Source organism: Aythya marila (assembly GCF_965140915.1).
Source record: "Aythya marila genome assembly, chromosome: 7".
Taxonomy (NCBI): domain Eukaryota; kingdom Metazoa; phylum Chordata; class Aves; order Anseriformes; family Anatidae; genus Aythya; species Aythya marila.
In genome coordinates this window covers 32,192,716-32,246,110 of record NC_139048.1, presented here as the reverse complement: position 1 = coordinate 32,246,110, position 53,395 = coordinate 32,192,716, and the positions used below count along the sequence as shown (strand labels likewise).

General features: G+C 59.5%; 9 protein-coding genes across 13 annotated transcripts; 6 read left to right on the top strand and 3 right to left on the bottom strand.

The window, feature by feature from the left end:
- Positions 1 to 304: 304 nt before the first annotated feature.
- On the bottom strand, positions 305 to 3,051 carry EIF4EBP2 (eukaryotic translation initiation factor 4E binding protein 2). The gene is made up of 3 exons (XM_082765289.1): positions 2,900 to 3,051; positions 1,501 to 1,680; positions 305 to 1,404 (listed from the first exon to the last, which is right to left on the bottom strand). The coding sequence occupies exons 1-3, from the start codon at positions 3,036 to 3,038 to the stop codon at positions 1,373 to 1,375; spliced, it is 351 nt and encodes a 116-aa protein (XP_082621415.1). The 5' UTR covers positions 3,039 to 3,051; the 3' UTR covers positions 305 to 1,372.
- A 162-nt stretch (positions 3,052 to 3,213) lies between these two features.
- On the top strand, positions 3,214 to 6,401 carry LRRC20 (leucine rich repeat containing 20). Its single transcript, XM_082765083.1, has 4 exons — positions 3,214 to 4,306; positions 4,570 to 4,719; positions 4,874 to 5,041; positions 6,179 to 6,401. The coding sequence occupies exons 1-4, from the start codon at positions 4,225 to 4,227 to the stop codon at positions 6,328 to 6,330; spliced, it is 552 nt and encodes a 183-aa protein (XP_082621209.1). The 5' UTR covers positions 3,214 to 4,224; the 3' UTR covers positions 6,331 to 6,401.
- Positions 6,402 to 7,133: 732 nt separating this feature from the next.
- Positions 7,134 to 10,483, top strand: NPFFR1 (neuropeptide FF receptor 1; the record flags this gene model as incomplete). The annotated part of the gene is made up of 4 exons (XM_082764792.1): positions 7,134 to 7,167; positions 8,117 to 8,407; positions 9,268 to 9,367; positions 9,709 to 10,483. The coding sequence occupies 4 exons, from the start codon at positions 7,134 to 7,136 to the stop codon at positions 10,481 to 10,483; spliced, it is 1,200 nt and encodes a 399-aa protein (XP_082620918.1).
- A 1,039-nt stretch (positions 10,484 to 11,522) lies between these two features.
- On the top strand, positions 11,523 to 21,033 carry PPA1 (inorganic pyrophosphatase 1). The gene is made up of 11 exons (XM_082765130.1): positions 11,523 to 11,644; positions 11,828 to 11,892; positions 14,142 to 14,195; positions 14,736 to 14,855; positions 16,184 to 16,270; positions 16,558 to 16,684; positions 17,199 to 17,326; positions 18,525 to 18,610; positions 18,809 to 18,878; positions 19,921 to 19,960; positions 20,722 to 21,033. Exons 1-11 carry the CDS (start codon positions 11,581 to 11,583, stop codon positions 20,751 to 20,753), a joined length of 873 nt encoding a protein of 290 aa, XP_082621256.1. The 5' UTR covers positions 11,523 to 11,580; the 3' UTR covers positions 20,754 to 21,033.
- Positions 21,034 to 21,290: 257 nt separating this feature from the next.
- Positions 21,291 to 24,922, top strand: SAR1A (secretion associated Ras related GTPase 1A). The gene is made up of 7 exons (XM_082765079.1): positions 21,291 to 21,364; positions 21,559 to 21,632; positions 22,132 to 22,251; positions 22,654 to 22,719; positions 23,314 to 23,417; positions 23,791 to 23,922; positions 24,037 to 24,922. Exons 2-7 carry the CDS (start codon positions 21,575 to 21,577, stop codon positions 24,151 to 24,153), a joined length of 597 nt encoding a protein of 198 aa, XP_082621205.1. The 5' UTR covers positions 21,291 to 21,364; positions 21,559 to 21,574; the 3' UTR covers positions 24,154 to 24,922.
- Positions 24,923 to 25,271: 349 nt separating this feature from the next.
- TYSND1 (trypsin like peroxisomal matrix peptidase 1) lies at positions 25,272 to 27,387 on the top strand. The gene is made up of 4 exons (XM_082765075.1): positions 25,272 to 26,454; positions 26,550 to 26,680; positions 26,776 to 26,955; positions 27,044 to 27,387. The coding sequence occupies exons 1-4, from the start codon at positions 25,358 to 25,360 to the stop codon at positions 27,247 to 27,249; spliced, it is 1,614 nt and encodes a 537-aa protein (XP_082621201.1). The 5' UTR covers positions 25,272 to 25,357; the 3' UTR covers positions 27,250 to 27,387.
- Positions 27,388 to 27,762: 375 nt separating this feature from the next.
- Positions 27,763 to 31,029, bottom strand: SPOCK2 (SPARC (osteonectin), cwcv and kazal like domains proteoglycan 2). Of its 3 annotated transcripts, none has more exons than XM_082765077.1 (10): positions 30,616 to 30,711; positions 29,689 to 29,734; positions 29,468 to 29,582; positions 29,279 to 29,366; positions 29,088 to 29,184; positions 28,869 to 28,982; positions 28,569 to 28,775; positions 28,416 to 28,478; positions 28,147 to 28,287; positions 27,763 to 28,054 (listed from the first exon to the last, which is right to left on the bottom strand). In XM_082765077.1, the coding sequence occupies exons 1-10, from the start codon at positions 30,646 to 30,648 to the stop codon at positions 27,909 to 27,911; spliced, it is 1,050 nt and encodes a 349-aa protein (XP_082621203.1). In that variant the 5' UTR covers positions 30,649 to 30,711; the 3' UTR covers positions 27,763 to 27,908. The 3 variants fall into 3 exon arrangements, with proteins under 3 accessions (XP_082621203.1, XP_082621202.1, XP_082621204.1); XM_082765078.1 differs by lacking the exon at positions 30,616 to 30,711 and adding an exon at positions 30,735 to 31,029 and having other exon boundaries at positions 27,777 to 28,054; XM_082765076.1 differs by lacking the exon at positions 30,616 to 30,711 and having other exon boundaries at positions 29,689 to 30,574.
- Positions 31,030 to 31,459: 430 nt separating this feature from the next.
- Positions 31,460 to 48,190, bottom strand: ASCC1 (activating signal cointegrator 1 complex subunit 1). Of its 3 annotated transcripts, none has more exons than XM_082765018.1 (10): positions 48,123 to 48,190; positions 47,076 to 47,191; positions 46,537 to 46,639; positions 45,817 to 45,914; positions 44,680 to 44,858; positions 40,961 to 41,097; positions 39,367 to 39,486; positions 37,172 to 37,296; positions 36,569 to 36,648; positions 31,460 to 32,228 (listed from the first exon to the last, which is right to left on the bottom strand). In XM_082765018.1, exons 2-10 carry the CDS (start codon positions 47,185 to 47,187, stop codon positions 32,112 to 32,114), a joined length of 1,071 nt encoding a protein of 356 aa, XP_082621144.1. In that variant the 5' UTR covers positions 47,188 to 47,191; positions 48,123 to 48,190; the 3' UTR covers positions 31,460 to 32,111. The 3 variants fall into 3 exon arrangements, with proteins under 3 accessions (XP_082621144.1, XP_082621146.1, XP_082621145.1); XM_082765019.1 differs by having other exon boundaries at positions 31,462 to 32,228; positions 46,537 to 46,636; positions 48,123 to 48,189; XM_082765020.1 differs by lacking the exon at positions 48,123 to 48,190 and having other exon boundaries at positions 31,461 to 32,228; positions 46,537 to 46,636.
- ANAPC16 (anaphase promoting complex subunit 16) lies at positions 47,914 to 51,568 on the top strand. The gene is made up of 4 exons (XM_082765021.1): positions 47,914 to 48,013; positions 49,165 to 49,322; positions 50,323 to 50,397; positions 50,790 to 51,568. Exons 1-4 carry the CDS (start codon positions 47,958 to 47,960, stop codon positions 50,903 to 50,905), a joined length of 405 nt encoding a protein of 134 aa, XP_082621147.1. The 5' UTR covers positions 47,914 to 47,957; the 3' UTR covers positions 50,906 to 51,568.
- Positions 51,569 to 53,395: the final 1,827 nt, after the last annotated feature.

Genomic DNA, 53,395 nt, shown 5'->3' with positions numbered 1-53,395 from the left:
AGGAGGGCAGGGAATGTAAACGGAGCCCGGAGGCAGCCCGAAAATGGTAAAGGCCGGGACGCGGCGTGGCGCGAGCATCCCACCGCCACCCCAACAGGCTCGGCCCCAGTGCAAGGATTTAGGTGCAGGCATTTCGTGCCCAGCACGTGGAATTTTGTTCCTCCCCCGCAGACAGCCCTGTCTTTTCGAGGAGCAATTCACCACCCCGCGAATAAACGGGGCAAAATGCCCTCGGTGAGCACGGGATGCTGCGGGGCACCCCCAGCCCTCCGCCCCGCGCCGAAAATCCCCGCAGGCAGCAGCGTCGTAGAACCAAGATCTTTATTGACCTCGCTGTAACAGCAACCACCGGTGAGAGCTCTTCTCCTCCCCAACACCTCTTTCAAGAGACAGGAAAACCAAAAAGAAAAAACCACCGACAAACCCTGAAGAGCAGAGAAGCCGCCCCGAGAGGCCGGGCGCTCCTCGCTCTTCAGCCAGAACCCCGTTTAAGAAACAAGCCAAAAAAACAACAAAAAAAAAAGAACAACGAGAAAGGTAACTCGGTAGAAAGTTGTAGAAACTCGGTAGAAAGCCGTAGAAACGTCGTAGAAAGTCGTAGAAAGGCAGGATGTCCCTTGGATTATCGCTTTTTCGGCTCGGGGAGCAGCGGTCCCGCGACGCACCGCGCGGCTGACGGCCATCGCCCTCCCCGCTCCGCGCCGCCCCGGCCACCCCGAGGACACGAGGGACCCCCTCGGATCGTCATTTTAAGGAAAAAAAATATATCTCTCTCTATATAACATATATATATCTGTGCGCGTGTCACAAGCACCCACCCGCACGCCTATCCGCATCTCCACTCACGCAGCACCCCGATGCCAGTACCTGGCAAAGAAAATCCCCCCCCAGATCCCAAATCTCCCCGGCCTGAGGGCGAGATTTCTCCCCCTTTTTTTTTTTCTCCCCTTTTTTGCTCAGTACCAGAAAATATAAATATTTATCATAAAACCAAGGGCTGCCCGCAGCGCACGGCCGCGTTGCGTTGCCCGGTGGAAGCGGGGAGCCCGGGAGCTGTCGGGGTCAAACCTGGACCCCAAAAGACTTTTCCCCACCCAGAGGGGCAGCATCGGCGGTGCTGGTACCTCCTCGGGTACCACGGCTGCTGAAATTTTCCGGGGGAGCCCGGCTGCTAAAACAAAAACAAAACAAAAAAAAAAACACCCTCCATTTCCAGGCGTTGTTCCTTAAAACGAGTTTTGGGAAGGGGGCAGGTGTATGGGAGCTGAAGGCGACGTGGTGAAAAAAAAAAAAATAAACACACACAAAAAAAAAAATAAAACGGGAGGAAAAAAATCTGGGAAATGGCGAAGGAGAGCAGGAGGGCGCCCGGTCAGATGTCCATCTCGAACTGCGCGTCGTCCCCTGCAAGAGAGACGGAGAGAGGCGTGAGCGTGTCCCCAAAGCGGGGACACCCCGGGGGACCAGGAGGGGCCACCCCGCTCGCCCCGCTGCCCGTACCCGCCGACGGCTTCCCGTCGTGATTGCTCAGGCTGCTGCCGGCCTCCGCCTTGGGCTCGTCGGTGGCGGCGCCGGGGCTGGTGACGCCGGGGATGTCGGGGAGGTGGCACGGCGGCGTCTGCGCCATGGGCGAGTTGCGGCGGTCCAGCAGGAACTTGCGGTCGTAGATGATGCGGGTACCTGGGGCGGGGGGACACGGCCTTCGTCAAACGGGCCTCCTCCTCCTCCTCCTCCTCCTCCTCTTCCTCCTCCTCGAGGACGGCCTCCGCTCGGAGGCATTTGGGCGGCCGCCCGGACCCACCCCGAGCCTCTTCTGTTTGCAGAAGGAGTCGCCGCTGGCCGGCCACCACCGCACGAGGACACGCAGCCTCCCTCAGGGCCTCTACCCCGAGCCACGGAGCCTCGAGAAGACTCCAGGCGGCTCGGGGAGGCTCGGGGAGGGAGGACGCGGCTCCGCGCCGCTGCCCCGCGCTCTTATCAGTGCTGATAACCCGCCGCCGGATCAACACCGCGGCGCGGAGCCGAGGACGCTCCAAAAGCCTCCGCGGAGGCCCAGGGGTGCCGGAGGGAGGCCGGTCCTCCCGGCGGGCACCGAGCGGCTTCCGTGGAGCGGTGACGTCCCCCCCCAGCCCCACTGCCACTCGGCGAGGGGAGAAAGGGGTTTTGGGGGTTTTCTCCCCAAAACACCACCCGGTTCTGTGGGATTTTGGGGCGCCAACCCCGTGGATCCCCTCTGCCAGGTGGCTTCAGGCTCAGGGCGCAGCGATCGTCCCGAAATCCTAAATAAGCCCTAACGGGGCTGGTGCCGCTGCGTGGGGACGGGGGGTGCCCACGCCACGCGTGGGGGGGTCCCCACACTCTGTGGGGGCTTCCCACGCTCCGTGGGGGTCCCCACACCGCATGTGGGGGGGTCCCACGCTCTGCAGGGGGGTCCCACACTCCATGAGGGGGTCCCACGCTGCGAGTACAGCGTCCCCAAACCGCGTGGGGGGGTCCCACGCTCCGTGGGGAGGCTTCCCACACTTCGTGGGGAGGGTCTCACGCTCCGTGGAGTGGGTTTCACGCCCCGTGGGGGGGGTCCCACGCACTGTAAGGGGGTCCCACGCTGTGGGGACGGCTGTGGGGGGGGTCCCACGTTCTCTGGGGGGGTTCCCACGCCCCACGGGGGGGTTCCCACGCCTCGTGGGGGGGTCCCCGGCTGCACCAGGGGCTCCCCCACGACTCGTGGGAGCCTCCCCTAACCCTGCGGCCACCTCGGAGCGGCAGAACGGTCCCGGGGCGCGGGTCACGCGTGGGTGAACGCCGATTTTAAGCTTTTTTTCCCCTCGAAATCGAGGACCCGAGGGTGGAGGGGGGGGGGGGAGGTTGCAAACTCCTCCGCCCCGCGGGCCACGCTTACCTCCCGGCGTGGTGGAGAAGAGGGTGCCGCCGGGGGTGGTGCAGTAGTCGGGGGGCAGCTGCGTGGCGTCGCTGAGGGCCACGGTGCGCGTGGGGATGGCGCGGCTCTGGCTGGGCGGGCGGCCGCCGGCGGACGCCATGGCCCCGCGCTATTGTCCCCGGGGCGGCGCCACCGCGGGGCGGGCCCGCCGCCTGCCCCCGCCCGACACACGTGGCGCAGCGGGCAGCGCTCCGGCACCGCGCCCCCGAGGACCCGGGTTCGGATCCCGGCTCGGGAAGGCGGCGCCACGTGGCCGCCCCGGGTTGTGTGGGGGGGGTAGATTAATTTTTTAATTGTTCTGTTCTTATTTTTGCATTTTTTATGCTTGTATTTTTTATTTGTGTTTTTTATGTTTGTATTTTTTTATTTGTGTTTTTTTTATGATTGTATACTTTTGGACTTTTAACCTTTTTATTCTTTTCTTTTTTTTTTTTTTTCTCTTTTTATGTTTATATTTTTAAGTTTTGGACTTTCTGTCACTTCTTATTTATCATTTCTGTTTTTTCATTGTTTTTTGTTTATATTTTTTAGTTTTGGACTTTTAACCTATTTATTCTTTTCTTCTTTTTGTGTTTTTGAATTTCTTAATGTCTTTTTTAAACTTTTGTACTTTTTACCATTTTATTTTACCATCTTTTATTTTTCTATTTTTAAAAATTAAAAATTTAAAAAAAAATAAAAAATTTTCTTTATATTTTTTGTGCTTTTTTTCTTATTCTTGTATTTTTAAGTTTTCTGTGTTTGTACCTTTTATTTTTGCACCTTATGCCTTTTTATCATCTTTTATTTTTGCATTCTTAAATTTTTTACGTTTGCACTTTTATTTTTGGACTTTTTACTTTTTTACAATTTTTGTGATTCATATTTTTGCATTCTTTATTTGTGTACTTTTGACCTGATTGTTTTTTTTTATTATTTTTTTTCTGTATTTTTATTGTTGCCTTTTACTTTTTTTTTGTATTTTAAAGGTTTTACATTTTTCAGTATTTTTATTTTATTTTATTTTTTCTTTGCATTTTTTCCTTGCCTTTTTCTTTATTTTTTTAACTTTCGTATATTTATTTGTATATTTGTGTGTGTTTGTTCATTGGATTTACCTATTATTTACCCTCCCACCCTCCTCACAGCTTCCACCCCCCCCATCCCACCCCGCTGCCAAACCCCGAGCAAAAATAAAACCAGGACACCCCTCCCACTGGCACCATCGCCCCCCCAGCTCCCGGGGCAGGCGTCCCGGGCCTTATATTTTATTTTTAGCCGCCCGCCATCCCCGGCTAGGCGGCCCTATGCAGCGGCGGATGGGCGAGGCGGTGGCCAGGGTGGCCAGGAGGGTGAACGAGGCGGTGGAAGCCCGCGAGGACGCCCTGGGTAAGGCCGGGACCCCAAAATCCCCAAAAATACACAGCCCGGAGGCAGCTGGGGAAGGGGACAGGGTCGCAGCCCTCTCCCCAAATCCTCGTCCCGCAGCAGAGAGGCCTGCTTGGGAAGAGGGGGTGAGGGAAATGTGTGTCCCGTCCCGCTGTCCCCGTGTGGGGCTGCGCAGTGAGGGTTTTTTTGGAGGACGAGCGCGGCGTTTGGCAGCCGCCGGCCTGCACCTGCCCCCGGCCGTCACTCGGCTCTCCCCGGGGTAGACCTGGCCGACTGCAAGCTGGTGGCCTTCCCCGCCGGCATCTACAAAGCCATGAGGAGCGTCGCCGAGGGCATCCACCGCATCTCGCTGGCCAACAACGAGCTGAGGGCCCTCGCCGGCCGCTTCGCCACCACCTTCAGCCAGCTGCGAGGTAAGGGGCTGCCCCCACACCTCAGGGAACGCCACCCCACAGCACACTTCTCCCGCTGTTTGTGGTGCCCCACGGGAGCTTCGTGGCAAAAAGTGGGCAATCTGCGTTTTTCTCCCCCAAATTCTCCGCCTTTTTTCTCCTCTCCTCCCCTCAGAGCTCAACCTGGAGGGCAACCTCCTGCACCGGCTGCCCGAGGAGCTGGGGTCCCTGCTGCACCTGCGGGCCATCAACCTCGCCCGCAACAAGTTTCGGCGCTTCCCCGAGCCCCTGGCGGCCGCCCCTGCTCTGGAGAGCATCGACCTGGAAGGGAACGAGATCGCAGGTGAGAGGGGGAGAGGATGGAGAAGGAGAGCCCACCAGCCTGAACCTAACAGCCCCCCAGGCTTGGAGCCCTTGGGGCATAGGACTAGGATGGTGGGACACCCATTTCACCCCAGTGGACCTTGAGGGAGACACCAAGAGGAGTTTTTCTCTCCCCGCTTGGTGTCATCTACAAGCCAGCTGCGATAGCTGGTAGAAGACCTTTGGTATAGCCTCAGAAACGGGGCTAAAGCACCCGAAAATCATCCTGGTGCTGCTATCCAGCAGCAGGAGCCTCACTTGTGGGACTGGTGGGAGCAGGATGGGTTTTCTGCAGACGGTGAATGGAGGTCGGGGAGGGTGAGCTTAGCTGCAGGAGGGTTGCAGGAGATTTGGGTTTTGGCGCTGCTGCTGTCACCATCCCAACCACGTGTGGTTCCTGGTCCTGCATGTCTTCTGCTGGGGCTGCCACCAGGCTGTGACCCAGGCTGACGGTATCTGGAGGCTCCTGAGTCACCTGCTGGGCACGCAGAGCCGCAGCTGGAGGCCGCGGGTGATGTTCTCCAGGGAAACAGGAGGACAAGTAGCTCAATTAATGCCTGCCCGGAGCCCCTGGGCTCCGAATCCAGGCTGTGAGTGCCACCAGCTGCCCTTTTCATCTCAAGGAGCTCTCAAGCTGCAGTGTAACCACGCATAGATTAGTGCCAGGGCTTTTAACTCTTTCCCTGCTCATCCGAGGGGCTTCTGGAGCTGTGTTTTTCTCCCTCGAGGGTGATGCCACCACGCAGCTGCGTGCACCTAGTCGGAGCTGTCATCCCTTCCCTCGCCAATTCCCCAGCAGCCTTTGATCTGAGCTAGCTGGTTTTATTTCGCCGTTATTATCATATTCTGATCTGAGGAAAATTACTGTTGGCTTTAATTAGAAAAGAAGCTTCTTGCTTTTTTTTTTTTTTTTTCCCTTGCTGCGTTTTAATGCCCGTATTCTCCTTCTCCAGCCGTTCCACTCGGAAAAGCAGGAAGAGGAGGGGGGAGAGGCTGTAAACACGGGCGCTGCAGCTCCCCAGCACCCCTTGCACTGTTTTTTTGGGGGGTAAAAACGCCAGCCTTTTCTCCAGGAACCCCCCCTGACGTTCTGTCCCCAATTTGCTCCCTCCCGCAGAGGTCCCGGTGGAGGTTCTGGCCTCCATGGCCTCCCTGCGGAGCCTCAACCTGCGCGCCAACCCCGTGTGCCCCGACATGCGCCTGCTCGTCCGGCCCCTCGTCCCCTTCGAGCTGCTGCTGTCACCCGAGGGCGACGTCCCCGAAGCCTGACACGTCCTGCCTGGTGCAGCAGGACCTCCCCGCAGCCTCCACCTGCTGACACCGCCCCATTAAACGTGTGTTGCACGCACTTTGCTCTCTGAATCGATGAGTTACCTTCTCCATAAAACCACCCCGCAGGTACCTGCGGGTCCTGGTGCTGCATTTGGCACCCTGGATGCGGTGGCATGTCCCCGTGGGGCTGGGGACATGGGGAAGGGCCTCCACGGAGCCCCATGATGGACACGCACGTGTGCACTGTGGTGTCCCGAGGTCCTCCCATGCCCTGGTGTCTGTGGAGCCAGGAGGACGCCGGGGGGGCTGCAAAGATGCAGGGGGGACACACAGGGCATTAGGAGAACCTTCAGCCCCTAGATGTCAGGAGGTGGCCCCGTCCCCATCCTGCTGGGACACAGCTTTCCCTGCCTCCCTGCAGGAGCACACGCACTGGGGGGCTCAAGATATAGCCGGGCTGGGGGTTCCCTGGGGGGCACCCACACCTGGGCTGCCCCCATCGCGGGGGGGACAATATTTGCCCCCGCGGCCTCGCCGTGCCCTAACGCCCTGTGGCGGGAGGCTTTTGGGGGGGGACACCCCAGCCCCCAAGGTGACAAGATCTGCAAAGCTGCTCCGGCTCCATCCCCGCCGAGCCGCCCGTGGGTACCCCGGTATCCATGGCGATGGGAGGATGCCCCCCCCTCCGCCCCCCCAGCTGCTGCCGCAGCCGCAGCCGGTGGTGACGGTGGCACAGGAGCGATGCTCGGTGCCGGGGACCCCTGGCCGGAGGAGAGCTGGAGCTGGAGCCCCCCGGCCCCATGCAGGCGCTGCGGAACCCGGAGCCCGGCGGGGGTGAGTAGCGAGGCGGAGGTTTCGTTCCCCTCCCTGATTGCGGGTTTTTTCTTCCCCACCGACCCGGGGAAGCCCCCGCCACCCAGATATCCCCAGCGGAGAGGAGGACGCGTCCCCATATCCAGCTCGGGGCAGGGGGGCTGTTTTTTTCTCACCCCTTCCTCCCACTCCCTCCTCCCGGAGCATCCTCCGGTTTCTCAGCCGGCACTGCTGCAAGAAATCGCAGCTCAGGGAGATAAAGTCGGGCAAAGTTTCGGGCTTAATCAAGGTGTTGGGCGATGCTGCTGCGGGCTCGGTGACTGCCCGGTCCAAAATTTCCCTTTTCCTGCCTTAAAATCGCAGCCTGTGTCTGCACAGGGTGAGCCCCCCCCTGCCCAGCATCCCCCCCATCCCTGCCGGGGGCCGGTGCGCGGACCTGCTCCCCCTGGTAGGTCTGCAGCGGCAAAACGATGTCCCCCCGTCCACCAGGAGCTGCCCTGGCTCCAGGTAATTATCATAATTACATATTAATTAATGCTGGGTATGGGAGGAGAGTGCACGGGCTCCTCTTTCCTGGACACCGGGGATGCTGACGGACCAACCGGGCTGGAGACCACATCGCTGCATCTGCTGCGTGGTCTGAGCGTTGCAGCGTGTCAGGAGATGGGCTTCTCCCCATGCCCTGCTCTCCTTGCGTGAGCCCTAAAAGAAAGAAAAAAACCACCAGGAGAACAAGATGCCCGCTGGGTTTCTTTAAACTGTACATCAAAAATTCATTCGGAGCTTGGAGGAGCATCCACACCGCGGAGCCAGCCCGCCTGCTGGCCCAGCCCCCTGAGCTGGAGGCGGTGACACGGTTGGGATTCCCCATTTCTGAGGGCATCTCCCCACCTTCCAGGGCAATCAGGAAAAGAAGGAAAGGGTCGCTTCATCCCCTTCCACCTCCATTTTTCTGCTGTCCCTTCCTCAGAGCCTTCCAATGGCAGCTGGGCCAACGCCAGCGAGAGCCACCTCCTGAAGGAGAACTACACCTTCTTGGCCTACTACCAGCACTCCTCGCCCGTGGCCGCGGTGTTCATCCTGGCCTACACCTTCATCTTCCTCATGTGCATGATTGGCAACATCCTGGTGTGCTTCATCGTGGTGAAGAACCGCCAGATGCGGACGGTCACCAACATGTTCATCCTCAACCTGGCCATCAGCGACCTGCTGGTGGGCATCTTCTGCATGCCCACCACCTTGGTGGACAACCTGATCACGGGTGAGGCAGCAGGGCAGCGGATAGGTGCAGGCAGAGATGAGATCTGTGAAGGGAAGTGGTGGGGGACACCATGAGCCTTCTCCTCACCCTCCCTAGGAGGCCACCTCCAAAACTCCTGCACATCTTTTGTGCTGAGGACGAGGAGGGCAGGTGGTGGGCCGTGTCTGATGGAGGTTTGAAGCCATAACGTTGCTTTCCATCATCTTGAGTGTCACGGGCCACAGCCAGGGGCAGAACATTTCTGTATTTATTAACACCTGCAGTTTAGTGATTGCAGCCCCATGTCCACCAAGGTAGGATGCCACATCCTCCAGCTTCCAACAGACCATGGGCATTTTTCCACCACACTGTATTTTGAAGATAAAAAGGGTTTTGGTGGCTTTGTGGCCCCATGATACCACCCGTGTTCCTGCTCCAGTGCTGTGCTTACCCAGTGCCATTCAACACCTTAACGAGGGAAGCAAATTAAAGCCCTGCAGATCAAGAACCTGAAGGCTGGTCCCTCTGACAATAGCTGGAGTCCTGCAGAAATGCAGGAGAAAGGGCAAGGGGAAGTATTTATGATGTCACCTAGCTCGATAACCTTCTGAAAAGTGTAATACAAATCTTTTTAAACATTTTTTTTTTTAAATATCTGTACTGCTAAAGGCCATCTCTGTATGAATAACAAGCGAAAAATACGGCTCCCCTGCTTAGGACCAGGATTTAGCATCGCACGGTGGATGGGGACATCTAGAGGGAGTTGCTGATGGACACGGCTGAGCTGAATGTGTTCATCCTCAGGGGTGATGATGAGGTAGGGGATGACGTGGGGGACGTGGGCCAGCCCACCACCCCCAAAGCTTCCTCTGTGCTTGCAGGGTGGCCCTTTGACAACACCATGTGCAAAATGAGCGGCCTGGTGCAGGGCATGTCTGTCTCAGCCTCGGTCTTCACGCTGGTGGCCATCGCTGTGGAGAGGTATGTTGGGGTGGGGGGCTCCTGAGACCTCAGCCTGCATCATGGTGGGGTAACCCAAGGCTGCAAAGACCTCCTGAGGCTAAGGAGACCTCCTGCTGCATGAAACCCTCCCCTCCCACCATGGGGTGCTGGCCACCTTCCTTCCCCAGGGATGTCCCACCATGGGCACAGCCCTCATCCCAAGCTTGGCGCCCGCGCAGCACCACATCCCCGCTCTTCTTCACCTCCCAAGGTGCCCACGAAGGTGTGGCGATGGTGAACATGAAACCCAGGTCAAAGCCGTGATCGTGCTTTTGGCCACCTCCTTGGGGTCCTACAAGGAGGTCCTACCAACCCCGCAGGTTTCGCTGCATCGTCCACCCCTTCCGGCAGAAGCTGACGCTGAGGAAAGCCCTGGTGACCATCGCTGTCATCTGGGTGCTGGCCCTGCTCATCATGTGCCCCTCTGCCATCACCCTGACCGTCACCAGGGAGGAGCACCACTTCATGGTGGACACCTACAACAACTCCTACCCCCTCTACTCCTGCTGGGAGGCCTGGCCCGAGACTGGGATGAGGAGGATCTACACCACCGTCCTCTTCTCCCACATCTACGTGGCCCCCCTGGCCCTCATCGTCGTCATGTACACCCGCATCGCCTTCAAGCTCTTCAAGTCGGCAGCGCCCGCTCACGGCGCCCGGCCCGAGGAGCCTGAGGGGAGGAAGGTGTCTCGCAGGAAGGCGAAGGTCATCAACATGCTCATCATCATGGCCCTCTTCTTCACCCTCTCCTGGCTGCCCCTCTGGACGCTGATGCTGCTGATGGACTACGGGTGCCTCAGCGAGCGCCAGCTCCGCCTGGTCGCCGTCTACGTCTTCCCCTTCGCCCACTGGCTGGCCTTCTTCAACAGCAGCGCCAACCCCATCATCTACGGCTACTTCAACGAGAACTTCCGACGGGGCTTCCAGGAGGCCTTCAGGGCCCCTTTCTGCTCGCCGCCGCGCCGGCGCCACCGCGGGCCCTACGGCGCCCGCAACCGCGTCTTCACCCTGGCCCGGGCCAGCGACTCGCCCCCGCACTCCGAATCGGGGCCCCTGGCGCCTCGCCGAACCGGTGTCCCCGCTTGGGATGGCTGAGCAGCCACGGCCACCGCCTCGTCTGGTCACCATGGGGCCCGGTGGGGACATCATGCATGACACTCTGGTACAGAGGAACCCCAATGTTGTCATGGTTTGGTGGCCTTGATGCAGGGCATGAACTTCCAACTCAAGGGCTTGTTGTGGGGAGGAATGAGGATTTAAATAAATGCACGTCTTGCTGATGCCATGTCCCTGAGTCCCACCAGTGTCCCCCCTTTACCCAGTCCTTGTCCACCATCATGGGGGCACAGCAGTGGGGGAAAGGTGCGTGAGAGTGGCCGTGCCACGCTGGGCCATGCCAGGAGAAACCATGCCATGCTGTTGACACCATGTGATGCCGTATCTTGACAGACCATGCCATCCTATGCTGAGGCGGCCTTGGTGGCCCACGTCAACCCATGCTGTTGAGGCTACGGTCTGCCATGCTGTGGTGGGCTTGGTGGACCATGCCACCCCATGCTGTGGTGACCTTGGTGGACCATTCCATGACGTGGTGGCCCTGGCAGCCCATGCCACACTGTAGTGGCCTTGATGAACCATGCCACACTGTGGTGGCACTGGTGGACCATCCCATGATGTGATGGCCTTGGTGGACTATGTCACCCCATGCTGTTATGGCCACGCTGGACCATGCCATGCCGTGGTGGTCCTGGTGGACCATTCCATGACGTGGTGGCCTTGGTGGACCATGCCACCTCAGGCTGTTGTGGACTGTGTGGTGCCATGCCACACTGTGTTGACCTTGATGGACCATGGACCCCAAGCTGTGGTGGGCTTGGTGGACCATTTCATGCTGTGGTGCTCTTGGTGGCCCATGCCCTGCTGTGGTGGCCCTGGTGGCCCCTAACATGCTGCGGTGCCCTTGGTGCCCACAGGAGCAGCGCCCCCTCCCCTCAGCGCCCCCCCCCCCCCGCACACGTCACCCCCCGCACGTCACCCTGCGCCACGTCACTCCCCGCGGCGGGCGGGGGCGGCTCCCCCCCCACCCCCCCTCCCGCGCCTAGGCGGGCCGCGCAGGCGCAGTGCGCGGCGCCGCGCTGAGGCGAGCGGCGCATGCGCAGAGCGGCGGCGCGGCGAGGGGCGTGAGGGGCGCCATGGCCGGGTACAGCGCGGAGGAGCGCGGCGCCCCGCACAGCGCCGGGTACCGCCTGTTCCTCAGTGAGTGACCCCGCACCCCGAAACCCCTCCCCGCATCCCCTCAACCCCTCCCGGGCCGCCCCGAGCCGGGGGGGGCTCTCGGGGGACCCCCCCCCCAAGACCCCCCCCTTAAGGCCTGAGGCCTGCGGCCTGGTCCGGGCCCGGTGCTGGGCCCGGTGCTGAGGCGCCCCGCTTGCCTTGCAGAGGACGCGGCCGGGCGGTACATCTCCCCCTTCCACGACATCCCCCTGCGCGATGGTGGCGCTGAGGTGAGCGGGGACGGGTTGTGTGGGTGTCGGGCTCCAGGGGGGCGGTGGGAGGGGGGCAGGGGTCGTGGTTTCCCCGCCTGGAGCCACGCAGGTGTGTGCTGCGGGCATGGGGTGCGTGTCATGCGCGGGTTCTAACCGCTGTAAGGTCGTTTTTGTGCCCCTAACCTGCCCGGCGACAGGCCAGGATGCGGAGCTGCACCCCAGGACCTCAGGAGGAGCGGCTCGCCTGCCACGCGCTGCTCGCGCTCCGCCAGCGGTTAGTCGCTTCGGGCTCTTCGAGACCGCTGCCCGAAAAACCGAAGCAGCTCAGTTCTGGGGTCTGCTCTCAGCGTTTTTCCAGGGATAACTCACGCTCCTCACCTCTGTAGCTTGCTTATTCTTCTAACGAGTACTAAAAAGCCATGCAGCTTGAGGAACAGTGTGGGTTTGGATGCTGAAAAGGACACGCTAGAGAGCCACGTGTGCAGGTTAAAGAGTAGTTTTCCTGTGTTCTTGCACGCTGCAGTGTGTAGAGAGAGCGGGTGTAGAGAGGGCATGAAGAGCGAGTGCCCTGATGATGTGCAGCCCATTAGGCTGATCTCTGAGGCAAGCTGCTGGCCGCTGTCCTGCCCAGGCCGGTGCTGACAGTTGCTCTCATGGGGAAAATGGGCGTAACACGGGCTGCTGAGGGGAAGGAGGGAGAGCCACCAGGCCCGTTGTTTGCTGCCCACGGCCAGCAAAAGAAAAATGGTGATCAGGGAGGGAGGCGAAACACTTCCTGCAGCTAGTTGGGAAAGCAGGCATCCGAAAGGTAACTCGGAGGGGAATATTGAGGTGGTGTCACACGTTGTAGCACAGGGCGAGGAGGGTTTTGGTGGCCTGGTAATGATTAACACGCAGAAGGGGATGACTGACTTCAGGCACAGCGTGCTGCTCGCCAGCGCCTCGGTGCCAAGTCATTGAGAGAAAAGCAAGCCAGAATTGCACAACTGATCACGCTGGAGCTCGTTCTTTCTGTAGCTGGAACGCTCTGCAGGGATTTTGCTTGTTACTTAGCGGGTTCGTTAGCTGCAGTAGGGAGCCCAGCTCGGAGCACGAGGCTACCTTGCTGCGTGTCTGCTGCCTTGATCTTTATCCTTAGACTTCTGGCACTGAGCGGATTATCGCGGGGAGTTTTTTCAGCCTCGGGCTGGGATGTGCTGACCTCATCTGTACCTGTGCGTCCGGTCCCAAGGAGCGACCTTGGCCGCCCGTTGGGTGTCCGGGGCCGAGCCAGGTCTGGGCCTCGGGGCGCTGGAGCTGCGGGGTGGCGAGCTGTGCCCCCAAGTCATCCTTCCTGCCCTGCCCAGCCAGCTGTGGTCATCTCCTTCCTTTCCTCAACTTACCTATAAGTACAAATAACGTATATCCTTTCCCGTTGGAATTGCAAATGAGCAGTGACCCCCCTGCAATTAGGAGGATGCAATAAACTCATTAGGGAGGCGCGTGATGTAACAGCGCTCGTTGCACGGTAGCAATCTATTTGTGGTGCAATACAGGTGCAAGGGTTTTAGCACGCCCCATGTTACCTTTGCAACGCTAATGCTGCTTACCGTGGGGATTAGAAACCTGGTGGATGCTGGGGAGCAAGGTCTGACATTTTATTAAAGGCCGTAATCTCCTCCAGCAGCGCTCATTAAGATTCAGGTGTGGAAGAGCCTTGGTCCTATGGGCCCAGCTGGAGTCAGGGGTTACCCATAAGTGAGGTCCTGCCAGGTGTGGGGACAAATATTTGGGAGCAAAGCTCTCAGTCCTTCGGGATGTTTTGTAGGTACACGTGTTATTAAGGACGTGGCTACTGCAGGCATCTCCTGCTCTAAATGGCCAGGCTGGCTCTTGCTGTAGGAGCTCCACGCTTCCTATATAATGATCACACCTAAAACCTCACCTTGTCTCACCTGGTGTTGTTTCTGTGCTGCTGGTGTCAATTCACTCCAACGCACTGCTCTGTGAAAAGATGACAGGGATGTTCTCAGGAGGCTCCTGGTGGAAGGTGTGCAGAAAGCTTGCAATCTAGCCTAACCTCATGGGATTAAAATCTGAGTAATGACATGTCACAGGTGTAGGCTGTGGGACTTCTGTCAGGTGTTTCAGAATTGGCACTGGGGGCGGGGGGAAGCAAAAAGTTCTGGTTTTCTTGCAGCCTTCTTGGTGTTCGTGCTTACATGTCTGCTCTGGCATGGTGTGGCATTGAGGTTCCTCCCCATTCACTGATGTTTTGCTTTCTTCAGAATGTGTTCAACATGGTTGTGGAAATACCTCGCTGGACAAACGCTAAAATGGAGGTAAGTTATTACTACCAGTCCTGCCTCAAGTGCTTCGGCTGTCTAGTCTATGAATAGTCTTGGGCTGCGCTGCTCCTCTCCTCCCTCCTGCCTCCTGAAGAACAGTCGAGCATCGTTGGCTCTATAACTTGAAAGACAGTGGTCGAGTCCCAATAAATCAGGCCTTTCAAAACCTGCCTTCCTGCAGAGTTGGTGTCAAGGAGGTTCTCTAGACGCAATTCTGGCTTCTCATGTAAATATTTGCCTAATGGTAAAGGCTGAGGTCTTGCAGGAGTTGTAACCACTTAGTATTCTTCTGTGGTTCCTGCCTGAAGTGGCGTGTAACCGGTCTCACCCCCGTGTCGGGTTCTGACGTCGGTAAGCCTGCTGAAATCTGCACCCAGGGGATGCAGCAGGAAACGGGGCTGTGCAGTGCTCGTGTTGGCCCCGGTGTCAGCTCCTGGCTCCCCGGCCTGTCAGCTAGCTGCCAGCTTCCTGGAAAAAATCACTGCCGCTTTCCTCGAGAGCAAAGTAGAGAGCCTGATGTAACTTCTCTTTCAGATTGCGACAAAGGACCCCTTAAACCCAATTAAGCAAGACGTGAAGAAGGGAAAGCTGCGCTATGTAGCCAACGTGTTTCCCCACAAGGGCTACATCTGGAATTACGGTGCTCTCCCGCAGGTGCTGTACCTTGTCGCTGTCCCTCGCTCTTCCTCGTGTCTGCGTGTGTGCCTCTGACCCCTGCCAGCTGAAAGGCTGAGCTGGAACTCACACGTTTGCAGCTGCACCTGTAGCCTTGCCGACGAAGGGGACCTGTTAGGAAAGCAGTGATGTTTGCAGGTAGAACTCTCCAGGGAGAGGCTCGTAGCTGGTGCTGTAAACAAGCTGTGGCAAAACCAGAGGGCAAGCAGCTGCTGCCAGTGAAGTACAGGCAGAAGGCTCACAAAGGGCATTTGGCAGTGCCACGTGCTCCCTTCCCCGCCAGGTAAAGCTTTAGGATCTAGTTTTGAGCTAATGGTACAGGATCGAGGTGTGCAGCCCCAAGGCAGTGAAAATCTGAGTATCGTTTGTGTGGAATTGTAACATTTGGACCCTTCGGCCAGTTGTGTCTTAGTGGCCCAGAGAAATCTGTGCTTCAGAGGAAAGGGACTGAGCTTACAACTGCCTCACAGAGACGTGTGATAGAGATTGTGGGGCGTCCTTCAGCGCCACAGATCTCGGTGACCTGAATGCTCTGGCTGCACCACAAAGTCTTGACTATCACAGTCATGTCCTGGCATGCAGGGGGTTGGGAAGAGCGTTCATTTTTCTCTATCTGAGCGACCTTAGAGGTAGGTGCTCCTTATGGCGAGAGTGGACCCTATGTCCTTTTGCTCCTGATCAGAATGATCGGAAGTGTGCTGTAAGCAGCTGGTAATTTCGGAGGCATGGCTCCAATACCATCTGGAGCCCCCTTTTCCAACCTGTGAGTGCTCACAGCTTCAGGTGAGAGGAATTAGGATGCTATGTGGTGTAGGGTATGGGGCCCCAGGTTCTCATTTCTGCTCTGGTGTAACAGTGTCCTTTAATCCTTTGACCAGAAGGAAGCAATACACCCTATCTGTCTTCCACCTCTGTCGGGCTGCTATCTGGAGTTCAGGAAGCTTCTGTTAAGGAATGAATAGGGAGAGGAGCAGGCAGGCAGCCAAAGCAGTGAGTATTCTTCCTAGATGAGAGCTTCACCTTTATGCGGCTGTTGAGCTGAGGAGGAAGTCTGAAAAGTTGTTGAAAGAAGGTTTGTCAGCGGGAGGGAGCGGTTTGCCCCTGGCAAGATAAGAACTTTGACTTGGATTTAAGCTGCATTTGCAGGCTAGTGTAAAACCACAGCGCGGCCATCAGCCCTGAAAGCAAGTGTGAAGTGGGTCGTCAGCTGTGTCTTCCAGGCCAGTGCCTGTGTGAAATAAACCTGCCTTTTGTTTCTTCTTCAAACAGAATTCACTCAGTGTGGGGTTTTTGCTTTGTTTCTGCAGACTTGGGAAGACCCAGGGCATAAGGATGAAGGTACTGGCTGCTGTGGAGATAACGATCCCATCGATGTGTGCGAGATTGGAAGTAAGGTAATGCTTCCTGAAGGTAAATGAGGTTAACGGGGCCCATTGTTCAGAGATGTTATTCCGCCCTTATCTCCTGTATCTTACGAATGGGATGTTTCCTCTCTTGTCTTTGGAGATGGTTGATGAGATCTTAGAGCGAAAGCCTTGTGAGCCGAGGCTTGCAGGCTGCTGATAAGCGATGGCAGATTTATGGTACGGGGCTGCCTGCTGCACTCCTGACAGCTTGCGCTGCCTCCTGGTGCGTGTTCTCGGACGTGTGGGTGCTGCCAACAAGTCTTTTGTCCTCGCAGGTCTGCTCTCGAGGGGAGGTAATCAAGGTGAAGGTGCTGGGCACGCTGGCACTGATCGATGAGGGCGAGACAGACTGGAAGATAATCGCTATCAACGTTGAAGACCCTGAGGCGGGCAACTATAATGGTAGGTGGCGGGGGGAGGAGCGGGTCTGGTCCTGCCCCGTCTCCACTGGGTGCCTGCAGGAAGCTTTCAGGGCAGGAGATGGACTTGCTCCTGCTCTGCCACCACGCTTATCGGATGCGATACTGGCTGCGAAAGCAGAACAGGACGTTATCGTCCTCTAGCAAAGGGATACGCTGCTGTTTATCGCAGGTTAGGAGACCTTTGCACGGCATGGGATCTCGAAGAAAAGGCTGGCTGTTGAGCCCGTCCTGCGAGTGGAAGGAAGGGGGGTTGCTCAGCAAGTCGCATCAAAGCTGTGTAAATGCGTCCGTGCTCCTGGGGGAAGCCGGGCTTTGTTCTGACGCTGAGACACCAACTTCCCTCCCCACGTGCAGGCATCCGCTTTCTGTCTGTCCTGCAACCTGTCCAGGATGTCGCCAGGGCTCTGCGGGGAGGGGCAGCTCGAAAGAGCAGGGCGGTAGCAGGGTGCCTTGTGCTGTTGGGTCGGGGTCGCAAAAATTTTCTCCCTGCCTAGATATCCATGATGTCAGGAGGATGAAGCCTGGGTACTTGGAAGCTACGGTGGACTGGTTCAGAAGATACAAAGTACCCGACGGAAAGCCAGAAAACCAGTTTGCTTTTAACGGTGAATTTAAAGACAAGGTAGGGTCAGTGTTGTCATTACCCTGACCTGCCCAAAAACTGAGCTCTGGGTGCATGGGGACTTGAACGAGTAGTTGCTGAGGGCTGGGGGGTACACCTGCCTTCGTTCTTCCTGCTCCAGCCTCCCCTCCTGCTTGTTTACGGGCTGGTGCTTGCAGGGATCCTGGGAGAAAAGGCACAGGGTTATCGCCCCACTACTGCTGGATACGATCAGTCCGGCTTCTAGCTGATGTTTGCGTGAGGTCCCGTCAGGGCTGGCAGCCTGTCAGGACCAGGCTGAAAAACACCGGGGTTATTTGCTCCTGTTCTGGAGCAAAGGCCACTTGCTGTCACCCTTTGCTTCAACGCGCGATAGGCTGCGGTGGAACAAAGCCAGTGCCCAAGGGAGGCGAAGGCAGGAGTGAAAATGTTCGTTCAGGCCTAAATTGTGACACTCCTCAACTGGTGCTGGGCTGGGTGTGCTGGGCCATCTCGTTGCCCCTCAGACTGGGTGAAACTGGAATGGAGGCAGAAAGCAGGGACAAGGCTCCTCGCACGTGGTGCTGCAGTGTTGTAGTTGGCTTCGTGCTGCGTCAGACCAGGATATTTACTGCTGGTGTTCCTGCTGGAACAATCGCCCATGATCCAGCCTCCAGCTGACCTGTTAGCACTCGGGTATACACTACTTCTTTTAAGGGAAAAAGCTGTGATCTGCTTGGAAGTGGGCTCATTTTCAACTAGCTACGGAGCTAGATTAGCCGGGTGACTCTTCCTGTTGATACGAGCAGCGCTGGAGCCGTTTGCCTGCAGCGGAGGAAAGCTGGCAGGTTGGTCAGGCCCAACTGGCTGCTGCAGACAAACAAGGAGGAGCTGTGGGGCGGGGTGTTTTTGTAAGGCAGCAGTGGCCCAGGACTAGAATATCTGCCTTCAGTTTCTCTTGGCTTCAAGCTCGCTAGGCGACCTTGGCATGCAAGCCCACCTTGGAAGTAAAACACTTATTGTAAAATCGGTGTTGTTTCAGCTGGTGTGTGCTGGGAGGTTGCTGTTGTTCACAAAAGGCAAAGCGATGCAAGAGGTGCTCCAAGAGGGCTTCAGTGCACTCTGGGAGGTGTTCTGTCTAAAATCAGCCTGTAAACACAGGCCTCTTTCTCCACGTAACTGCTAGGCTGGGGAACGTGGTGGAGTGCTCGCACCTAACTACGTTTGTCTTCATCTTTAGGATTTTGCAGTGAACGTCATCAAAAGCACTCACGAACACTGGAAAGCTTTGATAGCTAAAAAAACTGACGGAGGAGAGATCAACTGGTAGGTTAACGCTGGTCGCTGTGCTCGCTCCTTCCCCGTGAGCCCCGATGAAGCTTCCTTTCCTGACTTAACACAATTTCTGTTGGCTGCTCGCTGCCTCAGCAGGCAACCTGATAACGATTCTCAGTATTCCATTGTCTCATGCTCCTGGGGGGAGGCTTGGCTTTCGCCTTCTCACGAGCGCCCTTTCTCTTGCAGCACAAACCTGACGGTCTCGGACAGTCCCTTCTGCTGTAGCCAAGAGTGTGCTAAAGCTACTGTGGATGCAGTAAGTCCCAGCTGGGGTGTCCCAGCGCCCGTGGCAGAGCAGTGTGGTTTGTGTGGGGCCGTAAGCTGCCATCTCAGTAAGAGGAGCCTGACCCTGTATGCTTAGAAAGTTTTTGGCTGACTGAGCGCAGCATCTGGTTCTGGTTAAGTAAGATGGATGTGGAGCGAGTCAGACATTCTTCCAGAGGCTTCTCCTCGCCCTTAGTCATCTGGGAGAAGGAATCCAATCCCGTGTGAAGGGCTGCGTTTCTGTCCTGGAGCTCGGCTCTCAGCTGCTCAAAGAGCGTTTAAATATTTGGCCTTTGGAGAGCTTCGCAGCGCGGGGTCACCCTGTGGGATCAGAGCCGCATTTCTGAGGCACCTGCAGCCAGGGACCGTGCCCGCTTTGCAATGGAGAGCTTGAGGTTTCCCGTGTAAGCACCTTCCCCTGATTCAGGGCTCAGCTGAATCTCCCGAGGCTTGTGAAATCACCGGTGCTGGCAACCTAAAAGTGCTTGGAGGAGTAGGGGGAGGAGAATCAAAACAGAAACGCTGCTTCAGAGCATGGGGACGTGACTGGAAACCAGAATCTCTCCGCAGACGTTTTTTGGAAGTGGAGTGCTGGCGGAGGGTGTCACCAGCCAGGGCCCCTTGGCTGTCTGCTTTTTAAGCATCAGGTGAAAGCTCCTCTGAGGAGTTCCCCGAGAGTCCTTTGTGTCTCTTTTCCACCCTTACCTCGCACGTTTAAATAAAAGAAGCAGAGGGCGGGCTGCGGATAGCATTAGGGACAGAGACTGGTTGCGGTCAGCAGCAGGTGGCCCCGCAGCGCGAGGGGAGCGAAGGCCCCCGCCCAGGGCAGAGCCCCAGCGGCACGCCGGGCACGTGCAGGGGGGGCTGCGTGATGACAGGACGCGTCCTTCACTGCCTGCCACAGGCTGATTTACGCTGCTCAGATCCTAAACTGTGCCCAAAAAAGATCCGTGCGGCCCTAAGCGGTGTCCAGGGAGCCCCAGGCGGGAGGGAGGTTGAACAGTTGCTGCCTGCTAATCCGCTTCTCGTTGCAGGCACCACCCTGTACGGCTGCCAACCCCATCCCACCAGAAGGTAAGCTGGAAAGCCCGCGCTGCATCCTGAGGCAGGCTGGAGGTTGCCTCTGAGGAACCCTCAGTGGGAAAGGGAGGGTTTGGCGGCCTGGTTTGGCTCTAGCAGTGGGGAAAATGAAGGACCTTGTCGGCCCTGGCTCGTATCAGGTGCTGTTTGGTTGCTCCGTCACTTCTGTCGTGGCCTCGTTTCATTGAGACGTGGGCAGTGAGCAGATCAGAGCTGCTGCAGTTTGCTCCAGAGGTTGATGTGTAGCAGGCCCTTGGAGAAGAGCACTTCAGAGTCCTGAGGTGCGGTGACAGCAGGGCTTTCAGCGGCTCCTCTCAAAGGGGTTCGCCAGACTGTCAGTGCAGGCGAGGCGAGGAGGGGAAGCGCTTGATCTCCACGAAGAGGAGAGGCAGAAAGCGGCCGTGGGCTCGGTTGTGCAGTTGCTGCTGCTGGCATTTCTGTCAGGGAGCGAGCAGCAGCTGCGGGCTGGTAGCCAGGCTCTCTGTGTCGGCACCCTGTCCCTCAGGCGGGGCGCGCTGTAGGAAAATGACAACTGCGGGACAACCCCTGGGGCAGCTGTCCCCTCGCCCACCTTGTCACAGCTGTCCTCCCAGCTCCTTAAAGCTGTGAAGGAGCTGAAGCTGAATCAGGACGTGTGTTTTGGGGCGTGAGGGAGGCGGCCTTACCTTCCCGAGCCGGGTTGCGCCAGAACCTGTGGGGTGCGGGGTGGGTGAGGCCGAGGACTAACCCCCCCTTTTTTTATTTTTCCCATACAGTGGACAAGTGGTTCTACTACCCCAAAAACTAAGGAGCGGGGACGGACGCTGAGCCAGCTGCGATCCTCCAGCGGAGCTGCCCTGCCTGCTCCCCCAGACCCCTAGCTTTGATGTCACCGAGCAGCCCCTGCCTCTAATTTATGCCCCCGAGAGCTGCCCCCAGCCCCAATCCCTGCTGTATCCAGCCGGGGGGGGCGCGGGGAGGCTCAGCTCCCCCCGAACCCACCCCTTGTGCCCCACAGCAGGCGGTGGGGGGCGAGGCCGGCCCGGTACGCGTGGTGGGGGTGCTGGAAATAAAACTACTGAACCCGCGCTGCGCCTCACTGCTGGGGGGGGGCGAAAAGGGGCTGAAAAGGGGCCGGGGGGGGCCGAGAGGGGCCGGGGCGGCGGCGGGGCTCGAACCCGCGGCCCTGGGGGGAAAGGGGCGGGGCCAGGGGTGGCGGGCGGCGCTAGAAGGGAGTGGGCGTGGTTTGTGGAGGGAGGGGGCGTGGCTTGCTGCGTGGTGGGCGGGGCGTGACGTCAAGCCCCAGAGCCGACGTGGGAGCCAGCGCGGCGGGCCGGAAGCGGGCGTGACGCCATTTCCGGCGGGGAGCTGGCGGCGGAGGAGGCGGCGGCGGCGGAGCGGGGCCGGGGGCGGCCGCAGGTGGGCGGGGGGCGGCGGGGCCGGGGGGGGCCCTGCGGGGCCTTGTGGGGCCCTTTCGGCCTTTTGGGGCCGTTCCGGGTCTGTGGGGCCGGCCCGCTCCGTACGGGCCCCTCGGGGAGGCTCCGTGTCCGGCGCGGTGCCCGCAGGCCCGGCGCTGCCCCCCCCCCCCCTCACCCCGCCGCGTGTGCCCGCAGGTGTCGGCCCGCAGCGATGTCGTTCCTGCTCGAGTGGCTGTACAACGGCTTCAGCAGCGTGCTGCAGTTCCTGGGTGAGCACCGCCAGCCCCCGCTGCCCACACGCACCGGGCCAGGGCGCGTCCCGGCCCCGAACTGGGGAGGAACCGGGTGTGAGGGGGTTATCCCGCTGTGCTGCTTCCCTCCTCGCGCTTTTTTTCTCTCTAACCCGCCGCTATCCCTTACGAGTTTAACTTCAAACCCGTAAAATTTCCGTGTTTATGAGCAAAAATGTAAAACTCCCGTATTTGTGGGCAAAATTTCCGTGTTTAAGGACCCGCTGTGGGCAAAAACTGCTCTGTGCCCATCCCATGGGACACTTCCCTGCATGCTCCTGCAAAAACAACTGCTTACATACAGAGCTCGCAAAATAACTCACAAAATGCTGGGTATTTTGGCAAAATCCAGGGCAGGACTTGCCACTTTTGCCACTCTTTTACCCCTTGTTTATTCAGGAGGCTCTGCTGGGGATTGGGATTCGTGTCCCCAGGTGTCCCTGTGCCGCTCAATGTGTGTGTCTCTGCTTCCTCACAGGGCTGTACAAGAAGTCTGGCAAGCTTGTCTTCCTGGGCCTGGACAACGCGGGCAAAACCACCCTGCTGCACATGCTCAAGGATGACCGGCTGGGCCAGCACGTCCCCACGCTGCACCCAAGTATGTGGGGTGCTGGGGGGCTTCTGGGAACCCTCCCAGGACTGCAGGTCTTGAGGGCACAGCTGAAACGTGTCGGTGTCCCAAATATAAAGGGGGGAGGTGGAGAATCGGCGTGGTTCGGTGAGCAGCACGAACCCGTCCTGGGGAGGGAGAGGGCTTCTGGTGAAATATGTACCGGAGGATGAGCACTGCGCATTAAAACATCTCCCTAAGTGGGGAGGGGGAGAAATTGTTCCCTCCCGTTGTGATTTCATGGAATAATCTCGGTGGCTGAATTCTACAGAGAAACGATATATTATATAAAAAAAGTGTGATGTTTGTATGCGGCCCCAAAAATCTCTGGCCATGGCACCTTCTCCCTCTCCCTGAAGCACAGCCTTTATTTTTTTTTTTGCCTTTCAGCATCAGAGGAGCTGACGATCGCTGGAATGACCTTCACGACTTTTGACCTGGGTGGACACGAGCAAGGTAAGCGCCGGCTGGCCGAGCTGGACACACCGAGTGGGGTCAGCCCCCCGATTTCCCCGAGATTCTTCTGCCACCTTAAGAAAAATCTGCCAAAACGTGATGCTGGAGAGTGCTAGCAATTAGCGCTACCTAATTATTTGTTGCCTGGAAGTGCTTACGGAGCTATATGTGGAAATAACCCCCTGGCTCCAGGAGACCTGTTATTTCGGTGGCTGAATGCTCTGCTCTATGCTGGCAGTTTGGGGAAAAAAAAGCTGCCAGCTCACGCTCTGCTGCCTGAAATATTTTTAGCCGTAGAAGACTTGGATGTCACGGGATTATTCTTTTGAACAGTGGCTGAATTTTTATCTTTAGGCTTAGTTTGTCGAATTTCCAAAAGAAAAGCAAATCTGCTTGGTTTTTAAAGCCCCCCTTTCAGCTGCTGCAACCCCAAGGGTCCTCGGGGGCTCCAAATGTGCCTTCCCCTTCCACGTGCTGCCTCCCTCCACCAAAACGAGCCGGCAGCTGGCTGGGCAGGGCTGTCCTTGTGCTGTGTCCCTGTGCGTGTCCCCTGGAGGCAGGCTCACAGCGCGGTGCCTGTCGCTTGCCTTGCAGCCCGCCGCGTGTGGAAGAACTACCTGCCGGCCATCAACGGCATCGTCTTCCTGGTGGACTGCGCCGACCACTCCCGGCTCATGGAATCCAAAGTGGAGCTGAACGTGAGCCCGGCTTTTCCTTTCTGTCACCCTCGAGTTGCTAAACTAGACAAATCTCTTCTTTTTTAGGGTATAACTCGTGAGTCTTGTGCTTTGGACTTGCCCTCTTGCACCGGCGGTGTCCAAAGTGTGCTGCTGTGGGGATCTTTGGTGCAGGGGGTGGAGCAGTTTGGGTCCCCTCGCTGTGCGATCTTTTAAATGGTGTTGGAAACAGCCCCTGTGTTTAGCTGCAGCCTTCTTCTGCCAAACTTTTGGGAAAAACCCCACCCACGGGAGCGCTGTAGCACCAAAAAGCAACCCCTGTTTGGCCGCAGAGCTCAAAGAAGCAGTCGTCTGCAGCGATGGGCGCTGCCTGACTCGTTTGTCTTGCTCGCAGGCCCTCATGACAGACGAAACAATATCCAACGTGCCAATCCTCATCCTGGGAAACAAAATCGACAGACCAGAGGCCATCAGCGAGGAGAAGCTGCGGGAGATCTTCGGCCTTTACGGACAGACCACGGGAAAGGTAGGGAGGGGGAGCACGGCGGCGCCCAGCGCCTGAGCAGGGCTTGCTGGCCGGGTGGCGGCGATGCCCAGGGGGAGGACGGGAGAGCTCTGACCCCTGGCTGGGCTTCTGCAGGGAAACGTGCCACTGAAGGACCTGAACGCGCGCCCCATGGAGGTGTTCATGTGCAGCGTGCTGAAGCGGCAGGGCTACGGCGAGGGCTTCCGCTGGCTATCGCAGTACATTGACTGACGCCCGGCGCGGCGCTCCTCCGGACTGATCCCCTTCCTGGCTTCCCGTGGGCTTCCCGAGGCCGCGCCGAGCCTTCCGCACACGTCCTGCCGTTGACCGCGGCCGCCCCGCCGCACAGTGGTGACACGCAGCTCTTTTCCCCGGCCCGCCGGGAGCTCCCGGGGATAACGGGGCTGGCGGGGCCGGGGCGATGCGCTGCCGCGTGCCGTGCCGCCGAAAAAGAGCGAGATCTCACCACTGTGGTCAATTGACTCAAAGAACAACACGGAAAACGAAGCAATTATATATTTTTTAAAGGAAGCGTTGACGTAAGCGGCGTCCCATCTAACTTTTTAGGTTAACGTTCATCCTGTTTAGTCCAGAGTCTGTTTAGGGTTTTTTTTTGTTTTTTTTTTTTTTAAATATATTTAACGATATTCTTTAGATCTTTCGCAAATTGCTGAACAAAGCATCATGGTATTAGAAGTCCTCAGCAAACCAACCTAGCAGGCGGGCTGCGAGCCCAGGGCACCGTGGGGACAGCAGCCGAGCTGGCACGAGGCACCGGGCTTTCATTTTGGGGAGGCGAGAGCCGCGGAGCCGTGCTCGGTGCCCATAGCGTGGAGGTGTCTGACATTTGCATATCGTAAGGTGGTTAATGTAGGCTTAAACCGGTTTCTTTTCTACTCTTCTTCTCTTTTTTTTTCTTTTTTTTTTTTTTTTTTTTGTCGGAAGTTCCATGGCTGTCTAGCGCTCACGTTCAGTTCAATAAAGACGTGTCTTTCTCCTCCAAAGGGCTGCGGCGCCTCCCTCTAGCCTGGCTGTGCGGGCGCCTGGGCGCGCTCGGTGCTAGCGCCCCGATCCATGCGGGGCCCCTCGCCGCAGGAGCTTCGGCTGCAGATTTAGGACCAGGATGGACGGGAGGCGCGGAGCCACACAGGATGGGGCCAGCAGAGGCAGGTGAACGGGCTGGAGGCCAGGCTCAATCCCCGAGCACCCCAAACCCTGAGCTCCAAGCCCCCGGGGGGGCAGCACGGGGCGTTTTAGGGGTTTTGGTGCTGCTCCCTGGTGCACCAACCCCCCTGCATCCCCCACCCGCTGCATGGCGCTGCCGTAGCGCGGCTGCAGGGGGCGGTGGCTGCTTGCAGCGCCCCGCGCACCCCTCCTGCGCCACGTCGACCGCCCCGCCTCCGCCTCGGGGCCGTGACACCCGCAGCCCGCACCAATGGTGGCGGGAGGCGGTGCCGCACGTCACGCGGGGAGCAGCAGCAGCAGCAGCAGCAGCAGCAGCAGCAGGCCGTGGCGTGCATCGCCCGCGCTGCATCGCCTGCGTCGCTTGCGCCGTGCTGCCGCCATGTCGGCCGAGCTGCCCTGCTGCGTGGTCAGCGTCGGCGACGGCGCCGAGCCCTGCAGCTGCAGCGGGGTCATCCTGTGCCGCGGCCCCGGGCTGGTGCTGTGCCACGCCGCCGTCTTCTCGCCCTTCCTGCAGCCCGGCCCGGAGGCCTGGTCCCGCCACCAGGCCCTGCCGGCCTCCGTCCTGCCGCCCGGCCTCCGCGTCCGCCTCCTGCACGCCGCTCCCCAGCTCGGCGCCCCGCCTGCCCTGCAGGAGCACGAGGCCCAGCCTCTCGGCTTCGCACGCTGCCAGGCCTTCGCCCGGGCGCTCGCAGGGCTGGCGGCGAACTGGTGCGGCGGTGGGGAGGACGAGGGGGAGGCCGAGCAGGAGGCCACCGCCGCCTTGCCCTGGTTCGCTTGGCTGCGGGCTCCCAGCCTCGATGTGCCGGGCGGAGGCTGGACGCCCTGGGCCTCCGCCGGCGACCTCCACAAGGGCGCGGCGCTGCTGGCCTGCGGCTCGCCCTTCGGCGCCCTGTGCCCCGACCTCTTCCTCAACACGCTGAGCGGCGGCGTGCTGAGCAACGCGGCGGGCGAGGGCAACGCGCTGCTGCTGACGGACGCCCGCTGCCTGCCCGGCACCCAGGGCGGCGCCGTCCTCCTCGGCCCCGCGGCCTCCCGGCCCCGCGTGGTGGCCGTCATCGCCGCCGCCTCCTGCGGCGCTGGTGGCCGGGGACTGGCGCTGCTCTGCTCGCTGCACGCCGTCCTGCAGAGCAGCCGCGGGCTCCTGCGGCAGCTCGGGGAGCCCCCGGCCCCTCCGGCCCCGCTGGCGGCGGTGCCCGGAGCCGCGGCGCTGGGCTGCGTGGCGCTGGTGGAGAGCGGCGGCTCCTGGGGCTCGGGCACGCTGCTGGCCCCGCGCCTGCTGCTCACCTGTCGCCACGTGCTGCAAGCTGGCACCACTCCACGTGTCACCCTGCGGCCCCACGGCAGCCGGTGAGCACAGCCAGCGAGCAAAACCACCCATTTCTCTTATTACCACGAGTTTAAGCCCTAATTGTGTTGTCTTTTCCCAAAAAACCCGCTCGCAGGGCCACCGTCCTGCAGGCCCGCCTGCTGTTCGCCGCCGCCGAGGCGTCCCCGTTCGACGTGGCCGTGCTGGAGCTGCAGGAGCGCGCCCCCGGCTTCCAGCCCCCCCGCCTGGCCTCCGCCTTCCAGCCCGGTAAGCACCAGCACTGGGGGGGGACGACACACACACAATATTTGGGGTGAAAACAGGCTATTTGAGGGTGCCGAGCTCACCCCACTGTCGCGCAGGGGAGGCGGTGCTGGCACTGGGTTTCGGGGCGCTGGGCCGGGCGTGCGGCCCCTCAGTGACCGGGGGGGTGCTGTCGGCCGTGGTGGGGGCCCCCCCGGTCATGCTGCAGAGCACCTGCGCCGTGCACCCCGGCTCCAGCGGCGGCCCCCTCCTCGCCGCCAGCGACGGACGCCTGCTGGGTAAGCCCCTGCCCTTCCCCTCACCCCTCCCAGCCCTTTTTGGACGTGTAACCCCCCCTCGGTGACATCTCGCCCCCTCCCCGAGCAGGGATCGTGGCCAGCAACGCGCGGGACAACGCGGCGGGGGCCACCTATCCCCACCTCAACTTCTGCGTCCCCGTCACGCTGCTGCAGCCCCCCCTCGCCCGCTACCTCCGCACCCGGGACCCCGCCGCCTTCGCCCCGCTCGACGCGGGGGACGAGGGGGCACGGGCGGCCTGGAGGCTGCAGCAGAGGCCCCCCAGCAAGCTGTGACCCCCCCCCCAAAAAAAAAAATTGGGGGGCTGTTTCTATAAAGACTGTGACTCGAGCCCTGCTGTCCCCTGGTGCCCTCTGCAAGAAGAGTGGGGGGATGAGGGCCCCCCCCCTCCATATAGGGGAACCCCCTGGCCTCATGCATTTGGGGAGGGTGTGCTATGGGGTGTGGGGGGGGATGTTTGGGGCTGCCAGGAAGGGGCGGGCGAGCGTTGGACACAGCACGGGGCGTTTATTTCACAACACCGCAGCAGCGCGAGCACAGCACGGAGATGGAGGGGGCAAGGTTAGGGGGGCAGCTTGGGGTGGGGGGTGGATTCTTGTTTTTTTTTTTTTTTTTCCCCATTTTCTGTCCCAATTTTCATTTATTAGTGCCGTTGCTGACCACGCTAGGTTCTACCCCCCCCCCAAATAAAATAAAATAAAATAAAAAAGCGCAAAGGGGGGGGGTGCGAGCTCAGGCCCCACGCCGCTCGCTCGCTTCCCCCCGACCCCCCCAAACCCCCCTGCCCGCCGTGGGGCCGGCCCGGGCGAGCGCCCCCTCGCCCCATCCCACCCCTGGGGCCGGGGGGCTGCCCCCCACGCGCTGTTCTCGGGGGGGGGGGCTCCGGGGAGGGGAGGCTGCCCCCGCCCCGGGCCGTGCCTCCCCCCCTCCGCTTCTACCAGATGTAGCCTCCGTCGTCGCCCTCGCCCGCCTCGGCCTCCTCTTCCTCAGCCTCCTCGCCGGCCTCCTCGGGCTCCTTCTCCTCCTCGTCCTCCCAGCCCACGCTGCTGCCGAAGTCTCCCGAAAAGCCCGTGGTGTCCTCTGCAGCCAGGGGGCAGGGAGAGGCTCGTGGAGGGGGGCAGCCCTCTCCCTGCCTCCCCGCTGCCTCCCCACCACCTCTCCTCGCCTCTTACCGCAGTCGGGGCGGCCGCGGGCGCGGGTGCCGCTCAGCTCGGTGCCGTGCTGCTGGTCCACGCACCAGCACTCCCCGCCGCCCGGCGCGCACTGCGCCCGCCGGTAGTACCCGTCCTCGTCGCAGCTGGGGACGAAGGCGCCTGCGGGAAGCCGGGAACCCCCCCCCGCCGCGCCCCGAAACACGTGCAGTGCGGGAACAGCCCCACCACGGAGCCTCCACCACAAAGTTGGGGGTTTTGGGGGTCTCAGACGTCCCCCCCCGACTCACCCGGTGCCTTTTGGGCGGCTTCTTGCATCTGCAGCCTCTCCAGCTCCCGCAGGCACGGCGGCTCTGCGGCAGCACCGCGCCGTCAGGAGCACATCTCCCCCCAAACCCCACGGCGTGCACCCCGAGACCCTGCAGCACATCCCCTGCACGCACTTTCCCTCCAGAAGCAGAAGCACCACTCGGCGGCGGAGACGCGGCCGTCCCGGGAGGCGTCGCAGGAGTTGAAGAAGGCGCGCACGCACGCCTCGTACTTGTCCAGGTTGATGGCCGCCAGCTCGGGCTGCTCCAGGAACCGGTCCCCGCTGGTGTCCAGCCGCCCGAACATCCACCCCACCGCCTCCTTGCAGCCGGCCGCCAGCGCTGGGGGGGCGAGGACGCGGCCCCGTGGCTCACCCGGCCCCACGGGGACTCGGGGGGGAGCCGGGGAAGGGGGCGCACAGCAACGGGACGCACCGGTGCCGGGGGGCCCGCTGCTGGAGCCGTTGTGCTTGGCGTTCTCCCGCAGCAGCTGGAACCAGTCACGCAGCCGCTCGCCCAGGTCGGCCAGGTCCTGCCCCGTGCACAGCTCTGCGGGCACCGAATGTGGGGGTGGGGGGGATTTTAGGGGGTGCTGCAGCGTTTTTGGGGGGGGCACCCCCATTCCGAACCCGCGGTCACCCCCAAAATGCTCACCCTGCTTGCTGTCAGCGGGGGCTGGGCAGGGGCACTGCCCCTCACACCGTGCCGTCAGCTGCTTGCCGGCCAGGCACGCCTGCTGCTCCAGCTTGCACTGCGAGGCGTGGGGAGGGAGGGGGGGGCACACCGCAATAATTACAGGGGTCACGCGGCACGCCCCCCCCAAAAACCACCGCCGCCGCGCTCACCGCCGAGCTGTACGTGTGGCCGTCGGAGCCGCAGACGGGCGCCAGCGGGGCGGCGTGGCAGGGCTTGCAGCCCCCGCGCTGCTTGATCCTGCAAAGGCAGCGGGTGCTCAGGAAGCCCCCCCAAAAACAATAAAGCCCCCCCCCCCCCCAAAAAAAAACAACACAATAACGCCCCCCCCAGCCCCGTACCTGTGCTCCAGCTTCTTGCGGCTGATGCACATGGCGCGCTGGTAGCCCTGCGCCACGCACACCTTGTGCCGGCTGCATTTCACCTTCTGGCACGGGTCCTTGGTGGTGTCCAGCGCTGCAGGGTTGGGGGGGGGCACGGGGTTTTGGGGAGCAAAAAGCCGCGTTTGGGTGCTGTGTCCGTCCCCTCTCCCCCCCAAAATAAAAGCAGGGCAGGCTGCTACCTTCATCCGTGGGCTGCCCGTCCTCCCAGCTCCTGATGTAGTCATCCTGCGGGGCACAGGGGGGGCAGCTGCCGGGGGGCCCCCCCCTGCGCCCACGGAGCCCCCCAGGGTGCTGCGGGGGGGTGCGAGCCGCGTCCCCAGCCCGGCAGGAGGAGCAGGTGCATCGCACGCGGGCACTGCGAGCAGCCCTGCGCCGCACGGGGACACTGCGCGCGCACGCAGGCGCTGCACGCCCCTCTGCCTTGCACGCGGGCGTTGCACACACGCATGCACTGCACATGCCCGGGCGCTGCGCGCAGACGGAGGCACTGCACACCCATGCACGGCGTGCACACTGCACACGGGCACGCAGCGGGTGCTTGCACCCTCATGCACCGCACAGGCACGCGCTGCACAGCCCCATGCACCGCGCACACACACACAGCCCATTCATTGCACACCCCTGTGCATTGCACGCACACATCCCCGTGCGCTGCACATCCCGCTGCATTGCACAGGCACATCCTCATGCACTGCACACCCCCGTGCGTTGCACACCCCTGCCCGCTGCACACGCACATCCCCGTGCATCGCCGCCCGTGGTGCATTGCACATCCCCGTGCGTTTCCCCCCCCTCTGCATTGCACACGAGCATCCTGCTGCACCGAACCTCCCGGCGCACCGCACGTCCTTGTGCATCGCACACCCCCACTCTCCGCACACCCCCGTGCATGGCACACAAGCACCCCGGTGCACTGCACATCCCGGTGCATCGCACATCCCTGTGCACCGCACACCCCCGTGCATTGCACACAAACACCCTGCTGCATCGCACACCCCGGTGCATCGCACACCCCGGTGCACCGCACACCCCCATTCCTTGCTCGTCCCCGTTCCTTGCACACCCCCACCCGTCGCACACCCCCACGCCCCCCTCCCCGCTCTCACCTCCACCTCCTGCGCTCCGGGCGGCAGCGGCATTGCAGAGGGGGAGAGGCCGGAGGCTGGGGGTGAGCCGGGCGCCCCGCAGCCCCCCGCCGCCCCCCGGCCCCCCGCGGCTCACTCACGTCTCGGAAGCGGTTCCAGTGCCGGATGCGGCCGCCGTACTGCGCGATGGAGGACAGCCACTGCTCGTCCTCCAAGAAGTTCCCTGCCGGGGCGCTGCCCGTGCCGGTGCCGGTGCCGGTGCCGGTGTTGGTGCCGGTGCCGGTGCCGGTGCCGGTGGCGGTGCCGGGCAGCAGCAGCAGCAGCAGCAGCGGCAGCCCCCGCAGCGCGCCGCAGCCCCGCATCCTGCCGCAGCGCCGCCGGGAGCCGAGCGGGGCCGAGCGGGGCCGAGCGCAGCCGAAGGGAGGCGAGGGGCGGCGAGAGGAGCCAAGAGGAGCCGAGAGGAGCCGAGCGCGGCCGGGAGGGGCCGGGCGGGGGGCGAGGGGCGGCGCCTGCACCTGCGCCGCTGGGGGGGGCGAGGCCTGCGGCCGCCTCGGGCGCCCAGCGGCAGCCCTCAGACCCCAAAGGCAGCAGAGCACCAGAGCCCAACGCGCCACAGCCCAAAAACCAAGCTCCCGGCACGCCAGAGCCCCCAGGTCCCAATGCGCCAGACCCCAACGTGCCAGCCCTCAAGACCCCAAGACACCAGAGCCACGCACAGCAGACCTCAAGTCCCCAGCACACCAAACCCAACCCAAAAGCACCAGACCCCAACGCGACAGACTCCAAAATACCAGACCCCAAGACCTCAGGACACTATACCCCTGGACACCAGGACAGCAGCCTTCAGACCCCAAGGCACCACACCCCAACACACCAGACCCCAATGCACCAGACCCCAAGACACCAAATCCCAAAACACCAGCCCTCAGACCCCAAAACACTAGACCCCAACACACCAAACCCCAACGCACCAGACCCCAAGACCTCATGACACCATATGGCAGGACACCAGCCTTCAGACCCCAAGGCACCACGCCCCAACACACCAGACCCCAGCACACCAGACCCCAAACCCCAATTCCCAAAGATACCAGACCCCGACACAGCAGATCCCAAGACCCCACATCCCCAACCACCACCCAGCTCTCCTGCCTTCAGCGCTTTCCTGCTCACAGCTGGAAGTTTGATTACAGAAACCATCAAGCAAGCGGAGACAAAGGCTTTGCCTTTGAAGGGAATTAATTTATTTGGAGATCGACATCACACAGGCGCTGCTGGAGCTCCGAGCAGCGCCTGACCCCGATACCGCGCTCCGGGGAGCTCTCCTGGATCGTGCACGCTTACGCAAAGCACGGCCTTCCTCCTCTGAAACAGGCGACAGCAGGGAGGTGCCACCCAAAGCCAGTTTTTCCAGCTGTTTTCTTGGAAAACAAACCCGTCTGGAGTTCCTGGGTTCCTGTCCAAACTCCTCGCCCTATAAAATGTGGTGGTGGTGCCCAGGGCGGCCGCGCTCCTGCTCAGCAGAAGTTGAGCTGCCCCGACGTCGCGTAGTAGCCGGAGGCGTCCGTGGAGAACCTCTGGGAGAGCCGAACCGCGTCCAGCTGCACCTCGCCGAAGTAGAAGTGCTCGAAGAGCTGGAGGAGAGGAGAAAAAAAAAAAATGTTTCGGGAGCTCTGAGAGCAACGAGCTGCTCCTGCAGAACGCCTCTCCTCGCAGGCTTCTCTTCAACAAAACCGCTCTCAAAGATTTCCAGCCCTGGGGACCACGTTTAGCCTTTAACGTGATCAGCGTACAGCACGACACGAGCTCCTCTTTTGGAGCAGCATCAGTTCCTACCCACGGATCACAAACCCAGGGCTCAAGCACCTGGAGGATGTGGGTTTCTCGGTGCCAGAGGGCTCGGCCACGGCCCCGGAGGAGTTATGCCAGGGGAGCATCTCCGGCAGGGAGAGGAGGAGACGAGGAGCCGCGACTGCCACCATGCAAACTCCATTTGATACGATTAAAGATTTATACAATTAAAGATTAATTACATTCCCCAAAGCCTGCCTGCTTCTGTTCGAGGCCTTGGGATAAAACGCCTCATGAATAAGAGATGGCGGGGAGGAGGCTGCTCCCCCCTCTCTCCCCCTCGCTCAGCCAGGGGGACAAACCCTCCCCTGCTCCCCCCGCCACCGGCACCGCCCGGGTCACGGCCTCGCCATTTGCACGCTGCTGAGAGCGCAGCAGCCCTCGGACCAAAGCACTTTGCAGTCCCTCGGCTGCTGCTTTTTTATTTTTTTAAATCCACCACCTCTCCCGTGTCCGAGCGTGTGCGCGTTTCCCGGTGAGAACACTGCTAGGACTATTGATTTTTGGTAATGCAGCTGTACTTGCTGGGAGTAAACATGCTACAAGATTTAAAGGACAGCCACGGCCTTTTTTTTTTTTTTTTCCCTCTCTGCTCTCGTTTCCAGCCAGCTTCTCGCTGGTGCTTCTCCGCTCCCTTCGGCAACCAGATGCCGTGCGTGAGGATCAGGCCAAGATCCACCTTGGGCAACTGGGAAAGAGGCCCTCAAATGTCATCCTCGGAGCAGCCAGCGCCTTCCCGACAAGCAGCCACCCCGCTCTCATCCCTCGGGGGCTTGGGAAGAGCTTTCCGAGGGCTGAGCCTCTGCTTTTGACTTCCACTTCTGTTTATCCTGGGGAGAAGCCAAGCAGAGCCAAGAAAGATATTTATATCTCCCACCACAGAAACGCTCTGGTTTCGGAGGAGGCCGAGGAGATGCCTCCTGGATGAGAATTTCTGCTTGGTTTTTGTTTTTTTGGTTTTTGTTTTTTCCCCTTTCCCCCTGGAAAAGGAGCTCAATGGAGGCCGTCACAATTCCCACACCTGCTGGTGAACCCAAGGCACCTGGTCCCTGCCCCACGGTGCCAACGCCTCAAGAGCTGGGAAATTTGGAATCAAATCACCCGTGTGCTGTCCCTCGGACAGCAGGCACGGCTTAAACAAATTCTTCAACAACTCGCAGGCCTGCCTTCCTCCGGGCAAAGCTCTCCTCCGCAGGGATGCTGCTGGCGTGCTGCAGAACCTTCGCTTCAGCTCAGGGCTTCGGGTCCTTTCCCCTCCTCGCTGCGAGATCCATGAAAATTCATTGCGCTTGAGGAAATCAAACCCTAGTTGCTATGGTGAAAGGCGTTCTGCAAACTAAGAGGCAAACACAAGCGGGACATTTGGAGGTTACCGGAGCCTTGCACATCTTTCCGACAAGAATAAAGGGAAAAAAAACCCACACACTGGCGCGTTAAAGGCTCTGCTGACCTCCCAGCCCCAAACGTGAGGGATTTACAGCACAACTTCTGTAAGGAGATTCACACTCAGCCGCTGCATCTCCCCCCGGGAGCCTGGTCCCCACGGCTCCCCGCACCCCGTTACAGCGCACGCAGCAGTCGTTTTTAAGAGCGGGGCTGTGGCTTTGCTGCAGCGATGGCAGGAGGCAGCGAGAGCGCTGGGACGAGGAGCTGCAGCAATGTGACCTCCCGGCTCTGCTCACAAAGCCACCCAGAGGAGGAGCCGGGCCACGGAGCCAGGAAATTAATTCAGGCAGGCCCGGGAAATCAGCCAGCAGAAGGGTCAGGGCACCTTTGGGATGAACCGCCTACTTTTACTAATCAATGTCTTCTTTCTTTCTTTTTTTTTTTTTTTTTTTCCCTGCACTGGGTCTCCATCTCTATTAAGGAGCCGCCGTAATTCAACGCCTGCCAGCTCCAGGGAGAGGCAAAGAAACGTCCTTTCAGATCCAAAAGGTGATGCTGCCTCTGCTGCGGGTGATCCCGGGGGAGGGAAGGGAGCCAGGAGCTCCCCGTCCCTCTTCCAGCACCTCCCTGAGGACAGCTGGGCAGCCCCCATCTCGCCCAACGCGGGATCTTTGGCCCTTTGGTTTCATCTCTGCTTAAAAACCCAATGGGAATTTAGCCCGGGCTGCCCCTCCACACGTTGCTCTCCATTTCCATTCACTCACCGCAGCCTTCGCGTCTTCGTGGGGGGAAAGAAACAAAAAAAAAGCAAGCAAGGAAATAAGAAAGAAAAGCCCGGAGGCGGCCAGGCCCCGTCTCCGGAGATGCCTTGGTGCCAGGGCCGTGCCAGCTGCAGCACCGGGCACGCAGCCACCCTCGGGGACAGAGGAGGAGGAGGAGGAGGAGGAAGCAAGGCAGAGGGGCTGCCAAGCCCCATGCTCCTCTCACAGGGAAGGAGCTGCCCCCTCTCTCTGCTCACCAGGGGATGTTTTGCAGGGGATGAGCACGAGTTCGGGACGTGACCGGGGTGCTCAGGGGAGCTGCTCTCTTTGGGCGCAGGCCGAGGAGCCTTCCTCACGGATCTGCTTCAAGACAGAAGCGGTTCCCACTCGTCCCACAGGAGCTATTTTCTGAGCCGTGTGGGAAGGCTCGGGCCCGCACAGCCGGCTAGGAGCACCGACAGGAGCGGCCCAACTCCAGAACAAAGGAGTTCTTCAATCAGGCTCCGATCGATCGGGGCTGCCGAAAGCAAAACGCCAGCTGGAGCCAGGGGCGACCTCCCCGTGGGCACCAGGGGGCTGGGAGGGAGCCGGTGCGTCCCTGCAAGGTCATGCTGGAAGGCTGGGCTCCGCTGGAAAGCAGCCTGCAGCTATTTCTGACTCATGGCATTAATTAACGCCAGCGGGCGTCCTGCTGCAGGCACGGGGAGGCCGTGGGGCTGCACGGAGCGAGCAGGTGAGGGGAAGGCTGATGCTCCTCACTCCCAGGCCATCACCAGCCGCTCCTGTGGCTACCTCGGTAGAGAACCGGTCAGTTTCCAGCAGGGTTTTTCCCTTTTCACAAACCCGAGAGGCAGCCCCGTGCCCGCAGCGCGATCCTCAAGTGGCATGGCCAGCAGAGGGAGCATCGTTGATGCCTTCCGAGCCCTACAGGTTTTTGGGCTGGGAGCATTCAGGACGGAGGACGGCTGGATTTTACCTCCCTCTCGAGTCCGAGGGCAAATTTGACGCGCACCAGGGCAAGGCCAGGAGGGACAGGGCGAAATGTGGACGCACACCTCGGGAGCTGAGGCCCTGCGGGGGCTTGGGGCTTCCAAGGTGTGCCACCCGCCCTTCATGGAGCGTTTCGGGGCACCAGGAGCTGCCCAAACCTCCCAGGCCACATCCAAACGCAGAGGCCGCGTCCGTGGCCTCCCTGTCTCAGCGTGGTGCTGAGTCACAGACAGGGAGAGCTTAACCCAGTTCTGTCCCTCCGCCTGTCCTCTGCGCAGGGAAAATCAATCAGCCCCACTCCCCGCCTTCACGTCGCTCTCACAGCCGCCTGCAACAGACCCCCTCACCCAGCAGAGGTTGGGATTTGCTCGCAATCAGTGCTGCTTTCCATTTTTGCCTCTCCGGGCTCGCCTTTTCCCTCTGGATCCTTGCAGGGGCAGCGCAGCATCAGCCCGACGCTGCCAGCTGGCAGAGGCTGCCTGCAGGCTCAGCCCAGGCTGCAGCGTGCTCCTCTCCAAGCGAATCAATCGCAGAGATTAAAAAATAAATAAATAAATAAATAAATAAATAAATAAATAAATAAATAAATAAATAAATAAATAAGAGCATGCGAAATGGCAGGCGGGTGTAGCAGCATAAATCCGGGCGAGGAGAAGAAGAGCAGCGAAGTGCTCCTCTCTGCTGGGAGCCAGACACGAGCCCGGAGCCTCCCGGGTAAAAACAGGAGCGGAGCGAACAGCAACACGAACACCCACCGAGCATTCGTGCTGCACGCTCCTGATCTGCGCCTCGCCAGCTTTGAGGAGGCTTCGGGTAAACGCCGTGGTGCTCCCGGTTATGAGTGCTCTAGATCGTGTGCTTTCTAAGCAGATCAACCCCCCCGGGAGATCCCCTAAGACAAAAGCAGCCTCCAAGCGGTGTCCCAGCCTCTTCTGGCCGGACAATACCCGCAGCTGGCTCCGTTTCCCTCCTGGTTTCATACTGACCTTGAGGATATTTCGGGCATTAAACGCCTCCCGTTCCTTGAGGGATGCTTTCCCGGGCGCCGTGCTGCTGCGCTCCTCAGCTGTGAGGGGAAAAGCCAGCAGCAGCGTGAGCCTCGGGTGGGAGCACGGGGTGTGCTGCGCCTCACCCCCTGCCCTTCTCCTCCCCGAAGCCAGCTGCCAGCTAACAAACCCTCCCTGCCCGCTTCTCCGTGGGAAAACACTTTGGGTTGAAGGAGAACAAGGTGAATAAGGCAGGAATTCCTTACTGAGTGTTAGCTGGGGCACAGAGAGCCCAAGCCCTCAGCAGGTACTTGGACACATTCCTGTCTGCTCCAGAGCTCCTGAGCGCTACTGGGCAGTGGCAGTCGGGAAGCTAAGACAAAGAATCTTTGAAAAGATCCAGAAAGGACTCGGAGCACGCCTGCCTTCTCCAGCTGGAGAAAAAAAAAATCTCAGGTCTGAGATGAAGGGGGGGGAAAATCACAACACTAATCAAAAATTAAAATGTGGAAAGGGTAAAAGCCAGCAGTTACTGAGCAAGGCGTTCCCTGCGCAGCAGCACCGGGTGAAATGCATTTACCAGCGAAGAAGAAGGGTACCCACCACCTGGATCTCTCCTGAAGAGCGTGTTCATGACGGTGGCGTGCAGTTTCACCCTGTCCCACTCTTTCAGCATCAGGCCGGAGGCCACGAAGCGCTCCACCAGTTGATCAGCGATCGCCTGCAGCCTGGGAAGGCGAAAAGAGAGAGGACAGAGCAGCGTGAAGGAAGGAAAACTCCGGTGTTGGCAGCTTTTTGCTTCTCTGCTCCCACCCCCAAACTCCTGAGCAAGCAGAACCAGAGCTGGCTGCACTTAGTGGGGAGGCAGAGCCCGGGGCTGCCGCCTCCTGCACGGCCCCTGGTGGGCTGCCAGCAGCCTCCTGACAGCCCCTGGGCTCTCAAACGCCCGACTGCCGTGGCTTTGTGCTGCCTGCTGGCTCCACATCGCCGGTTTTGAAAATTAGCAATGACAGAGATTAAGTGAGTACCATTACGGACAATCCTAAAACAAATTAGCAGAGAAGAGCTCAAGTGAAAATGGTGCTTTATGACATTATAAAGTTAATCAAGGAAATAAAACAAATTAGAATGAATTATAACGGAAATTATTTGCCGGGTGGGAGGCATCAGAGCACGATCTCGCTCTCGGTCTGAGCCATTACATGTGCAGAAGGGCTTGCCAACCTCTAATGCTGTCTGCAGCTATGCAAACCAAGTCGGGCAAATCACAGCTCCTGCCTCACAGCTTAAGCCGCTCAGGATCACCCGAGGATCAGGAAGGAACTCCTCCCCTCCCTCCCCTCAGCCCCGGGAAGGCACGCAGCTCGCAGGGGCTGCGGCAGAGCCGGGGCCAGCACGGCAAACCGCCTGCCTGCTGCTCTCCCCCTGTACCTGCAGCTGAGGAATCGCTGCCAGCCTGTGGTGCCCATTTCCCCGAGCAAAACCCCGCGGGTTTTAGCAGGCTAGAGCTGTGTGTTGCTGTTTGGCAGCACGGGGTTTTCTGAAGGGATTTCTGTTCGCCCCTTCTTTTCTATCACCGGTTGCCCAACGCGGTGCTGCAGCCTCAGAGGAAGCAGAAGAAATGCTCCGTGCTCTCCATCAGCACAGAAGTGTCTTCCTTCCCCCCTGCAAAGCTAAATGCTTGCTTCACTTGCTAACACTTCCAGAATTTTATTAGGAGAGAAGTGCCAGTTCCTTCAGCTGTGAGGGATGAATTAACTCACAGGTGAGGGCAGGACCAGGCTGGGCTGGGGATAACAGATTTACAATCACATGGCCCTGTGTCAGCCCGTTCCTAAGCACAAGCAAAAGAGGTGTTGCAGGACACAAGCCTGGCAGCCTCCAGAAGCCACGCAAAGCACGAGACCTGGCTTTGGCCCAAACCCCAGCTAACGCCCTCCACAAGGGAGGAGGAGATGCTACCTCAGCAGCAAGCTGTTTCCTAGGGGCTTCGCCGCTTCCAGTTCCGAGGCGAGGTGGATTTGAAGATTTCCTTTCTCCAAAATGGGAAAAGCAGCTCTGCCTCCCACAGCGTCAGTGCCTACCCACCCCAGCTGTCCCCAGACATCCCTGCCTCACTCTGGGCCCCGCTCAGGCTCTGCAGGACCTCTCCCCACCCACAGCCTTATTTTCAGAAGTGCAAGCAGGCTCGCAAGCACTGCACCCCTTAGATGGTCCCAAACTTGGACACCCAGGAGAAAATGAGGTCCACAGCTCAGCTCTGACACTTCAAGGGCTTTCTACAACAGACTGACTGAAGGGTATTTGGGTTATCCAGCATCTGCCTCTGTCTCACCTCTCTGAGTGCTTCTTCCCTGTATTTCCCTTCTCTCTCCTGGCTGATGGCTGTCCCAGCTCTCCACCCTCCCAGTCTGTTTTTATCTCACCTCTCCCAGGGCAGGACTGACTTCAAAGCAGAGGAGTTGAGAGGAAAAGACCACTTCAATCCCTCCTGCCTCCCAGCAGCTGTCATGCGTTCATTTCCCCACCCGTTTCCTTATCCCACGTCCGATCTCTTACTTCAGCAGAGCCTCTGAGCCCGGTTTTCCCCAGGGGGGTTTAAGCAGGGGAGCCACCCCCTGCCTTCTTTCCCCAGGGGAAAGGAGATGCCAGCACACGTCCCTCCTAGCCCACAGCCTCCCTCCTCCCCTGCTGGCTCCTGCTGTCCCCTAGCAAGGGGTCAGACACCAAAAGGCAGCACTGCCAGTAAAAAAAGAGGGCTACAGACGCTGAGGGCTGGAGGAGAGGAGGGCACCCACCTGTCCGAGCCGTCCTTCATGCGGACCTTGGCGTAGAGGACGTCGGTCATGGCAGGGTCATCGTTCATGTACTCCACCCCAGCCACCTCCACGGCCAGGGGCCTGCCGCCGGTGATCTGGCTGAAATGGAAGAAGCCCTTGGGTTAAAGAGCGAGATGTCACAGCTGCTCTGCAAATACAATGTGTAGTACCCCTCACGCACACCCTACATATGTGTGCATCTCTGTATTTGCTAAGGGAAGGGGATAAATCACAGTTATTGCTGCTGTTAAGCACGACTTTGAGGTTACGTGGGGCTTAAATGTCATACGGACCCCGTGGGGCAGTGAACTCCACGGCAGAGCTCTTTCCTTTCCCAGACATTGGACGTTGTTTGCACCGGGGTGGGGACAAAAACAAGCACAACAAAACAAAAACCAGAGAAGAAGGCTGCCTGATTTCAAGAGCTCAGAAAGCTGCAGCTGCTGCTGTCTCGTCGTCTCATGAAACACCACGCTCCCACACCTGCCTGGGTTACTGCCAAGGTCTCGTGGAGCATCCAAGCAGGCAGGAGAAATAAAGAGGAGCCAACAGCACGAGCGTGGCTTTGCTCTCACCTTGCTCGCTTGAGGTTCTCCAGAAAACCTCCCGGGGGGACAGGGGAGGGCGATCTCCTCCTCCAGTTTGTTTTCTGGGAGGAGAGCAGCACACGTGTGGTCGTGCACGTGAGACTACAAGCACCTGAGGCCAGGCACCCTAAAAAGGGACGAAAAGGGCACATCTACCTTCACACGGCGCGGCTCGCCTTTGCAGAAGTAAACAAAGGTTAATGAAGGCTGGTGTGGGTGGAAGGGAGCCTAAATTAATTTTAAGCGTGTATTTATTTGGCTGCGGCCGGGGAAAGAACCTGTTCAAGCTCTGGAAACGTGCTTGCAGCTCTGTGCAGCAGCTGAAAAAACAGAGCCTGCGCTTTAGGGGAGGAGGCAAGGATTCCCATAGGTACCAGCCAGCACCGCGTGGCTAATTCTTCCACGGTAGAAAAGAAAGGAAAAAAAAAAAAATCAGGAATCAGCGCTCTCCGTGCAGAGGCTTGGCAGAAATAAATAAATAAGCCAGCCCCTGAGGTCCTCTCCGATTTCTGAGCTGTGCAGAGATGAGGTGATTCCAGCGTCCTTCAGCCACGCTTCCAGCTGGAGCTGCAGCATCTGCAGCTGGGCCTTGAGGCAGTGAGGAAGCCCCGGGTTCAGCCCTTCCTGCTGCCTGCCCCGCACACGAGAAATGCACGTCAAGGGCACCTCGGCAGGGGACAGCAGCGAGGATCTGCTCGCACAGAGTGACGGTGGGGACCGAGGGGAGGAGGAGGAGGGACTGGAGCGGGTCTGCGGGGCGGGCTGAGGGTTGGGGCTGAGCCTGGAGCTGTGCTCTGGTTGTTATGCTCTTTGGTTGCTGCACGCCTGGTGATTCCTGCTGCTCCTGCTCGAAACGTTCAGCTTGTTTCTGAAATCCTGGCGTTTAGATGCACTCACTGCTGGGCTGCTCTCCTCCTCGCTGCTCCTCGTTAAAGACATTTTGCTTCTCCCCCCCCAGTAAGCGTGCCACCCCCTGCCCCACTCACTCCACGAAGTCCTCCTTGCAGCGCTGCAGCAGCTCGCAGGCCTTCCGGATCTCCTGCTCGTTCAGCAGCACCAGCGTCCCCAGGGTCAGGTGGAGCTTGGCAGGGTTCTGGAACAGGCTGCTGCTCACCCCGTGATCCTACAAAGCAACCAGAACCGGGGCCTCACTCACCCCATCCCGGACACACACCTCTGCCGGGAACGAGCAGCGAGCCACCAGCCTCGAGCTTCCACCTGGAGCCTTAATTAGCTCCTTTTTTCTGCCTGGAGCCTTAATTAGGACTCAGTGGGGCCCAGGGGGACTCCCACGGCTGCTGCCACCAGCGATGGGCTCAGCACAGGGCAGCGCAGACACGGAGCCGGAGTGAAATGTGGTTTTGTGCAGAGCAGCCGGGGCCAGGCGCGGTGACAAGCTCCAAGTGGTCTCTAAATCCTGCCTAAACACAGGCTGCACCTCGCTCCGCCAGCACAGCTCACAGCAGCCCTGATAATTACATTTTTCTCGTTCCCGCGCGCCCTATAGTTTGCCAAGATGAATTAAGTCTAAATTCCCTTTAAAAAAAGGAGCTACGTGTTGTTGCTGGGGAAGAACTGCTCCCAGGTGGAGCCGTGCTTACACTCAGCCTTCAGAAACACACGCTTTTGTTCTAGGGCATTTATAAAAGCACCTTGAGGACGGTTAGCACGCCCATATTACACCAGTGATTTCCCCTCCGCGGCCGTTTCCCATCAGCACACTGAACAACCTCCACGTCGAGCTCCAGAACCACTCACCCTGCTGCCGAAGCATTTCTCTGAAAAAAACAAACCCCAAAAAAGTCCCCTGACTGAGAACGCCAGCTCGGAAGTTCCCACCTGTGCCTCAGAGCTGGAGATAACACCCTCCTGGCACTTAAGGACTGCAGTCCCTCCGCCCCGCAGCGCTCAGTGCCCCACAGCTCAGCGCTTTTTCAGGCTCAGCCTGGTGCTCCCCAGCCCACGGGCAGCGTGTGCCTGCCTGCCCCTGCTGCTGAGTGTGGTTTTTGCTGACTGAGCCCCTAAATCCCGGCGTGGGCTGCAGAGCTCAGCACCACGCAGCAGCCTGCAGCAGGCTCCTGAGGTTTGGCACGTCCCAAAGAGGATGCCTCCGTCGCACTCCTCACCTCGCAGAGCCTTTTTGCTGCCTTTAACTCCTCCTGCTGCTAACGGGCAGGCCACGATTCCCCTCCATCAACCTTCTTTTCAGGGTCCCCGTAGCCAGAGGATGTTTGGCCCATCCCAAAGCAACAGCTTGGGGAACAGAAACTGGGAGAGAGTTGGATTTACCCGTGCTGCAGCCAACCAGCCGATATCCCTCCCGCTGCCCGGAGGACTGTGTGGTAACCAGAAAGTCGTGCACAGGTCAGGAAGCAAAACCTCGCCCTTGTTTTCGGGGACAGGGAGTGCCAGTCTGCACCCTAAACATCAAGCTGCCCCAAAAGCAGCCTCCTGACAGCCGGCAGAGCGCTGAGAGCAGCGCAGAGCAAACAGGCCATGACCCAGATAATCTTCCTGGCTTCCTCCCTGGTATTGCAGGCGGCTCCTCAGTGCCCTGCTGCCACCCCAGCTCCTTCCCCGGCACAGGGTGGGCATTACCCACAGCACAAGTGGCAGCGAGGAGCAGAGGTGGGCCTCCAGCCCTAATGAAAGCCCTAATTCCCAGCCCCAGAGCCGGGAAGCTGAGCAGCAGGCAAGGGAATCCCCAGTATTTGACGGGGGAATCTGACAGCCGCGTGTTTGCAGGAACTCGCCGGCAGGTACAAACACATCAAGCTGATCCCATCATCCCTCCAAAATTCACTGTTCCCTAAGGAAAAAAAAAAAACCTGCTCCCTAAGGATGCACGATGTCATCATCACAGAAAAACAACTCACTTCCACTCATTGAGGCTTCCAAAAATCCCCCCCCACACTCTTTCCTCAAATCTCCCTCCCACTTCTACCTTTGCTCGCTTAGCTGGAACATGGACAGGGTTTTACTCGGAGCCTTCCCCTCTTTGCAAATCCCAAACAAAGGAGCGAGCCAGGAACACAGCTTTCCCTCAGAACCCACTGAGGGGCTGCAGGCTGAGAAACCCCTCGCTTCCCTGTCCTTTCCCCCGTGAGGTCTGATACCTCGTTAGCAGTGTTGGATACCCACAGGCTGCCACGCATTACAGCGCTCTCCTTCCTCTTCCACTCTACACCTGCACGAGGTTCAGGCTGCAGACCCTGCGTCTGCACAGCTCTGGAAGACCCAGGTGTCCTGAGCCTCAGCACAAGGCTCACCTTACAACGGGTCTCGAGGACAAAAAGGAAAATAAACTTAGAAAGCACACAGCCACCAACAGAACCCCAAGCTGTAGAATCGAAATGAATGGTTGTCATAGAAACTGCTTCGCAGAGGGAAGAGGAAGAGCGGCTCACAAGTGCTCAATGGCCAGAAACAATCCTCACGCACACACCTGGGCTTCTCCCCTCCTTGCTGTTACTGGAGAGCTCCACTCAAAGCCTGGAGGCTGCCTAATTCCCCAGTGTTTTACACCAGCAAATTGTGAGCAGCAGAGAAGCTCGAAACCTATTCAGGTTCCTCTGAGTACCCGGAGAAATCCCGTCGCTTTGGACAAATCTCTAAGCTCTTATTGCTCCGCGAGGCACGGCTCTGAATGACTGTTTTTCATTCCTGACGTGCCTTCCAGCAGACCCTGCTGGGAGAAGAAGTGGCATTCAAGTGGCATTCGGGGCTGCAGGGTGCTGGGGAGGCGTGCGGGGCTGCAGTGCCCTCCTTCAGCACATCCACGAGCCAGGTGAGGAGGGAATAAAGGCATGGGATGAGGGCAGGAGCAGGGCAAAGATGAATAAAAACGGCTCCTTTTGGGAGATGTTTCACTGAAAGGGTTCACCTGACACGGAGGCAGCCTGGAGTGAGTAAGCTCGGATAAGCAGGGGCCAGGATGGTCGGGGGGGATCAAGCAGAAGGTCTGCAACAGCCACAAGCCCCTTCAGAAGGGTTAAGAGGAACACCAGGCTGAAAGCAGCAGCCTCAGCCCAGGGCTAACGGCACAAACAGGCGCTGCCAGAGCCCCACGCTGGAGTTAGCAGCCCCCCAAAAAGCCCCCTCTCTCCCCACAGCTGTGGTGTTCCCCCACAAGCACTGGGAGCAGCAGCCAACAGAGGGAGCCAGGCCACCACGGCCGCCAGCCAAGGCTTTTGCAGCCCGGTGGCCAGAATCAGCTGCGTTTAGCATCCCGAGCTCCTACAGCGGCAGGGGAACAGGCAGCAGGGGGAGAAGAAGGAGTTAAGTCAGACGAAGACCCAGGGAAGCGAAGCTCCTGAGCTATTTGCAAGATTGCAAAATATAACAATAAAATCAAAACATAAAATATAGAAAGGTCCGCTACATTATTTAGAGGCTTTCTTATAAACAAGAAAAACCCCACAAGAAACAACCCTCTTCTGAAGCTGAGAATTTTGTCCCACCGAGGAAAATCTCAAAGGAGGACAAAATATTTTGCCAACAATTAACTGAGGAAGCCATTCCGCATTCCGGATTTGGCAATAAATTCACAGCAGACCCACCAACTTCAGCGAAAGGCCTGTGAAACACACCCTGCTGGGCAAGGTGCTGAAGAGCGAGGCCCCCAGGGAAAAGCCAGAAAGCTGCTTCAGGACACGAGCCTGCTGCAGGGCCCGCGTTTGATTTCGGATCCCAGGCGGGTGCTGACCTTTGAGCATTTCTCCAGCACTTCCTCCTTGAACTGCAGGAACCTCTCCTGGACCTCGGGCTGGGTGAGGGCGAAGGAGAGGAAGTGCGTGAAGGGCTGCTTCTTGCGGAAGCTGTCCAGCAGGACGTCGATGCGCGTCCGGGCCGAGATGACGCCGCCGCGCTGCTGCCCCGTGATCACTGCAAGGGAACAGAGCGGGGCCTGAGGAAGCTGCGGGGAGGCTGCTGCCACCCACGCCCGTGGGAAATAGGCAGCAGTTAAACAGGCAGGGGCTTTGCGTTGGGTTCAGCCACGGGTTTTAAAGTATTGATGCGGCGCAGGTCAGAATATTTCATCCCGGAGTCGCCAAGGGAAATTGGAAATTGGAAAACCCTGCAGGACAGCACCGCTCTGCTGCCAGCCCGCAGCTCGCCGGAGACGTGACGGGAATTAAACCCCCCAGCCCTGCACGGAGGAAGCTCGCCAGACTCCCTGCTCGACTTCAAACGCCTCACACGGCTGTGCTTTCCCCTGCAAAGGCAGGGTGCTGCCATCAGAAGCACCCCCTGCTCTCCAGAAAGCCAGCTCTGTGCGTCAAAAAAAAACACAACAGGAAAGAACTGCTCGCTTCAGTGGCTCTTCAGATTTTGGGAGCATTGAGAAGAGTGAGCCTGCTCGCACTGCGAGGATCGGCTGACAGCACTGGAAAGGCAGCAACGTCACCAAAACCCTCCTTGCACTGAAGGCAAGTCTGAAGTTCGTTTTGTGCGTAAATATGCAACGCAGCAATTTTTTTTGCTGGATGTATGTTACAGCTCCTCGCTAACGGGAGTAGCAAGAATTGAAAGAACAAAAGAATAAAAACGAACCACACGTTTGGGCCCAAGGTTCACAAGCTGGCCATCTACATGTAAGGCTAAGAATCGACTTCATTGAGGGCTAAAAAAGGATCTAGTTTTCCCCCCAAAATCTGATACTGCTTTATAAGGGCTTATAAGCAGGGAAAAACCTCAGAAGTGAGGTGATTTCCCCAGGGCCATGAGGTGAGCCAGGGCCGTGCCAGGCACAGGAACTGAAGGGAAGCTCCTCCTGTTCCCTGTCCCCCCTCAAATCGTGTCTGTGCACGAGCCGATGACAGAACGCTGGTTTTAGGCTCACCGATTTCCCCTTCGACTCCAGGCTTGGGAATGCTGATGGAGGTTCGAGTCTCTGTTTCTAGCCTCTTCTTGGTTTCTCCTTTCTTCCCGATTATGTACCTGGAGGCAGAAAAGTGGAAGAGAGTCACTCGCTGGGCCTCCCCCCATTGGAGGTGCCCGGGCAGCAGATGCTGGCTCGCTTAACTCGGCCTGTGACAGCTCGGCCAGCAAATCCTGCCACTGCCCCTTGGCCACCCGTGTTTTCCCTTTGTCCCCCCCCAGTAAAACTATTCAGCCCATAAAACTGTCCAAACGAACTGGATGAAGCTGTGAACGCTACAGGCTTCCCAGTGAACAGCAGATCTGAGCCAACAGTCAATTCCAGGCACGTGCTTTCTCCCAGGGCTTTCACGAGCTCCCCCTGCCAGGCTGCTCACCCCGACTCCTCCTTCCCTTCTTCCACCCTCCTGATGCTTTCATCTTCAAGGGAGGAGATGCTCAGAAGCTCTCCTGCCAGCAGCAAGCACCACCTGCTGTCTCTGTCACAGCAAATGCTGGGAGTCGAGCGCAGCACAACTGCACTAGGAAGGCACTGCCAATTCTCCCCTCCCAAAATTGGGACAGTCATAGAACAGAACAGATTTCAGAAATCCACCGCTTACCCTGATCCCCCCCCCCCTCAAATATTCCACACAGAAATGCTTCCCCAGCCAGAGGGGAAGCCAGAAACACAGAGGCTCACTTGTATAACGGGCTGGGGACCTCCACTCTGCACTGGAAGCCTTTCTCAGTCTCTTCCACCACAAAGGCATCGCACGGTTCATCTGCACAGTCGCCGGGCCCTGCTGGAAAAGAAGAGCAGCCCATGAACGTGCTGCACAGCCTGGCAGCGCTTTATGTAGGTCAACAGCCTCACAATCTTCTTCTCCCAAGGTTAAGCGAACCCCCCTCGGTTGCAGCTAGAGGCTTTTTAATTCATCTTACTGCCAGCTGTGAAAAGCAGAATGGGTGCTTCTGGACCTGGGGGGCACAGGGAGGCAGGAGGTGCACCCCAAGTTTTCTCCCCAGTGCAGTGTGTGGGAGAAATGCCCTCGTTCAGGTTCCTCTCTGCTCTCCCAGCAGGGTGGGCACCATCAACCCGCTGAGACAGCGGAGCAGGAGCCACGGGGGCCACAGCAAATGTGCCTCTCCCTTTGTAACATCTCACCCCGCCACAGAGGCAGGTCCGTGGGCACAGAGAGGTGTCTGAGGGCACGCCAAGGCCGTGCCCGGATGCCCCACCTGCGTAGAAGCCTTCGTCCTCCTCCTCCTGCAGGTGGACGGGCTCCTGGACCAGGCTCTTCCTGTAGACGCGCCCGCCGATCTCTATCAGGGTGGGCCTCAGGACGTCCATCGCGCTGCGGGAAGAGAGACAGCGCGTCCCACACCCCCCTGCCATATAGAAAACCCAAATTTCCCCTGCAGCCGCCCCGCTGTGACACTACAGGCACTTTGTGTTGAAGATATTTGGGCATTTATGGGAATTTAAAGCCCCCCTATGGCTGCAGCACCTCAGTGCATCGCCCCGTGGGGTCTTTGCGCTGTGCAGAGCTAATGTGGTGCTTTTTTTTTTCACAGAAATGGCAGAAATGGGAGCTCTCTGCCAGGCCATGCGCTGAGCCGGGGGGCGCTGTGCCAAATCCCGGCGGTTTGACCCCAAAACCCTGGGGAGCCGCGCCCGGGTTTTCGGGTGGAAAACGTGGGAAAGGCAGCGGCGGGGTGAGCTGCAGAGCCGGGGGGGGTGTGTCAGGTGTCACAGCTGTGCACTGAAATCGCCACATTGGGGGAAATTCGTTTATTTTTAGTGTTTTCACCAGAAATTCAGGCTGGAGCCCAGCCGCGCGGGCAGCACCTGAGGGGGCACAGCCGACAGGGGGCTGCTCCCCGGGGACACGCTGCCCCCGCGCCGGGGCTGTGCCGAGCAGGGCGGCGGAGCCGTGCGATTTAACATTTTTTATTCCCTAAAAACCCCAAAATCGCGCAACGATCGCGGCGCGGTGGGGGAGGGGGGGGACGCCCTGGAGCCCGCCCCGCGCGGGCCCCGTTGCCATGGTAACCGCGCCCCCGCCCCGCCCCGCCGCCACCGGAAGTGGGCGGGGCCTCCCGCCCGCCCGCCGCCCCAGAATGCACCGAGAGCGCGATCCCGCCCGCCGCCTGCGCCAAGCGGTGCGGGCACCCAGGTGAGGCCCGGAGCGGGCCGCCGCCACCGGGGAGCGGCGGGAGGGGCGGCCGGGGAGCGGGGGAAGCGCTCGGGGAGACGGCGGGGCCGCCGCCGGGGGCCGCACTCACCGCCCAGCCGCTCGCTACGGAAGCCGGGGAGGGGCCCTGGAGGGGGTTGCGCGCATGCGCGGTGGCGCGGCTGAGGCGGCGGCGGGGTGGGCGGGGTGCGGGCAGGAGGCGGCGCGGCGCATGCGCGGTGCGGCGGCTGAGGCGGCGGCCGTGTGTGGGCAGGGGGCTGCGCGGCGCATGCGCGGTGCGGCGCCGCCGTCCCCTCACAAAATGGCGGGCGCCTGAGGCGGCCGGGGCCGGGACCGGGGCGGCTCCGCGGGGTTTAAAATAAAAATGTGCGGGGGTCGGGGCCCCGCGGCATGAGGCAGCCCCTGCCTTTAAACGTGTCCTTTGGCCGGGCCTGCTCCCTCACGGCCAGTCCCGCCTCACACGCCGTGAGGGGAATAGCCCCGAGCATGCTGCGGAGGAGCTCGCGAGTTGAATTCCGAACCAAAATAAATAAAAATCCGTGTTCTCCACCAAATCTCTGAGCGCTTTCCAGAGCTGTGTAGCCTAAAGAGTCTGCTGTAATGCATTTAGTCGGTGGGGGAATAGAAACGCGTTGAGTAGGATCATTGGGCAGTGTGTGTCAGTAGCGGCCGTTGCTGCTCATAAAAGCACAAAAAGCGCAAAAAATGGTGATTTTTGTGCTGCCAGCTACCTAAGCAGTGCCAAACACCCCGTTACTACACATGGATAAACCTCTTACAAGGCACGGAGAGGCACACACCACCAGCGGCTGCGCTGGCGTCGCCCCAGTAGTGGGGCACAGAAGTGCCTGCAGCATTTTGGGGGCAAAAACCACGTTTTTGGGAGCGCAGGCACGTCTGATGCAACACGCGGAGGGGTTGCTGCAGATGAGGAGCGGTGTCGCTGCCCTCGGGATGCCCTCCGGGAGCTGGCAGCCCAGGCGTTACCCGGGGGGAGGGCTTTGGCCGTGTCGATGCTCTGGCAAGCGCTGTCCCGGCCCCGAATTTAGGCATTTAGGGCTAAAATGTAGGGCTAAATTAGGGCTAAAAGTGAAACTTCCTAACCCTGCTCTGCTCTTCCTCCCCTCTCGCAGGCTGGGCCGGGCCGAGATGGCCGCCTCCTCCTCCTCCTCCTCGGCCGGCGGGGTCAGCGGCAGCTCGGTGACGGGATCCGGCTTCAGCGTCTCGGACCTGGCGCCGCCGCGCAAAGCCCTCTTCACCTACCCCAAGGGAGCCGGCGAGATGCTGGAAGGTGACCCTGCCTCCCCCCGAGCCCCCGGGGCCCGCTGAGGCGCTGCCAAAAGCCAGGGGAGGAAGGAAGCAGTGAGGCCGAGCGGCTTTTCCCATGGCCCCACCTCTCCCCGCAGCCACCGGCGAGGAAGTGACTTCTCTCGCTGTCACCTCGCCTCTAAACCCGTGGCAGAGCAGGAAGCCCTCCGCCTGCAAGGGAGTAGGGCAGCGTTAATTTTAAAAATTACCCATTGTTGGCCGACCCTTTGATGTCGGGTGGGAATTGCTGTGAAGATAGCTGAGGCAGGAGGAGTTTTCTCGGCAAACCCCCTCTGGTCGGTGCCCGTGTTTCGGGAGGACGGCACGGGGCAGCAGGGAACCGAGGGCCGCATCCTAATGACTGCTTTTGTTCCCCACTGTGCCCGTGTGCCGCTCTGTTGAAGTAATTATGAGCAAAGGCTTGTTCACGGCACTTAATGAGCCCTCGGAACAAATTAAAATAATGAAGCGCTTCGTGGTAGCTAATAGGCAGGCCACTGTGCTTCCTGAGAGCCTCCTGGGGGGGTGCAGCAGCAGCAGCAGCGCCGGGGCTGGGCAGGCACTGGGCTCTCTGCTCCAGGCTGCCTTGTTTCACTATTTAAAAATGGCCTAAAACGACTCCACGGGGGGAATGTGGCCAAATATTTGCAGATTTGCAGCCTCGCTGCGAGCGGAGCCCCCGTGGCAGCCTGACAGCACTCCACAAGTTCTTCGGGATGTAAAAAAAACCCACAACACAAAGCACAGGGCACGACCCTGTTAGGGGTCGAGCTGCTGGCACCCCCGGGCTCTGGGCATTATTTATAGAAGCCAAGGGAGAACTTTGAGCCTTTTGCCACGGCGCCGGGACCTGCTGCCACCCGCGGCCCTGCGCTGAGAAATGACCCGAGGTGACAGCTCGCAGGTGGCACGGCCACCCCCAGCCCCGGCCACAGCTCAGGGCAGGGTTTGGGATTAAACCACCTCCCTTCTCCTGTTCGCAGATGGCTCGGAAAGATTCCTCTGCGAGTCCGTCTTCAGCTACCAGGTCGCGTCTACGCTGAAGCAAGTGAAGCACGGTAAGCGCCGCGCTGCTCAGCACAAAAAAAAAAAGGAGGGCGGCTTTTTAAGCTCTAGAATGAAGGAGAGGAGTCCTCCTGCAAACCCCACGCTCTTTTCACCTCCTTACCGGCCTCACGTTCCTCTGGTATGACGTGGATTTTTATGGCAGAGGCAGGGATGGGTGAAACACAGCCCCAGCATCAGCTGGAGCAGGAAATCCCGTCCCTTTTGCTTTCAGGTGTGACCCGGGGAGGTCTCCTGGCCGTTCGCAGGGGCTGTGGGAGCAGTTCTGCCTCCCCTCAGCTTTCGGTGGGGTTCACTCCACCGGCAGCTGGGAACCGGCGTCTAATTGAAGGGCTTAATTGCAGCGTGGCTGCGAACCGCAGTCACCTTTGAACTCCTCCCGCAGATCAACAAGTCGCACGGATGGAAAAACTCGCCGGGCTGGTGGAGGAGCTGGAGGCGGACGAGTGGAGGTACAAGCCCATCGAGCAGCTGCTGGGCTTCACTCCCTCCTCGGGCTGAGCGCGGCGAGAGGGGGCAGGCAGCAGGCTCTGCCTCAGGCCGTTTCTCGGGGTGCTCGCAGCTGCCGTCAGCGGGATCAGGTTTTTTTGGGGGGCTTTTTGGGAAGCTGCCGGCGGAGATCCCCCCCCTTGGAGCTGCCAGTCAGGTGGAACAACGGGACTCTGGAAGTCTGCGGGGGTGCAGGCTGGCAGGGCTCGGGTTGTGCAGCTGAAAAAAAAAATGGGGTGGGTTTCACAGACTGGGTTTGAACTCAGCCCTGCGCTTCCCGGGGGGCTGCTGGAAGGGCCGGGCGAGGGGTGGCTGCGAGGAGAGCGTCCTCGCCGCTCGAGCCAGCCCTCTGCAGAGCAGCAGGGCCGAGCCCTGCCAGAAACACTCCAGCCCCAGCCCTTCCTCTGGGGAGCTGACAGGATGAGACCCGTCCCGGGGCAGCTGAGGAGGGGCAGGCGGTGGCTGCAGCAGTCCCTGGGGTGGTGCTGAGGCTGCTCGCTCTCCGCTGCCGTCTTTTGTCTGCGCAGAGTGCTGCTGGGGCACCGCTCGCAGTGCAGAAGCCGTCCCCTCAACACCCCGAACCCCTTTTCATGACGTGTTAGATGGCTCTGTGATAATAAAATAAATAATGCTGTCTTTGAAATCGTTTCTCTTTTCACAGCTTGGGGGGGGGGTGATGAAAGGAGCCGTCAGCTGCTGAGGGTGGTTGAGTGAAGTTCTGAGGCACCGTGGCTGTTGTAAATTGAAATTCAATTAAAAATACCCTGAGAGAAATCGAGGCGCGCTCGCTTTATGCTCAGAAGTGGATTGGGTTAAATCAGGTTTTAATCCCGACTTAACTCCACGAGCAGAAAACCCTCCCTTAAATCCACCCGCTGGAGTCCTCTTGTTTTCCATCTGCACCTCAGGTCTGTTCTGGAGAGCTGGATTTCTGCTTTCTGGCGTAACCATTTCAGCCTGTTCCTTGCCATGTATCCGCCAGCAGGGGGATAGGATCTGTGCTGCACAATGTCCTCATCCAGCTGCCTAATTTTTCCATGTTTATTATCTTACTTACCAGATGCTTTTTTTCTTTTAACTCGGCGATTTCAGCCCAGCCACATCGGGATTGTAACTGAGAGGCTTTTTACTTCTCAGCTTGGTTGTTCCAAACCAAGTTTTCATCCCCCCAGCTTCCCGACCCCACCTTGGCCCAAGCCCCCCCGTATGGCCGGGCTGCGACACCCGCTGGGGCTGAGCCTTGCCTGCCCTATGTGCTGCGAGCAGCTCAGCTGGAAACGGAAAAAGAAAAAAAAAAAAAACAAAAAACATAAAACTTTGGGTTTTTCTTGCATGAAATTAAACTTTTCCACCCCTGCAGCTGCGGGGGTGTCAGGGCATCGGTGCCTGCAGCAGGCTCCGCACCGAGTGCTGAAGTTGCAGCGCTCAGGTAGCCAAATCTCCTTAGTTCGGTGCCTGACAAAGGGTCCCAAGCCCCCTAGGGCTGAGATTTCCCCCCCCCCCGAGCCCCGCACAGCCCCTTTCCCCGCTCCCTCCCCATGTTTTTCAGCTGTTCCTTGGTGTTTGCGGGGGCTGGAATGAGCAAACCCAAGGAACAAGCCCTGCTCCCCGCCGTACATGGCTTGTTTGTGTGTGTGCAGCACCAAAATAGCCGTGTGTGTGTGTGTGTGTGTGTGTGTGTGTGAGAGCTATTGAGAGGAAGTGAAAAGTTCATCGTGTACAGTATGACCAAGGCAAAAACATGTTGTGGGGCCGTCCCTCCTCCCGCTCGGTAAACACTTTATGTAAGGAGAACCGGAGGGCTGGCTGCAGAGCTCCCTCTGCTCCAAACACGGGTTGGGAAACTCCTGGAGAGCCCCATTTCTGCTTCGCGCAGCTGTGGGGCAGCCTTGGGGACGGCCAGACCTCTCCTGGGGGTTTGGTAGCACCGTGCCCGCAGCTTGGAGGGGGGCTGAAAAGATTTTGAGGCTTGGCCGCAGCTGGGAGCGGAGGGGGAAGGGAGCAAAAAGTTGAGGCGGGGAGGGGAGTGGAAAGAAAAAAAAAAAAAAAAAACAAGAAACCACGAACAAAGAGCCTCGTTCAGGGCTGCTCGCTGGTTTTCCTGTGGGTGCCGGCGGCAGAACGCCATGTACCGGCACGGCCCCGCGCCCGCCTCCTTCACCAGGGCCAAGGCACGCGCCGGGCCCGAACCCAGCGCCGTGGGGTGCCAGCAGGCCCCGTGGGGCACATTTTGGGGTGCCCGTGGACAGAGGGGATGCGCCGTGCCCCCCTCTCCACACCCCCCTGCTTCACTGCCATCTCCCCAAGGAGCTTTTTGGCACTCGCAGCCCTTTCCCCCCCCACACCCCGCGCCATTTAGCATGCAGAGATAAAGCCGAAATCTCCCTGAACCCAACTTTTGGGGGCTGGGGGTGTCTGCAGCCCCACGTGGGGGCAGGATCCCAGCCCCACGCCCCGTGGACGTGCGCCGAGGCACTCGCCGAGCCCCTTGCACGGCTTCCC

Coding starts and splice junctions, on each gene's coding strand:
- ANAPC16 (XM_082765021.1), top strand. CDS start 47,958: ATGCACCGAGAGCGCGATCCCGCCCGCCGCCTGCGCCAAGCGGTGCGG. Junction 48,014..49,164: donor CAAGCGGTGCGGGCACCCAG/GTGAGGCCCGGA, acceptor CCCCTCTCGCAG/GCTGGGCCGGGCCGAGATGG. Junction 50,398..50,789: donor GCTGAAGCAAGTGAAGCACG/GTAAGCGCCGCG, acceptor CTCCTCCCGCAG/ATCAACAAGTCGCACGGATG.
- ASCC1 (XM_082765018.1), bottom strand. CDS start 47,187: ATGGACGTCCTGAGGCCCACCCTGATAGAGATCGGCGGGCGCGTCTAC. Junction 39,487..40,960: donor TGCAAGGAGGACTTCGTGGA/GTGAGTGGGGCA, acceptor CTTCCATTTCAG/CCAGATCACCGGCGGCAGGC. Junction 32,229..36,568: donor ATGCCCGAAATATCCTCAAG/GTCAGTATGAAA, acceptor CCTCTCCTCCAG/CTCTTCGAGCACTTCTACTT.
- PPA1 (XM_082765130.1), top strand. CDS start 11,581: ATGGCCGGGTACAGCGCGGAGGAGCGCGGCGCCCCGCACAGCGCCGGG. Junction 14,856..16,183: donor ATTACGGTGCTCTCCCGCAG/GTGCTGTACCTT, acceptor TTGTTTCTGCAG/ACTTGGGAAGACCCAGGGCA. Junction 16,685..17,198: donor TGAGGCGGGCAACTATAATG/GTAGGTGGCGGG, acceptor CTCCCTGCCTAG/ATATCCATGATGTCAGGAGG.
- EIF4EBP2 (XM_082765289.1), bottom strand. CDS start 3,038: ATGGCGTCCGCCGGCGGCCGCCCGCCCAGCCAGAGCCGCGCCATCCCC. Junction 1,681..2,899: donor CTTCTCCACCACGCCGGGAG/GTAAGCGTGGCC, acceptor CCCCCGCCCCAG/GTACCCGCATCATCTACGAC. Junction 1,405..1,500: donor CGACGGGAAGCCGTCGGCGG/GTACGGGCAGCG, acceptor TCTCTCTTGCAG/GGGACGACGCGCAGTTCGAG.
- TYSND1 (XM_082765075.1), top strand. CDS start 25,358: ATGGTGGCGGGAGGCGGTGCCGCACGTCACGCGGGGAGCAGCAGCAGC. Junction 26,681..26,775: donor GGCCTCCGCCTTCCAGCCCG/GTAAGCACCAGC, acceptor ACTGTCGCGCAG/GGGAGGCGGTGCTGGCACTG. Junction 26,956..27,043: donor CAGCGACGGACGCCTGCTGG/GTAAGCCCCTGC, acceptor CTCCCCGAGCAG/GGATCGTGGCCAGCAACGCG.
- SPOCK2 (XM_082765076.1), bottom strand. CDS start 29,968: ATGTGCAGTGCATGCGTGTGTGCAACGCCCGCGTGCAAGGCAGAGGGG. Junction 29,367..29,467: donor CGCAAGAAGCTGGAGCACAG/GTACGGGGCTGG, acceptor CTGCCTTTGCAG/GATCAAGCAGCGCGGGGGCT. Junction 28,055..28,146: donor CCGCGGCCGCCCCGACTGCG/GTAAGAGGCGAG, acceptor CCCTGGCTGCAG/AGGACACCACGGGCTTTTCG.
- SAR1A (XM_082765079.1), top strand. CDS start 21,575: ATGTCGTTCCTGCTCGAGTGGCTGTACAACGGCTTCAGCAGCGTGCTG. Junction 21,633..22,131: donor CAGCGTGCTGCAGTTCCTGG/GTGAGCACCGCC, acceptor GCTTCCTCACAG/GGCTGTACAAGAAGTCTGGC. Junction 22,252..22,653: donor CGTCCCCACGCTGCACCCAA/GTATGTGGGGTG, acceptor TTTGCCTTTCAG/CATCAGAGGAGCTGACGATC.
- LRRC20 (XM_082765083.1), top strand. CDS start 4,225: ATGCAGCGGCGGATGGGCGAGGCGGTGGCCAGGGTGGCCAGGAGGGTG. Junction 4,307..4,569: donor AGCCCGCGAGGACGCCCTGG/GTAAGGCCGGGA, acceptor TCCCCGGGGTAG/ACCTGGCCGACTGCAAGCTG. Junction 5,042..6,178: donor GGAAGGGAACGAGATCGCAG/GTGAGAGGGGGA, acceptor TCCCTCCCGCAG/AGGTCCCGGTGGAGGTTCTG.